The sequence below is a fragment of the Amaranthus tricolor genome, chromosome 11 (genome assembly GCF_026212465.1).
Source record: "Amaranthus tricolor cultivar Red isolate AtriRed21 chromosome 11, ASM2621246v1, whole genome shotgun sequence".
NCBI classification, from domain to species: Eukaryota; Viridiplantae; Streptophyta; class Magnoliopsida; order Caryophyllales; family Amaranthaceae; genus Amaranthus; species Amaranthus tricolor.
The window spans coordinates 12,325,988-12,398,076 of record NC_080057.1 but is presented as its reverse complement, the minus strand read 5'-3'; the positions used below and the strand labels follow the sequence as shown (position 1 = coordinate 12,398,076).

The window sequence follows — 72,089 nt, the reverse complement described above, 5'->3', positions numbered from 1 at the left end:
GGATGTATCAAGGAAGATCTAGAACAACGAATGTAATCTTAGAAGCAGTTGCTTCTAGAGATATATGGACTTGGCATGCTTTTTTTGGAACACTAGGATCTTGCAACGACATAAATGTACTCCAACGTTCGTCGATTTTTGACGACCTTCTCAACGGTCGAGCTCCACAAGTCCAGTTCGATGTGAATGGAAATACCTACAACAAAGGGAAAGTGCACGAAAGGATGTTGAACGTGCCTTTGGTGTACTACAAGCTTTATTTGCAATAATTCGAAAATCTGCTTTAGCATGGAGTGTGCTAATGCTATGGAAAATTATGATGACATGTATCATTATCTACAATATGATTGTGGAAGACAAGCGCGATACTTATGTTAATTATAAAGATCCACAAGAGTTCGCCCAAGAACAACCTGAAAATGTAGCAGGATCATCAAGCTTAAATGGTACAATATTTTCTGTCACACCCGGACGATATGATGATCGTAAGTTTACGACACTCTTAGCTACAAGAGAAGAGATTTGTGATAGACATATACATAAGTCTTTGAAGAGTGATTTGGTAGAGCATATGTGGGAAAAGTTTGGAAGCTCCTATGCAGTGTAATTTTCGAATAGAAAAACGTAGTATTATTTTTTTTTAATTCTATGTTTTCCAAACATTTAATTAATGTATGTACTTTATTTCTTTAAGTTATAAAATATGAAGCAAGACTAATAATCCGCTAATTAATTGATTATACAAAAATTGAGTAAATAATATTTATCATTCAATAATTACACAAATTACAATTGTTGAATTTCGGATATTTAATGATAACCATTGAGTTTCTTCGAAATTTACCATATACCACACGAAATGTTATAATTCACCATATATCATTGAGTTTACGTCCGTTAGCACAGAATACCATTAATGACAACTGCCGTCAGTGTGCCGTTTGTGGTAAATTACCAGTATGCCCTTACCAGTGTGCCGTTGAAATATAGTGTGACTCGAACAGCAGTCTGCAAGGCGCGGAGAACTCCGTGGGGAGCGGAGTACCTACTGCCTCAGGTCCGCGGGGCGCGGAGCTGCTTCTGTTTCCACTTCGCGGCTCGCGTAGTTTTACACGGTGGTATGGTTCTTCTCGGTGGTCGAGTTGCTAACCTTTGAAAGATGTGGGGTTTCACTGGCTCTCGAACTTTCTGCAACCTGTGATTCCTTCAAGCTCAACGGAACACACATTCTTTCTGATTCCTTCAAGCAAAATATGAGTATCTCCCAGCACCTACAATCTAAAACAAACTTTGACACCTTCGAATCCTTGTCTCCAGCTCTAATGTTCTTTTCGGAAGTAATCAGTAACGATTGAATCCATTTACTGATGTGTGCTATCAACCTTGAAATACTCAAGGTGTTTTACTCCTCAACATCATTGTCCCATTTAGTGATCCTTGAACTCACAAACTTGTGAGTTAACATTACCTTCCTGCAATCAAAACAGTTTGTCGTTAAAAGAAACACTATTCAAATTTCACCAAAGCAAATTTCACCAAAGAGATCATGCTAATGATATATTTAGCCTTCATAGCTCCGCCACATTTCTCCCACCATGCTAAAAGATTTTAATTTAAAGAGCTCAATTATCTCTATTAATGCAACTTTCAATGCAATACCAATGAATTAACATCATTTTTTGTTAAATTTGAATGTAAAACCTTCCAATTCAAAACAGAAGTCAATTAAAATTCTCACTACTGGCGCCCTTACGCATTCAACTGGTGCCATTGTTAGGCTTGACTTCCCCAAACACAACGTATTTCTTCAAAAAATTTGAGCGTGGGAAAGACTGAGGCATGAGAGGAGTGTTGATAGCAATACTGATGTCTCAACAGTAACAACATCGGAAAGAAGGGCGGGTGAGCTTGGAAAACTGCATCAATTGCGTGTTCTAACTCTTGGTTCGAATGAATTTAGTGGGAAAATCCCATCTGAACTAGGAAATTTGAGCTTGTTGATTAACCTTGACATGAGCGATAATCACTTTAAAGGAGACATTCCGAAAAGCATTAGCAAATTGAACTCTCTTCAGAATCTTGATTTATCGGCTAACAATTTTTCGGGTTCAATCCCTAATGTTGATATTTTCCAGGAGATTCACAACCTCAACCCTCACAGCCTTAATCCTCACAACCTCAACCCTCACAATGTTAACTGCTTGATTTAAAAAAATGGTATTTGAAGCAAATAAAAAAAGTAAATGGTATATGGTGAATTATTAATTTACCACAAACGGCACACTGACGGCAGTTGTCATTAATGGTATTTTGTGCTAACGGACGAAAACTCAATGGTATATGGTGAATTAGAACATTTTGTGTGGTATATGGTGAATTTCGAAGGAACTCGGTGGTATATCATGAAATATCCGATTAAATTTGGATAGGAAAAAGAATGTGTGGTGAGGTATATGTGAGTAGGAGAGAGAAAGTGAAAAGAGGATGAAAGAGTATATCCTTGGATCTTGGACAAATTAAAGGAATAGAATGAGGAAGAGGATGTAAATAGTGAAAAATAATGTGGAGGAAAGAGAAAATGATGTGTCAAATGGAGAAAAAACGATAGAATTGTGAAGAGGATATATTTGTCCTCTTCATTGTTCATGCTCTAATATTCAATTTTACACCTAAAATGAAGTGTCCTAAGTGTCATACTCATACCAATGTCCGACCATCAACGATACGACTGAGTACATGAGTCAGAATGAAGAATTAGAGTAACATTATAACTACATCAAGAGACTTACCAGTATCATGTGTTTCCAACAAACAACACTTGTTGACATGAAAGTCACTAATTTAAGGTACATCTCCTCGGCATCACGATATATAGGATATGCACCATCTTTAAGTCAACAAAGAAATAAAATTTAGCGTTTTGGCACCCTTGTGCTTTGGCACTTTTGGGAAATTTTGTTAGGAAATTATCAATGGTACCTACTCAATCAAATTTTGTTGGGAAATTATGAATGATACCCTTGTGTTTTGGCACTTTATCAATGGTACCCCAAGTTTTTTTTATTATCAACGGTACCCTCATATTATTAAGCGTTTTATAATCCTAACCTTTTTATTTTTTTTTCGTTCAAATCGTTCAAAACTATTAACTTTCTTTTGTGTTTTAAATTGAAAAATAAAAGAAAAAGAAAAAAAACTCAACGGTTTTGGACGAATGTGGACGGAAAAAGTTTTAAAAGGTTACGATTGTAAAACGTTCAATAGTACGAGGGTACCATTGATAATAAAAAAATTTAGAGGTACCACTGATAAAGTGTCAAAACTCAAGGACCATTGATAATTTCCCAATTTTGTTTCTATTCAAATCAAAATTTTACACAAGCCTAAAACAATCATTGATGTGCTTCTCCAACCCTTGGAGCAATATTAAAGCAAAAATAAATCTTATGCTTGTAAAATAATAAGACTAACTTGAGAATGCATATATAAATAACAAGAATGAAATTCATGAAAAGGGTGGTCATGTTATGCAAGGTAAAATAAAAATACATGCTATAACATATCTTCAGAACACACACACATGTCTAATCAATCAGTTTGTTATTCTGACTCTTCATTTTGGTTCACGTATTCATTTCCGATCCTTAATACTAGGACATTGGACACTTCATTTTAGGTATAAAAATTGAATATTAAGACGGATCCGATACTATTAGACGCACAAATTGTCAAGTATGCCGAAACCAATACCCGAGTCAACCCCCCACCCACGCACACAAAAAAAAACTCATTCAACTTCATGCTTCTGATGGGGAGCAGTGGCAACATCAAAAGAAGAGACACAAGCAAAGCGGTAAAGATTGTAAGGCAATGCAAAAAAAACACTTGAAAATAACTGCATATAAAGAACTTTATAAGAGAATCTACAAAAGGAATACAAAACAATCGATCAACTATATAAGAGTAAAAAAATAATCATCAGATAATGCCCAAGATAGTAAGACACTATACAAACACTCGGAAAAATAAATAGTGGTTACAATCAAATAAAAAACGATGAAATGGACTTTAGTATGCAAAACTGACCTCTTTAGAATTGTAGGTAAGTGCCTTTTCGGCAAGAGACTGAATAAATTCAAATTAGCAAGAGTAGCCTCCCTCCTGGGAGGGCCTTCGAGAAATTCATAGCTAAACAAAAAAAAAAAAAAAAAAAAAAAAAAAAAAAAAAAGGGAATGAAGGGGTGACGAAATGAATAAAATGGGGTTCTGAAAATAAAACGAAACAATAGAAATTCACTTATTCATTCAATATTAAGACTTACGATTCAATAAGCTCATCCTCATCAACACTATTGAACAGATAAACAAAATCAAAAAATCAAAATCCAAGTCAATTTTACTAGTATTAAAATTCCAAGTAAATAAATTAAGCAAATACAGTATTAAACACATAAACTATTGAACAGGTAAACAAAATGAAATCAAGTATTAAAATTCAGCAAAGATTACACACATACATTTGATTGTAAGAATGATTCCCGTTGCATTCTCATTAGGAATAATGTTAATATATACAAGATTACAAACCATACTTTAGGAAACTAAATATTTTCCTAATATTCTACAAAATCATAAAGATTTTATAAAATGTGCAAGTAATCAAAAAGATATTATTCTAATATATTCTAAGAGACCCCCGCAGTTGAATCGGGAGGTTTAGATACGCTGAGACTGGAACGAAAATCATCGAATAATACTTGAGGAAGGCCTTTGGTGAAAATGTCAGCAATCTGATAACGAGTTGGAACATGAAGCACCCGAACATCACCACGTTCTACTTTTTCACGAACAAAGTGAATGTCGATCTCAATATATGCTTAGTGCGCTGATGATGGACAGAATTACCAGCTAAATATACGGCACTAACATTGTAACAATAGACAAGAGTAGCTGTAGAAATAGCACAGTGTAGCTCAAGAATTAAATTGCGAATTCAACAAGTTTCAGAAACAACATTAGCAACACCACGATATTCAGCCTCAGCACTAGATTTGGAAACAGTAGGTTGTCGTTTAGTGGACCATGAAATTAAATTATCACCTAGAAAAACACAGTAACCAGAACTGGAGCGGCGAGTGTCAGGACAACCACCCCAATCAGCATCGGTATAGGACAAAAGAGTCGAAATATTCGAATGATATAACTGCAGACCATAGTGAATAGTGCCTTTGACATAGTGAAGAATGCGGTGAATAGCAGCCATATGTTCAATTCGAGGATCATGGATATAAAGACAAACCCGCTGAAAACAACATATGAAATATCTGGTCGGGTGAATGTAAGATACTGCAAAGCAGTAGCTAGGCTACGATACAAGGTAGGATCATCACAAGGGGAACCAGCAGTAGCAGAAAGTTTGCCGGAGGTAGCAATAGGAGTAGCAACTGGGTTACACTGAGACATGCCAGCCTTTTCAAGAATTTTAGAAGCATACCTTTGTTGAGAGAGAAAGAAGCCCGAAGAAGTACGATTAGCAGCAATTCCCAAAAAATAATTAAGAGGGCCCAAATCCTTCATGGAAAACTCAGAGCTAAGTTTGGACATTAGAGACTCGCGGAGTAGAGCAGAAGAAGCCGTAAGAATAATATCGTCCACATATAATAGCAGATAAGCAATATCAGAACCATGACAATAAAAAAAAGAAAATTATAAGAGATGCTGTTAGAAAATCCAATAGTAGTCGCAAAAGAGGCAAAGCGGTGGTACCAAGCACGAGGAGCCTGTTTGAGATCATTAAGAGATTTATGAAGAAGACAAACATGATCAGGACGAGTAGGATCATGAAAACCCATAGGCTGATACATATAAACAGTCTCAATCAAGTGACCATGTAGAAAAACATTCTTAACATCTAGTTGATGAATAGACCAAGACTTGGAAAGAGCAATACTTAAAATAATGCGAATAGAGGCAGGTTTCACAACCGGACTAAAAGTCTCATCACAATCAATGTCTTCTCTTTGAGATTTACCATCACCAACAAGACGCGCTTTATAGCGCTCAAAAGAACCATCGGACTTGGTCTTGACACGAAACAACCACAAGGACCGAATGATATTAGCAGTTGGTGGACGAGGTACCAGATCCCAAGTATGATTCTCAATTAAGGCATCAAATTCCTCTTGCATGGCTAACTTCCAGTTCGGGTCACGAAGGGCATGAAAGGGAGATTTGGATAAGGGAGAAAAGGAAACGGATAGGGCTTGGGAATAGTATTTGGGATTGGGTTTGAAAATACCATGTTTACTACGTGTAACCATACCGGGTGGTTTGGTAAAGATGGCGTAGGGGAAAGAGTGGAAAAATTGGGTTGGCAAGGTACTGGGCTGCGTGAGGCAGGCCCAGTAGAGGTAAAAGGGGGATTAGGGAGTGCAGCTGGGCCGGAAGTGGAAGCAGATCCAGAAGGGAAAGGAAAGAATGAAGAAGAGTCTGATGGGCAAGAGGAAGATGCGGTTGGGCTGGGAGCAGGCCCAGCAGATTGCTGAGGCTGGGAGGAGGTTTCTAACGAGCTAGAACAGGCCCAGTAGGTGGCTGCTGAGGCTGGATTAGGGCTGGGCTGCGTGAGGCAGGCCCAGTAGAGGAGGGGGAGAGAGGATGAGGCTGGAACGTAGCTGGGCCAGACGTAGAGAGAGGCCCAATAACTGAAGGAGGCTGGCAAAGGGAGGGGGAAGCAGACGTTGGGCTTAGAGATGGATTAGGCCCAGTAGGGGAAGAAGGATGTGTATGGACTGTTTTGAGCAAATGAAGGGGGATATTATCATCCAAGAATTGGTAGTTTTGGGGAGATGGAGAAGGAGATTGAGAAAAAGGAAATGTGGCCTCATCAAAAAGAACATGTCAAGATATAATGATTTTACGGGATGTGAGATCATAGCACTTGTAACCCCTATGAGAAGAGGGATATTCTAAAAGGACACATGGAGCGGAGCGTGGTTGGAGTTTGTGGATAGTAGTAGAGGGAAAAAGTGGAAAACATAAACACCCAAAAACCCGTAGATAAGTATATGTAGGAGACTTACGATATAGAAAATGAGTGGAAGTGAGATTACCAAGAAGTTTAGAAGTAAGATTATTGAGAAGATAAGTGGCCGTGTTTAAGGCGTGAGGCCAAAAAGATGGAGGAAGGGAAGCATGACATAAAAGAGTGCGAATGATGTTATTGATGGAGCGAATTTTGCGTTCGGATTTGCCATTTTGAGAGGATGTGTAAGGACAAGAAAAAACGAAGTGAAATGCCCCGACTAGTACAAAATTGATGAAACATATTATTGTCAAATTCACCCCGTTATCACATTGGAAAGATTTTATATTAAGCTCAAATTGGGTGTTAACAAAAATATTAAAATTCACAAAAACATCATAAACTTGAGATTTGCGAAATAAAGGAAAAGTCCACAAAAAATTGGTATAATTATCAAGAAAAAGAACATAATATTTATAACCGGATGGACTAGAAATAAGAGAAGTCCACAAATCACTATGAATACATTGATGCTTTAAAAGAAAATAAGGAAGTAAAGTACCTTGGGAGCGAGTCATGTGAGAAGTGGCACCAGTATCCATATAAAATTGCTCATCCGGAGTAGACAAAGAGAGAGTATTCATAGCATGATCGATGTCCGTAGGAATATAATTCATAGAAGCATTAGTTCCGATGTGATAAATTTGTGCTGGTCGCGGACCAAGAAGACCAGCAGAAGATCCATTACTTGAAGAAGGAGAAACCCAAAATGTAATGGGAAAGGGGGCAGCAGGCTGGGCCCAATGATGTCCGGCCCAAGATTGCCATCCAGAATAAGGGGAAGAGGAAAAAGAGGATGGGCCATGATAGTTGCTGTTGGGCCGAAATAATTAAAAACATTGGGCCTGGAATAGTGATGCTGCCAGGGGCCAGACACACTGGCTGAGCCATAATGGCTGCCACGGTGGGTCCGGCCACCACGACGAGAGTGGCGGTGGCCACCACGGTGGTGGGAAGAGCCGCGATTGTTAAAATGAGCGAAATTTTCAGAAAACGAACCTTTGGTTGTGGTAATAAGATCCGAATCTTGAGCGGGATGAATTTTTGTAGGAGAGGCCATGGAGAAGAAAGAGAAAAGAAAAGAACAATGAAGAAAGATGGCGGCAGCCTTGATAGGGGCTGGCCGGCGGCAAGGGGAGGAAAGGAGGTTCGGGATCAAAAGAAAAACGAGGCGTTTGATACCATGTAAGAATGATTCCCGTTGCATTCTCATTAGGAATAATGTTAATATATACAAGATTACAAACCATACTTTAGAAAACTAAATATTTTCCTAATATTCTACAAAGTCATAAAGATTTTACAAAATGTGCAAGTAATCAAAAAGATATTATTTTAATATATTCTAAGATTGATCACGATCAATGTAATAATCTTCAGGATAATCCAGGCTGGATAAAAAAAAAACAAAAAAAACCAAGTGAATTATATTACTATGATTAAAAATTCAAGTCAATAAAATTAAGAAAATATTAAACACATAGAAGTACATACATATAACGATCAAGGTTTGGAGCCTTTATGCGTCACAAATGGTAAAAGAATTATGGATCGGAATTAGCAATAACATAACTAACAAGTATTTAAAAAAATTAATTAAAAACAAAAACAATGAACAAAGAGTGACGTACCAAGGAATTGATTTCAATTTTTTTTGAGGCCTTAATGCATGAACTACATCACTGCCATCGGGGTGATCGTCGCCATTAAAAGAGCTTTTTTTTTTTCTGAAAAAAACATATAAAAAAAGAAAAAAAATAAAACAAAACTTAATAGATTAAACTAACACAAACATAATAGATGTAGTATTAAACTAACAAAAATCAATAACCCTAACTAAAATGAGATCAGTTAACCAATCATAAAAAAAACAGAAAAAAAAAACGATAATCAAAGACATCGAAAAACTTAATAGAGATTAAACGAAAATTAACAAACTAATCATGAAGATGAAGAGATTTGAAGAGTAAGGGTTAAGGTTAGAGAGAAAATTAACAAACGAAAATTAGTACTTATATTATTTCTTATGTGTTGAAATTTTCAATTATTTTTATGTAATTACTTATAATCTATATAGTTTAGTGCACGATTTTATGATTATGTGTTATATATATTAGTAATATATATATCTCAATCTAATAGTAATACTTTTATAGCTTTAAAACAAATCAATTTATAATTTCAATATGATTTAGCAGTCATATAATAACTTAATTTTCATATTATAAAATTAATAATTTTTTATTTGAATAATTTATAAACCATGCTTGGCACGGGAATCTATCTAGTTATTTGTTTAATAATATGTAATTTTTCGTGTCAATAATATGTAATTTTTTTTCGTGTGAATAATCCTCCCTCCAATTCAGCACTAACGTCTCATTTACTTTATGCACTCTATCCAATGCACTTATTCAACCCTTAATATCTCTAATTGTGCATTATTAAAAATTATGAAAAATTGACATAAATAGTCCTTGCATTGAGAAGAATCAAACTAGATTCCACATGACTATGTTTTAACTTGTAGATTAATAATAAAATACAAATTAAGAGTAAGAGATGAATAGTGTCCAAAAAGCAAATGAGACGTTAGTGCTGAATTGGAGGAAGTATGTAATTTTTTTGTTAAGTATATGAAAACTTATAAGAAGAAAGCAAGCTTGATAGACGATGATTAATCCTTTATTTTGTTTATTTTTTTTGGTGTATCTATCATTTTTTTGCATGAATGTTGGTATTAAAGGTTCTGGAAATAGACATTAATCATATTGTAATTAGACATTAAGAATGATGTAAACAGACATTAAGAATGATGTAAACAGACATTAAAGATAATATAAGTGGGCATTAACGATGATGTAAGTAGGCATCAAACTGATGTAAGTAGGCATTAAGCATACTATAAGTCAGCATTAAGTGTACTTTAAGTAGGCATTAAGCATACTATAAATTAGCATCAAGTATACTGTAAGTAGACATTAAGAATGATGTAAATAGACATTAAGGATACTATAAGTGGGCATTAAGAATGATGTAAGTAGGCATTAAGCATACTGTAAGTCGGCATTAAGTATATTGTAAGTAGACATTTAGTATACTATAAGTTGGCATTAAATATACTGTAAGTAGGCATTAAGCATTCTGTAAGTTGACATTGAGGATGATATAAGTTGGCATTAAGGTTGATGTAAGTAAGCATTAAGCATACTATAAGTTGGCATTAAGTATATTGTAAGTAGACATTAAGCATACTGTAAGTAGGCAATAAACATAATGTAAGTAGGCATTTAACATAATATGTAGGATTTTGATGCTGGTTAAGTTGGTGTTTAGAATGTGTGTAGTCGTGTTTTAGCATTTATTTAGTTCTATGTTCCTAATTGGATTTTAAGCAATTGCTAGTCATTGAACATAACTAAAGTATGTATTAGATTTATGATTTTTCTTGTTATTATTTGTTTATGTCATTTAATGTTATTTTTTATGATTGTTTTGTAAACACAGCGTTGAAAAAGATATATATATATATATATATATATATATATATATATATATATATATATATATATATATATACTAATTGCAAACCACATCTCTTCTTGTGTAATGGTAAAGAAAAGATCAAGCTTACATTCCGCACAAAATGTTGTTGTGAACTAAATAGGCTTTAATGGTTGTTAATGGTTTGAAGAAAATCAGAGCGAAAAAATGCATCTCAAAGAAGTAGTGTGTGTAGAATGATCTAGGTTGTTGTAAAAAGCAAGAGTAGGTCTCTCATTATGATTGAATAAAAAACAATTTAATTGTGTGTATTTCAGACTTAATGTCAATTTACATCAGACTTAATGCGAACTTACAATACACTTAATGCCAACTTACAACACACTTAATGCCAACTTACATCAGACTTAATATCAACTTATTGTACACTTAATGCCTACTTACATCAGACTTAATGCCAACTTACAGTACACTTTACCTACTTATATCATCTTAATGTATATCTATATTATATTTACGTTTCATACTTAAAAGCTACTTATATCATATCTAATGTCAACTTACAGCACACTTATTGCCTACTTACATCAAACTTAATGTCAACTTATATCAGCCTTAATTCCAATACACACTTAATACCTACTTACATCAAACTTAATGCCAGCTTACAGTACACTTAATACCTACTTATTATTTGTATGTGTTATGAAGAGAATTTTGTGTAAATTAAATCCTTTTACATTTTAAGGATTTTGTGTTTTAATGCCTACTTACATCATCTTTAATGCCTACTTATAGTATACTTAATGCCTACTTACATCATACTTAATGTTAACTTACATCAGACTTAATGTCAACTTACATCAGACTTAATGCCAACTTACAACACACTTACTGTCTACTTAATTACATTAGACTTAATGCCAACTTACATTAGACTTAATGTCAACTTACAGCACACTTAATGCCTACTCACATCAGACTTAATGCCAACTTACAGTACACTTTACCTACTTAGATCATCTTAATGTATATTTATGTTATATTTACGTTTCATACTTAATATCTACTTATATCATATCTAATGTTAACTTACAACACACTTATTGCCTACTTACAACAAACTTAATATCAACTTACATCAACCTTAATGCCAACTTACAGCACACTTAATGCCAATTTACATAAGACTTAATGTCAGCTTACAGTACACTTAGTACCTACTATATTCCATCATCATGTTCAATGTCATTGTGTTCATCAATTGTTGAGACAGCAATTGGGGGTTTTATTTCCAATAATTTTTATAGAAAATAATTTTAAAATACAAAACAACAATTATGAGTTTAATTTCAAAAAAAATAAAAATAAATCAAGAACCAGATATAAGCCTTTCTTCTTCCTTCTCAATTTTTCCGTCTTGAACTTGTGTTACAAATTGATTGAATTCTTCCATGAAAGTGTCCATGGTTTTTCTTTATAGATGTGATTGTGGTGAATACAAAATGAAATCATGAAAGCATAATTGAAGCTGAATGTTTAATTTTCATTGATAATATGAAAACTTTTTTTATGATTAATGCGATAATTACAAGGGCGGTTTTCAAGAGTAGTTGTTAATTATATGATCATTGCTATATGGAAGGTTTTTCTTAGAAACCCGACTCCTGTTGTTAGTATTGGGATCATAATTTTTTTTAAATAAGTGGGCAATAAGGTTATTAGGATGGGGATTCTACCTAGGTTCGTTGAGGGAGTAGGATTGAAATTGATAGAATCTGATTGTAGGATTGTGGTGATCCTACAAATATGAATGAATGTTCTTTGGATTAATGATTATTAATTATATTTGTTCTCTTTTTAAGGTTTTAAGGTGTAAGTAAACTTATTTAACTTTATCTATTAATTTTTGAAAATAAAAATACTTTTAATAATAATTTTTAAACTGTAAATCAAGAAAAACTTGAATTTTATAAAGGTATTGATTTAATTATTTTAAATATATTTATATGTAATTGAAACTTGTATTATATGAAAATATTTTACGATTGAAACTATCCTTGTAGGATCGGATCGTTGGATCGTAGGATTGTAGAATCGTGTTATGATCCTATTACCTAAATTCTTGAGCTAAGTAGGATCGCACGATTCTACCACATTAAGATCATACCTATGATCCGTATCGGTCGCCTATTTTTGGATCGTAGATCGTAGAATTGTAGATCAGAATCAAGATTCTGATAACTATGGCTGGCATCATACATGGGTTGGGCTTGAGGACCGTCTCTCAAAGAGGCAATTTCTTAAGAGACTAGCTGTAAGAAGAAAGAAAGAAATGGGCTAAGGGAGTGTATGCGGCACGCGTATAGGTAGTTGTGTAGGGTTAGGTTACTTTGCCATTTGGGCCTAAAGGGAAATGCCATTTTGGGCCTGAACTTACAATAAAAAGTCTAATTATTTCGGTGTTCGGTTTTCTTATTTGGCTTTTGGTTTTTGAAATTACCATACCTAATTATGTCGATTTTTGAAAATTCAAACCTAATCCAAACAAAATTTCAAAAATCACCACACCATATTTGTTATTCAATTTGGTCTGGTTCGATTTGCAATTTTAATTCGAATAAATTTTCACCCCTACTAAACTATATTTAGACTGAATTAAGATTCAGTGATCTCAACAATCAATAATCATAGTTTTTACTTTAATAGATACTTAAAATATAACAAATGAGCTTATGCTAAAATACACTTTATTGAATATATCAAATGTCAATTTACAGAACGACTATAAATAAATACTTAATCACTCACGGATCACTAATTAAGGTTTAAGTGTAGGTTTGTGTTCTGTCAAGTATAAGTGTAACACCCCGTAATTTATAGGGTTTAAAAAGAAAATATAATAAAATAAAATAAATAAGTATTATTAAATTATATTATTTACATAGATAATTATAAGAAATAAAGTAAGTTAAATTTAACGGTAACGCGTTTTATCGAGTACGTTGTTATCACGTAGCGTTTCTTTTCTGTTTTATCCATATATATATATATATATATATATATATATATATATATATATATATATATATATATATATATATATATATATATAATAATAATAATAATAATAATAATAATAATAATAATAATAATAATAATTATAATAATAATAATAATAATAATAATAATAATAATAATAATAATAATAATAATAATAATAATAATAATAATTACTTAATTAATTAATTATAAAAAAAATTAGGGGAAGAGGAAAGGGGGTCGGTTGTCATGGAGTAGGGAGGAGTCTTGTAACTCCTCTCATAAGTTTGTATTATGGCACATTAAGTTCATTGTTTTAATTGCCTATTAATCCTTAAGCATCATTTGAATTCGTCACCTTTCTAAACCTTCAAGTGAACACAAAAATTCAGAAAATTCTCTCCCTTTTGCCCTCTTGTTTTGGCACACACAAAGAAAAAAAAATTGTTATTTCATCCGATCTTTTGATCAAAGGGGTAAGTTTAGTTGAATTGTTAATTATAGATTTTATATACAAGATTTCTAAGATGAATTGTCTTTTATGTATGATGATATCCTATGACTTTTAGGAGGATTGAGTATTTTTCTTTTATATATGTAATTTTCTCTAATAATCCTTTAATAAACTTTAATTTGTTAAAAGGATTAAGTTATGTTTCTTTTATAAAAAAAACAAAACCCTTTCTTGATTTATATTCTTTAAAAAAGTTTAAATTTTTTATATGAATTAAGTTTATATTGATATTTAAATAAATTTCTTTTATGATTTACATGGTATGGATCAAGTAATGTAGTCAACCAAGAATTTATAAATTCTTTAGAAAAATTTGATTTGCTTGAAGGATTTTGTGGATGGGCATGTTTCTTTTTATTTGATGACTTATATGCTTTGTTGATGGGGTTTTGTGTATAAATATATGTGTGGAAATATCAAGTGGTTGTCTGATAGAAAAATTGGTCTTGTTTGTTTTATCTTAGTAGTTGTGAATGTCGCCTTGTTAGATTTATTTTGGTCATGAGATTTAAAGGGTTAATAATTTGAATAATGTATATATAAAAAAAAATAATAATAATAAAATAATAGGAATTACTTTTCCGGGTAGCAGTTTCTGCCTCAGTGTTGGCGCCGATCCGGAAACGTTAGTCGTGTTCCGTTGTTTTATGTAACTGATGCGTTAAAAAAACTCGTTAAACGCTTAAAATAATTAAAAATAGTAATTGGATGTTAGAAATTATAAAATTTGGTACCCAAAGTAATTGACGCGTTTCGGACGCAGTGGCGAAGTCGAATTTTCCATTTGAATTTTCTAAACTGTCCGAATTGACCATTTAAGTTTATGGTTAAAATTTAAAGTTTGGAACTATTGGGAATCGGATGAAAACATTTAAAATTATCAAGTTTTAGTAATATCTTAGTATTATGTAGTGGACTAAATGTGTAAACACGTTCTAATACGTGATCGTTTTGTGTGTGTGTGTGTGTTATTTAGGACCTCGATTCATAAGAGGGCGAAATTTCTATCGTGATTAGACTTCATTTGTTGGCAGCGCTTAAAGGTACACTCTTAGACCATACTATTTATGTGGTTGTGCAAGAAGTGCTGTTTTATTTCTAATCGAGGCATTGTAAATCACATAAGGATTAGACATCTCTAATAATTTGGAAGAAGTTAACTTGGAAGTTGAGGAATTATGTGTTTGTTACCCAAAGGAGTTAACGTTTTGGTTTGTATTATGTTACCCAAAGGGGTTAACGTTTTGGTTTGGTTTATTACAATTATTGTTCCCATGGCAGTTTTGGATCATTACGGTCACCATGGGAGTATGCATACTTTTGCCTTTGACGACCCGAACAGGACGGACAACGTCTTAGGTTGGTGGTTGCCTTGGGATTAGCTCTCCCAAGTGTATTCCTCCAAAATGATTGGATTCATACTTGAACGACCCGAACAGGACGGGCTACGTTACAAGTTGGAATTATCTAATAATGAATGTATTAGAGTCTATGCATGCTAGGATAAACACATTGCTTGTTTTCAACCTGGTTGACATTTATATGAAGTCTCTGACATGTATTGGATTGTTCTTTAGAACCTACTACGTGTTGTCACACGACGACTAGTAGGTTGATTGCAGGTGGGGATTGGAGTGAGGTCTCGACTTAGAACCCGTAATCATCAAGACTATTCTTCTTTCTTTTGTAACTAGATTATGAGTAGAGATAACTCCGAATTATGTAACAAGAGATGGTGTTGCTTTCTTTTCGTTTTCGCCTATTTTATTTAGTGTATCTAGAGGCCTTTAGGCTCTCGAGTTGTACGTAAGAACTTCTGTTGACTTATTTCTTTCACGTTGGTATTGTTTATGTTTTAATTATATTTCTTTATCGGCGGAACATTGAAGATTCTAGAGCAGACTTTTCTCTAGAGTCCGAAGAGTGGACCGAAATTCGTATTTTCATATGAATTTCCGAGTCACTTAAACCGGGCCGTTACAATAAGAACCAAATATACAAGTATATGATGAATGACAATAATAAAGTTTTAATCAAGACAATGATTTAAGGTGGTTCACCAATCTTGGGCTACATCCACCATCTAGCCTAGGATTAAGATTAATGGAGAATAATGTAAGGGAAGAGAGGAGCTAATTAGGGATTATACTTGAGCAAGAGGTAGTGCTCTTAAATGAGACTTTTGGCTCTCTAATTCTTCACATGTCAAAGATACTCTTCCATAGTATCATGTACTTTTTGATTCCCATACTACCCAATCACAAACATATGATACATTGTCCTCTTATAATCTTCACTAACTAAATTGATTAAGACCCCATTAACCTCTTAAAGATTTTTCAGTTGTTTTTTGGATTATATTTGGCCTTTTCTTACTTCATCATTGTAAATTTGTATTATCCTTTTCCATAATGATGCTTTTGTTATATTAGTTTCAACTAATATATCACCTCCGCTATTAAGTACAGCAAAAACGACACATAAATCTTCTTCACAAGACCATCTATCTCTGTTTACTTTTTCATTTTCCTTTTACTTCTCTTTTCCATTTTCGTTTCCTCTTCCTTTTCCTTTAATTTCTTAATCCTCAACCTCGTCATCAGATAGTTCTTGAGTAGGAAAATTTTCATCCACCCTTGATTTGTTGCTACTCCCATGTGCTCTTGGGGTAGTAAGAGATTGGTCCGGGTTTTGAGATTGGAAAAACACTGCTTGATTATTTTCAAAATTTAAAGTAGTTTGAGGATTAATTAAAGTTGGAACATTGAATATTATTTGAATTTGATGCTATATATTGCCTCATCATGATTTGAACTCAAGAGTATTTATAATTTTTCGATCAAATTGAGGATAAGAATTGGAATTTTGAATAATATCTAGATTTTTCGGGTTGTTTGTACTTTGTGAGATATTTTGATATGGACGAAAATATGAATTTCGAGGGTTGTTTGGATTTTGTGGGTTATTTCTGTAATAAGGATGATTATTATCCATAATTCTTATAAAATATTAGAGTAAAAAATTAAATTGAAAAAAATAAAGCAATAAATAGAGAAATATAAAGAGAATTATTGTAATTAGAGAGATTAAGAAAAATAGAGATTTTTCAAAAGTGTCGAAAATATAGCAAAATTGGTGCCAATTTTTAGATAACAAAAAAAATGACCATTAAGTTTTTTTTTTTGTTGATTTGTAAGTTTTAAAAAATTGCAAAATGTTAAAAGGTAGGAAGAATATGAGGAGAAAAGTAGTATAAGAGATAAACTTATATCAGTTTATCTTCTATTCCATTCACTATCAAAGTATTGTGGAACTTGCACATATATATATATAGTGCAAGATGATAAAGGGATACAAAATTGTTACTATTGAAAGGGATAGAAAACCCACAATCCAATGCATTCACTGTGTTGTCCCATCAATCACAATACTCCCCCTTGAATGCATTACATATATGTGGAAATTTTATTATGACATTCATGATCCTAAAACTGTCTCATTAAAAACCTTTATCAGGAAAAACCCGGTGGGAAAAAAAACTGATTAAAGGAAAAAAGAGTACATTGAGCATATTTCTCCCTCTGAAGTTAACATATGTCTCAAAATCGGCACATTCCAATCTTGCGTACCAAATATTCGAATTGCTTTGACTTGAGTGACTTTGTGAATAAATCAGTAGGGTTTTCACAGGATTGAATTTCTTGGACTTTTATCTTTTTATCTTTCTGCAAATCATGTGTGAAGAATAATTTTGGTGACAAGTGTTTTGTTTTGCCTCCCCTGATGTATCCTTCTCTGACTTGGTTGATACATGCATCATTATCTTCATAAACTATAGTTGGTGCCCTAGTTGTATCGTTTAAGCCACAATCCTTTTGGAGTTGGCCGATCATGGATCTCAACCATACACACTCTCGGCTGGCTTCATATAAAGCTATCAGTTCTGCATGATTTGAGGATGTAGCCGTTAGAGTTTGTTTTGTTGATTTCCAAGATATTACGGTTCCTGCATATGTAAATACATATCCAGTTTGTGACTTGGCCGTATATGGATCAAATAGATACCTTGCATCAGCATATCCAGTGAGTATGGCATCATTTCCTGATTGGAAAAATAATCCAAGGTCTATAGTTCCCTTTAGGTATCGAAATAGATATTTTATCCCATTCCAATGTCTTTCTGTTGGTGCATTGCTATACCTAACTAATAAATTTACAGAAAATGCTATATCAGGTCTTGTATTATTTGCTAAGTACATTAAAGCACCAATGGCACTCAAGTATGGAACTTCCGGCCTAAAATTTCTTCGTCTTCTTCTTGTGGGCGGAATGGGTCATCTTTTATATTTAGTGATCGTAGCACAATTGGGGAACTTAGTGGATGAGCCTTGTCCATGTAAAATCGTTTCAAAACTTTCTCGGTATAATTTCTCTGATGGACAAATATTCCACTTTTCAAATGTTCAATATGTAGACCAAGACAGAATTTAGTTATTCCTAAATCCTTCATCTGAAATTCTCTCATCAAATATTTAGCTGTTATCTCAATTTCTCTTGGGGTTCCAATCAGATTTAAGTCATCTACATACACAGCAATTATTACGAAATTGAATTGAGATCGTTTGATGAATACACATGGGCTAATTTGGTCGTTTTTGAATCCTGCTTTCACAAGGTATTCACTCAAACGATTATACCACATTCGCTAGGATTGCGTTAATCCACATAATAGTTTCTTTAATTTTATAGAAAACATCTCTCTATTTACATTCTTTATTGGTAAGTTTAGTCCTTCAGGGACCTTCATATAGATGTTTGTGTCGAGTGACCCATATAAATACGCAGTTACGACATCCATCAATCTCATGTGTAGGCTTTAAGAAACTGTTAAACTTACCAGAAATCTGAGTGTGGTTGCATCAACTACTGGGGAATATGTTTCTTCATAATCAATTCCTGGCATTTGAGAAAAACCTTGAGCTACAAGTCTTGCTTTGTATCTGGCAATTTCATTTTTCTCATTTCTTTTTCTTACAAATACCCATTTGAAGCCTACGGGTTTTATGCCTTTTGGAGTTTGTAAAATTTGCCCAAAAACTTCCCTTTTTTCTAATGATTTTAATTCTGCCTCAATTGCTTCTTTTCATCTTGGCCAATCAGGTCTTTTTCTGCATTCATTTATCGATATTGGCTCAAGATCATTTTCATCATTTATTATTTCAATTGCTATGGAATAAGCAAAGGATTCATTTGGAATGATCCTTTTTCGATTCCATTTTTTCTTGGAGAAAATATAATTCATTGAGATTTCATAATTTTCATCCTTTTCATTATTGGAGATGTCTTGATTTTCTCCTTTATTTTCATTTTCATTTTGAATATTATTTGGTGCACCTTCTAATTTTCTCAATTTTCTTGGTTTTAAATCTTTTGAACCAAGTGGCCTTCCACGCTTTCTTTGCACAACAATTTCATCACTTTTTGCCTTTTCATTAGGAATTTCTATTCGAGCTGGAGTATTTGCTTCTGGTATATGTGATTTTGTAACTCTCTTAGTATTTGTGAATGCATTAGGTAAATTGTTAGCAACACTTTGAAGGTGAACAATTCGTTGTACTTCTTGTTCACATGATTTTGTTTTTGGGTCTAAATATTCTAAATGTGTTGCTTTCCAAATAAGTTCCATATTTCTTTTCTATAAGTCCAACTTCTCTCCCCCTAAGGATGGGAATATTGTCTCATTAAAGTGGCAATCAGCAAATCTAGCTTGAAATTGATCACCAATTAATGGTTCAAGATACCGAATGATTGATGGAGATTCAAAACCGACATATATTCTCATTCTTCTTTGTGGACCCATTTTTTTACGTTGAGGGGGAGCAATGGGTACATATACACCACATCTAAAAATTTTCAAATGTGAAATATTTGGTTCATGACCAGCTACTAATTGCATTGGCAAATATTTATGATAAGTTGTAGGTCTTAGCCTAATCAATGATGCTGCATGTAATATTGCATAACCCCAGACCGATGATGGTAATTTTGATTTCATTAGAAGTGGTCTTGCAATTAATTGCAATCTCTTAATTAAGGATTCAGCAAGACCATTTTGTGTGTGAACATGTGGCACAGGGTGTTCCACTTTAATTCCAATTGACATGCAATAATCATTAAAAGTTTGAGATGTGAATTCGCCGGCATTGTCCAATCTAATACTTTTTATTGTATAATCAGGAAAATGATTTTTCAATTTGATGATTTGTGCAAGTAGTTTTGCAAATCCATTGTTTCTACTTGATAGAAGGCTTACATGTGACCATCTTGTGGAAGCGTCTATTAAGACCATGAAGTACCTAAAAGGTCCACATGGTGGATTAATTGGCCCACATATATCTCCTTGAATTCTTTCAAGAAATATAGAAGATTCAGTAACAATCTTATTTACTGATGGTCTAGTAATAAATTTTCCAAGAGAACAAGAGGTGTATAAGAGCTCATTTGACTGGGGAATCTTAATGGTTCTTAGTGAATGCCCGACTGAATTTTCTATTATTTTATACATCATCCCAGTGCCAGGATGACCTAAGCAGTCATGCCATAAAGTGAATAGCTCCTTATTGTCTAGTCTTATCATATTTATTTCAATTGGGCGTATATGAGTGAGATACAACCCCGATGAATATGCTGTCTTCCTTTCAAGGATAATTTTCATTCCATTTCTTTCTGCTGTAAGGCATAAGAATTCTTTTTCATTCCAACTCTTTCTGCTGTTTTGGTTTCCATATGGTAACCATTTTGCCGTATTGCTTTGAAACTGATAAGATTTCTTCGAGATTTACTCGAGTATAGTGCATCATTTATTTCTAATTTTGTCCCCATAGGGAGTATGATGCATGCTTTTCCAGTGCGTTCGATTGATTTTGTTGTTCCTGATATGGTATTGACATTTGCCTCAACTAATGTTAGGTTTGAAAAATATTCTCGATTTTTCAATATCGTATGTGTTGCTCCACTGTCCAGGAGGCAATGAAATGTTGATCCATTTATTGAAATTTCCTTTTCTAAGATAAGAGGAAAAAAAATTTATATTATTAATATAAAGCTAGAATACTCAATACAAAAACATAAGAAGAGAATTACAACTTATCAAATGAAAAACAAGTTAGATAAACAGAAAATGCTTCTAGTCATCTCAAAAGATGTAATTATCTTCTTCTTGGGGATCAAGTTTGTGGAGGTTCACATCCTCAGTAAAGAAATCGGAGACATCTAAAGTGGGCCCAGATGTACTTGCTTCATTTACAAAATTTGCTTTTGCCCCTCTTCCTTTGTTTTTCTGGGAAGCTTGATATAAATCCACTAAATGTTTGGCGGTACGACAAGTTCGCCCCCAATGTCCAGTCATGCCACATCTATTACATGTGCTTTTGTGTTTCTGGACTTGTTTAAAATTATCATTTCAGGGGGGAAATATATTTCTTTCATAAACGTGGCTAGGTCCACGGCCACGACTAAGTCCACGACCACGGCCATAGAAATTTCCTTGTTCAAAAGTATTCATACCGCTCTTTTCGTGATATTTTCCACGACCTCTGCCTCTTATGAAATAGTTCCCGCGCATTCCTCTCAATCATATTTGTCTCATTAAAGGGCACAGTCCCAATAGGTCTCCTGTTGTGATTTTTTAATAATAGTTCATTATTTTGCTCTGCAACAAGAAGTGTTTTCATCAATTCATGATATTTCTTGAAATGTCTTTTACGATATTGTTGTTGTAACAAAATGCTATTTACGTGAAAGGTTGATAATGTTTTTTCTATCATTTCTTCATCTGTTATTATTTGTCCACAATAGACTAATTTTGATTTTATCAAATGAAGGGCTGAATTATAATCACTAATTGATTTGAAATCTTGAAATCTTAACTCTCGCCATTCATCGATGGTCTTTGGGAGAAGTACACTTTTATTATGGCCAAATCTTCATTCCCAAAGTAATTTTGAGTCCTCATAATTTGTGTATTCATGTTTGAGACTGTCGGTTAAATGATGTCTTAAAATTGATGCAGCTTTTGCCTTATCTTCCTCAATTTTTATAGGATCTCTTTCAATACCCTTTCCTTTGTCGGTGGGATTAAGTTCAATTATTGTGCATAATAAACTTTTTCCTTTTAGATATAATTTGACATCTGAAGCCAATTGTATAAAATTGTTTCCTGTTAATTCCAGGGCATTGAATTCTCTCTTTTTGAGATCAGCCATTATTTTCTACAATTGAGAAAATGACAAGGTTATTTAATGATTTTGTGTATCATTAGAGATATTAAAGCATATTAGTCTTATCTCCCCCTGATTTAATATCTCAAACATAATAAGCACAATATAATCATAAATAAAAATAAAATAGATAATATTAATAGATGATAAAACAAACAAAAAAAAAATACATATTGCTAAACAAATGCAAGATTTATAATTTATTTTTGGATAATTAGGTAGAGCATTAACACTACGAGTAATACAATTAAACCCATAATGATAAGGAATGCTTCTAGTATTTTATTTATATTATCGGAAATTGGATTGATGTGGGTGTTTGTAGATGTATTGTTTGCCATGGATGATTGAAGGAAGAAGGAGATGAAGAAAAAAAAACTTATTTATTGTGTTTGGGATAAGGTGTGAGTGTTGTGTGTGTGTTTGTGACGGGTAGAAGTCCCTATTTATAGGGGGTAAAAAGGTAAATTTTTTTTATTATTTATTTATTATTATTATTTTTTTTTTCAGAATCGAACCCTTGACAATTTACTTGAATTATAATTTTCGGACCACTATGGCATTCATCCCATGGTGATATTTTTACAATTAGAAAAGGGTTTTATGTTGTCTAGTAATAATGTATTCATGTGTGCTAAAATCTGTGTTATAGGTAAATTAAGACAATTTATTATTATAATGTTAAACAAAATGAGATCAAATAAAATCGTTATTATTATTATTTGAAGGTGAAATTAAATTTTATGAGTTTATTAAGTGATTATATAATTTATAGACTAAAATAACCAAATGCATATGCACATAATATGATGACATGATCAGATACATAGAGATAAAACCGTCCATAAAGGCGATAACAATGCTAAATTAGCCAATCTATAAAGGCGGTCATTACAAAATAATATTAGCCAGTCCATATAGGCGGCTGAAAAAGTAAAAACAAACATAAAAATAAACGACATTATTAAAGTAAATTATTTATGGGTTAATAGTCTGAAAACGTTTACTACTAGTTTCTTCGCCTTCGTCATTTTTTCTTTTATTACTTTCTTGTGGGACTGTAGGATCATTAGTAGGTTGGACTGGTGGCAGTAGATTGTGGTGGTTGATTAGTAGGTGGCTGTGCTGGTGGATTAGCTGCATTATTGGGACTTGGCATTGAGTTTTCATTTATATGGGTATTATTTGGATTATGTCTTCGCAGTTGGTTTGAATCACTATTAGCTGGGTTGGTAGTAACAGATACACAATTTTCTTCAAGGATAAAGTATAGAACGGTGTTAGTAACACCTTGAATAATAATATTGATGCCGTTTGATTGTTGGTCCATATTGTGGCTAAAAAAAATGTTATAATGTTTTGAAAAAAAAATATTACCTTCTTGGATTTTTGAGAGCGAAAAATGGTGCTGATAACATGTTAAAAGGTAGGGAGAATATAAGGAGAAAAGTAGTATAAGAGATAAACTTATATCAGTTTATCTTCTATTCCATTCACTATCAAAGTATTGTGGAACTTGCACATATATATAGTGCAAGATGATAAAGAGATACAAAAGTGTTACTATTGAAAGGGATAGAAAAACCCACAATCCAATGCATTCAATGTGTTGTCCCATCAATTACAAAACAAAAAACTAAATTATAGGAGTAGTGTTTCAAAATTTGAAAAAACCATCATTTGGATGATGTTGCCAAGTGGCAAAATTTTATTAGTTGGAAAGGTTTTTATTTTTTTTCATCTTGTAATGGCAGGTTTACGTTTGAGATTTGAAATGCCATATATGCTTTATCTGAATTGGGGATCTCCTATTTATATGGAACCTTGATTTTTAGGAGCACAAGAGCATTGGATTGGGAACCATAATCCTCCGTTTTTTATTTGGGAACCTATTAGGATTCATTGCAGATGCTTTAAGATTCTATTGGCGTTAGGATCGTATTTACGATCTACATTGCTCACCCATTTTTTAATCGTAAAATCGTAGGATCGTGGACTATAACCGCGATTTTGATAACACTGAGCTCAAGCATAAAATCTTTATACATGGTCTTGGACATGATATATTTGAACGTATATTCTTGCAATATTTTGTTACATTAACTACAATATAAAGCAACTTCAATTAAACGCTCAACTTCATCAACTTCTATTTGATTATTTTAGTTGTTAAAGGTTATGAGGTTTGTTATAACTTTTTGTGTTATGAATGGTATGTGTGACTTGAGTGCACAAGTTAAAGTGTGTAATCATGTGTGTGACTCTTGGTTTGTGGAATGCAAATGGATGTAATTATGTGGTGAGTATTCATGATGAATTACGGGTGTTAATGAAGATTAATGAAGAAGAAGAAGGGACTTGATTTATGGTAGCTCGATCAGAATTCTGACAGAAGGATCAGAAAGGTCGCTCAACCTACCCGCTCGACCGAGCGAGTCATTTTGGTAGGTCGAGCGGTCAGACAAAATGCTCCAGAATGCTGCTGATTCTCGCTCGACCGAGCAAGCTTCTTGTTTCGGTCGAGCGGATCCTCTGATATGCATGGGATGCTAGTTTTCGACCTTTCAAGTTCTTAGAGTTATTTCATATTATTCATTACTCAATATTAACTATGTATTCAAGTGAGCTATTGATATTCTAGTATCTAGTACTATATATAGGGCTCTCATACTCACACATCAAACACATCAAACACAACCCCTAAGCCAAACACATAGCCTTTTGTTTTTATCTCTTGCTCAATTGTAATTCTTCTTTTAGAAGTGTTGTTTATACTCATTCTTGATATAATATAAACAGAAACTACACACCACGGAGGACGTAGTCATCATTGAGTGAACCTCCTTAAATCCTTGTGTCCTTTTGAATAGCTTACATTGTCAAACGTTGTTTTGTTCATTGTTGTTTGTATTGTTCTTAGCATCGTATCGGTTTTGGCAAACATTTTCATTTTGATTTTGTAACAGATAATGTTGTTATTGTATTGCAGCATAGTTGCTACTTTAATGTGAAAATCCAAAATTCAGCAGGTTTCAATATATCAACTCAACAATGAATTATTGGTTTTACCAACTTTACTTTCAACTAATTTTTTTTACTTAATTATTCCATGATAACATTTCAATTCAAGTCTTCTCAAAACTCAATTTGATTACTTGAAGAGTTAAAGGTTAAATATTTCAATTTAAATTAAATTTTAAATCAAATGGTATTTCTTGAGAAAGTGTGTACAAATCATACCATTGTATTTGCTCATTACTAGTTTCACTTACTCTATATTTTGATAATCTTTTAAATAATCAAAATGATTTTATGTTTTTTCTTTTGATAATCTTCATTTAATTGCTTGCTTAACAATTAGCAAATTGGAAGTTCTTTCTATTTGATTATTATAGTTGAATTTTTAAGTAAAATAGAATTTGTCCGGGGAGCACGTGTGTACCACACCCCGTACTAACTAGTATTAACAAGAAACAAAATGAACTGAAGGCACAATAAGACCACCAAACTTGACGAGTATATATAACTCGGTAACTCCTTCAAGCATCTCAAATCCCAATACAATTTTCATGGACAAAAGAAAGAAATGAGCAATCAATCCCCAACAACCACGCTCCTATAGAAAAGAAAAGGAACTGAATAGTATAACTACTCTTGTACTATAATTCTATGAGATTTATACTACGTAGGCACAAAGCAACAAAATTCGCTCAGTCTTGTCTCCGATTATCAATATTTTAGAAAAGCATTTCTTGATGTTTGCTTTGAGTTTTGCATTTCCAGCTGGTGCTTAGACTTTAAAAGAATCATCCTACTGTACACGATCATGTTTGATTCTCAGCAGCCTGAGTGTCACTGTTTAATACCGACGACTTCTCCTTTCAGAGATGAGGTATACACGGCCATGAACCCATCTTCTGCCAAGTTTTGAAAATGACTGCTGCAAAATGACAATACACCATCTCAGATAATCATAGGCAAGGATCATCTATAAACGTCAAAGCCTTAAGGTAAAAATATTGCCAATTTTAATCAGTTCAGGCTTGGTAATGATACCTCATAAATGTGACGTTGCATGTTTTGGTATAAGATTATGATGATCAAGTATTTTGTAAACTGGGGCAGTATAAACTAAATTATGCCATACAATTCACAAAGTGAATCAAGAGAGAGCTGAGTTTACCTCAGCCTTTGTACGGAATTCAAGCCGGCATTCGCATACATGACAATTTGCTCTATGGGTAGAATTCAAGCTTTGATCTGACTTCACAAATGCAAAGACCTGCAAACTTTTGCGAACAATGAGCCTGATATATAGGTAATTAATACTCTAACTCCTTTATCACAATAAGGGCCATAGGATAAAAAAAAAGTCAATTCGAAAACACCTACGGTTGTGTTTGGAAAGAAGTAATTCATTTCAAATTGTAGATTTCAATTATGAAATCATAAATGAAGAATATAAGAATAACAAGGTTTGGAAAGTCATTATCAAATTCTCAACTTTAACTACTTTTAAAACAATGATAAAATCGACTCAAATTCAAATTTGAAATATTTTGAGCTGTCAAACACTAAATTTAAGTCAATTTAAGATTTCCAAATGAAATCATCGTTCCCAAATTGCTAGAGGTGAGGTGTGAATTCAGTCAAGCTAACCTCCTCTCCACAGCTTGGACATGCACCTTTCAACGCGACCAGATCATTTCGCCATAGGCCTCGTAGAGCTCGAGCTGGGTATTATGTAATAAATGTTAGATAAGACAATATCAGTAACATTCCACAAAGATTGACCAAACATGACAAACAAATTCCTCCTTTCAACGGATCAAATATATATAATGGCATCTGAATTCCCAACCACGGTTGTATACTAACGGCCCGTTTGGTTAGTGGTACTAAATGGTGGTCATAGGAATGAATTATAGTGTAAAATTTCATCAAAAATTTTATTTCATTCCCATGGTAATGAAACTTTGATCACAAATAAATTTTTTTATTTACAAATTTTCATTACCACCTAATACCACCTCTCCTAATGGTAATGCATTGGAATGAATTTTATGAAGAAAATGAGATGATTGGAGTTGGAGAAGCATGTTCATCAAGGTAGCAAAAAGATTTTTCTAACTAAAATTACACTAATTTTTCATTCCCATTACCACCGTTTATTACTACTTACCAAACGGGCCGTAAAGGTAATAATTACTATTGTCTTGGATAATGACGGTATTATACAATCATCATTGTTTTTCCAATATCCTGTTCTACCAAAGCTTGAACAGAGTTGAACTACTCCCATTCACAATAAACAAAAACCTATAATGATCTTGAATGACCGAGTAATCCATTTGTGCATTGCAAAAACATTCCCAATAAACATTGGAACCAATCAGTATGAAGCTGAATGTCTTGGAGCTTCCAGTCTAATATACCAGCCTAAATAGGTTTAACATAAAGGGCAAAATAATTAAATGAAAAGAACTGAAGGCAACATTACCTGAAGCTGATGCTATTGGGCAGCCAATAACAGAACCCAGCAACATTAACAGTATACTATTCAACATGCCAATAAACTCTATTGCTGCTGGTTGGCTGCTGTGTGCTGTCTCCGAAATAATTGTATCTTGGTAAGCTAGATTTATGGTGTACAGCACCGGCACCAGGCATACTAAACCGCCAAATGCAAGTATCAAAAACCAGACGCTTGCCAAAGCAAACACCTGCGAAGGGTCTTCCTGCCCTACATACATGTCATTACATCTTCAACTGATAGAAATATCCTTCCTATGCACTACAGAAGAAGAAACCATTTTTTTTAATTTGACAACATGAAAAAACAAAACAGAAAAATTACTAGTTCCTATAAGTTTGCCTCTTTGTTTTGGTTTTGCAAAACCAAATGGAAGGCTTACAATAGTATCCAACATTGTAAGATAACAATAACATTTAACTAGAGGAAGTAAACTCAGCTGCTGCACTTGAAAATTAAAAGACCTAGCAAATTGACTAAATCAGTGACCAAAGAGCAATAACCCAAAGTTGAACCCCAAAATGAACTAAACTGAGTCAAGAAGACCTAAACTTGACAAAATTGAAATGACCCAACACAAAATGACCCGATCGATATTAAATAATAAAATCTCAAAAAAAAAATTACCTCCAAAATTAATTACTTTCTATTTTTAAAGTTCATTTATTTACTGATAAATATCTACAATTTAATTTACTTTTATTTCATACAAATAGTAAAAAAAATCCAACTAGAATTGACTCAATTGAACCCAAACTTGACCCAAATCCATACACTTCAAACCACCGTGAATCCCGACATAGAGGATATTCATATCAAATTCAATTTTTAACCAACGAAGAATCATAGCTATTGCTTAAATGTATGTGCGAAAGTTATCAGAGATCATTGTAGTCTAGATCATTGAAGCGTAAAATGCAAAACTTCTCATCATAATGCTTTTAAAACCATTCATACTGAAATAATACATAATATGGAACACTAAATTAGCGTTTCTCGTTTCCATCAAGAAGGAAAAATTGTCGTTTCTTTTTTATTGTCTTTTACTATTATTGGATGAAAAGCAAAAGTATACCCCTCTTTCTTTCCCTAAAACTATCGAGGAGTGAGAAACACATGAGTAAAGGTTGTTACTATAAGTTAATGAGGAAGAAGGGGATATTAGTGATGTTAAGAAGTATATATGAGATCGTAAAGATGCTTATAAGGACGATGATTCTAATTTAGATATTTAGTAGTTGTTTAAGTGTGCTAAAAAACATTTCAAGTATCAAGAACCATTGTTTTCTATCTTTACCTTTGTCTTTGTTTTAGTTTTTGTTTCTTTTGCTAACTCAAGATTATGTCATAGACTTACTGTATGACTTTATGTGCTAAAGTAGTGTTCATATGGAGATCTACCGTATAAAGCGATACAAACTTAAACAAAAACAATCTGCGGAACCAAAGAGTGCAAATGAAGACAAACAAAAAACTGCATGTCGTGCACTCGAAGGGGTCGTCAGGCCTTTGGCCTTCAACTACAAGAAAAAAAGACAACAATTTAAACACACTAAAATATTGCGGGCTCGACAATCTATTGACCCCCAACTCTACGGGTCTTTAAGCCTTCGAAATTCCCATCTTCATTTGTTTTATTTGTTCCGAAAATCAAGCCTTCGTCATCGTATAATATGCAAATCAAGTCATACCACTCTAGTAGCATGCATCATACATTCTTTTGCATTATGATCAATGGTACTTCTTAGTAGACAAAATACACAAGTGAAAGCTTTCTACTGCAATTAAAGAAATACATTTTTATGTGAAGTAAATCAGCATTCTTAAAACTTCCAACACAGTAGGAGTAAAAGACAACTGAATAACCTAACAACAACTTCAGACAAAGGTTTGTGGCAAGACACCAGGACCTGCTAATTGAATTGTTCAAATTATATAAAGTTTAATAAATTTGTATTTTGACAAGCTGTCATAAACTTTCATGTTGATTCCAAAAACCTATCCCCTCCTTGTAGTAGTAAAAATTCTGGATATTAGATTCAATCAGTCTGAGGCATCTTGGTCATTCCAATGGTAAGGCTGCACACAGTTACACCCACCCTGACTAGGCAGGTAATACAATTGTGCTCTTACTCTAGTTGTTTCTTTAATTTTATTTTTAACAGCTAACTTCAAATAAAATTTCTGGGTTAGGTCTTTATGAAAGTACAGTGTTCGGATTTATTACATAAAAACATAAAAGGAGAAACACTAGTAACAATCCATAGATATCACCAAATTCATCAACTTTCCACAAGTCCAATTGTTCTTTGAAAAGAATATTATAAACTAACAGAAGTAACTCTATAAACCAACTAAGCAGAAGTTCACCTGAGCATCAGAATATGTAGAGTGTCGCCGTAAACTACACCTCGGATATTTCACCGCGTATTTTGAACCATACCACCTCAATTTCAACTGTTTCATTATAACAACACATAGTCCTCATCAATCAATTCAGCTCAAACAAATAATGTTACAATTAAAATCAATCCAACTCAAACAAAAACATTTATAAAATTAAAATGAATCCAAATCTTGAAAAGAATTACCTCAACTTTATCAAACATATCATCCATTATCAAGGGTTTACCACTATAATACGCATCTTTCGCCTAGCCATAAAAAATCAAAATCAGCATCAAAGCGACCATGAATTGCACATTTCAAACAAGAATATTGAAAAAAAAAAAAAGAAAAAAAAAAAAAAAACCTGACGATAAAGGGCTTCAAGAGTTTCTTGACTAGCGGTTTCAACAGGACCAACCAAAATACAAGAAGGACCTTCCGAAACTACTGAAGTTGCAGAAGATTGAGCTCCGGCAAAACACCGGTAGTTTTTGAAGGCTAAGGAGGTGAATTTTCGTCGGAAAAAGTTTTCGACACGAGATTTTGCCGGTAAGATTAGGCGAGATGAAGGGAGAGAATTCGCTCCCGCCATTGATAAGTGAGAAATGAGAGGGTTGTAAGTTTGTGGATAGTGTAAGTTTTACACGCGACGTTTTTGTTTTGTGATTTTTCAGTTTTTAGAATTTTCGAAAATACTCTTTTGTAATCAGAATTGATGGTTTAAAATTGGGGTTTTGCTAATATCTTGATTTGTAAGGCCCAGTTATAATCGAGTGTTTTTGGGTTAAGGTGTAAATAAATGTGACTAAGAAAATCTGGCCACAATTTCCCAAAAATGGGAATGAAAGACAAAACAAGAATAGAAAGCAAAATGCGTTTGCCGGGAGTCGAACCCGGGTCTATTGCTTGGAAGGCAATTATCCTAACCGTTGGACTACAAACGCTTTACTTAGGGGAGTACAAGATCAAAATTATATAACAAACATTAAGTCTATATTAGAGCGCCCATAATGGCGATCTAAAAAAAACGTCATTATACTATTTTATAATTTTTCTTCCTCCAAAAATTCATCTTTCAATCTAACTTATTCACAATGATCTCTTTTAAAAGGTTACTATCTTTTTTTTTCTTACTTTTTCTCTAGTCAACCATACTTTTTTTCCCTTAATTTATCTAATATTTATTTATTTTTTCATACTTCTATTAACAGTTTCATGTACAATCGTATTATAATTTTTTAGTTATTTAAAATAAATTTAAATTTTATTAATTAAAAACTTTTTTAGTGCTTTTTTTATTAATAACATTTAACTTTTTTTGGTTTTTTTTAACAAAAAAAAAAAGAAAAGAAAATAGGTAAATATGAAATTGGGTCAAAACATATCAAAGTTTGTCTCATTTTATAAATCTCGAAAAAATATGAACGTTGGTATATTTTATTTAAAAAATAAAAATTATTTAATTAAGAAAATAGTCGTTTAAATTAATTTGCCAACCTTTCACACCCAATTGTAGGGCCACACACGGAAGGAGCAACAACAGGGTATTTCAGAAGGCATGCAAGTAGTAATTTCTCAACCAATCCAAGGCTGACATGTGGCGAATTTGTTGAAAAGAAACATAGTGACCGTTCCAATGAACGAGTCACTATATGACTTAATTTGTCAACCTTTTACTCAACCCACCAAAATTTAGGTCACCATTAAGAATTATTTTTGCTCTTGTTTGGTCATGTGACCTTAAATTGGATCACCATTAAAGATGCCCTTAGTCAATTTTTGTACTAACATAAAGAAAAAATTATTTAAAAAATCCCAAGTTCGTGTGATTTTATTCTGAAATTCTCAAATTTTGGTGATTTTTATTCTGAAAATTCCAACAATGGATTAATAGTTAAAAATTCAAATATTGATTGCAATTTAATTTTAAAATCTTTAGTGACCTATAACCAGTTGAATAAGTTAAATTTGTGTTTTCTAAACTTTGAAAAAACGAAAAGAACCCCTAAAACTCACCCACTTCTCATTTCTTAGCTGCCCACCATTAAACCACCTCTTCTTAGCCGCCGACATCACCAAAACTCCGCCATTGAGCTAGTTTCCCTCCTACAACTACTACCCTGAGACGATGAGCAACCTAGCCACACCACTGAGCCTTTCAAAACCCCCTCCTCTTCCTCCTCCCATCTGAATTCCATTCACTAAAATCACTAAGAATCACCATACTTGAACTCAAAGACCGTAAAATCGCCAACTCCGACGCCGACTTTTCCATTTCCACCACCATAAGATTACGACCAACCCGCCTCCACCACTGCGCTGCTCAAGCCCCCCAAGTCCTTCTCTCTCTTTTATGACCACCATGAAGAAAATCACAATCTAAGAGAGGAGGGGAAGAAAGGGGAGGGGAGAGGGAGATAGTAAGGTGGCAACGTTGACGGCAGCAGGAAGGTGGTTAAATTGATTTTGGTGGTGGCACAGGGGTTAGTTACGAGTAAGGGGCTGAAAGTAGGGGTGTTTTTCGTTTTATTAATTTGGTTTTAGTTTTTTTTTTTTTTTATGTTTTTTTAAACTTCTAAGCCATAAGGATGATGGTAAGTGTCACGTTTAATCTTTTATACAGGTCACAAGCTGGTCGAGTGCTTTAAAATTAAATAACTCCTAAAGTTCGGATTTTTAAATATTGATCTAAAATTGAGATTTTTTAGAATATAATCACCTAAAATTGGGATTTATAAAAGTAATGTTCCCTAACACAAAAGAGAAATATAGTGTTTTTTAAAGAAAAGATGTCCATATTTGATATCAAATAATAAGATATAATGAATTAAATAGATGAAATTATTAGAGAGTTAACGTAATGGCTCATTATCCAAAAATAGTAATGATGTTAAATGAATAGGACGAACCAAAATAACAACTAATGCTAAATGAATGGGATAGATGGTGTATTATTAAATAGAATATTGTTTTACATCTTAGTTCTTTTTATGTATGAGAAATAAATAATAAAGTGAAATCTTACTTGAATCGTCTCACTGCAAAAATTCATAATTTTAAATGTTAGTTATGAAACTAAAATGGTATATTAAAAAGCGTGATAATAAAAACGTAACAAAGTTTTAGAGAAAGTATATTACTATAAAAAAACTAGAGGAAATATTTATTAGTTAAGTTAGTTTGGTTTGGTATGGTACTGGTATTACAAGTCTCAGAAGCAAAAACATCATCATGTATCCCACCCATAGAAAATTATTGTCAGGGTCTGGGGAGGGAATGACAGCGGTAACTCATACCCATGAAGGAGAGTGCGGCCAAAGAGTTCCCCGACTCGAGAAAGAATAAGATAAGATTCTGCAACTTATGAGATCGAGTGCAGCTGAAGCTAACTCCGCAAGTCCGCATCTTATCACACACAAGTGTAACCCTTAGACATAAGATAAATATAAATAGAATGCATATGGATAAAATAAAATAAAGTAAAAAAACAATTAAAAATGAAAAAGAAAACAATAATAATAATAGTAATAGCAACGAATAAAAGCCAGAGAACAAGAACACCGACAAGTAAGCGAAAGGAGAATCAGTAGTCTAAACACATGGATAAGATGCCTCCACCTACCCCTATCCCTAGTCAGGTGTTCAGAGAGGTTTAATTTATGCAAATCAACTTTTATTTGTTCATCCCAAGTTCTCCTGGGTCTTCCTCGACTTCTCTTACCCTCTAATACGAACTTTAATTCCATCTCTCTCTATGATTCTTACAATTCAGAAAAGACAAAGCTCTAATTTCATCTTCATTCTTATATCTTCTTCAAACTATGTTCTTTTATGCTTCTTCAATTCTTATAGATTTCAAAGGCCTGTCTCAAGTAAAAGCTCATATTAGCTACATGATGCTACAATCATTACTATTTCATGATATGAAGATCTCATCATGAAATTAATAATTTATTTTCTAATTTGTTAAGTTCCATTAAAGCTTCATTTTTTTTTTGCAATGGTGAAGGACTCAATATTTTTCCTGTGTTTGTTAAATTTATTGAATGTTGTTTAAAGTTTGATTTCTATTACAAAAAAAATTAGAACTTTGTGATTTGAAATTCCTTAGTGATTGTTGAAAACGATAACATTTTTCTAGCAAGCTTTGAATTTATGGTTGAGAAGAGCTGTGGATTGTTGGAAATTAACGCAGAGGTGAAATGATGACCCAAAAGAAGCTGTACAAGATACAATTCAAAACCCTTAATTGTTTCCATTACATGTCTCTAATCCAAACAATCTATGATGATAATGATTATAGTTTCCATTTCCCATTCTCATCTCTTTCCTTTCCATTCTATTACCAATATTTATCATGGTGCAAAAATGCAGTTACGGTCGCAATTACGGATGACGTGAACGAAAAAAAATGGGTAATCGCTGAGTGGGTCGCAAAGCAAAATTATAAGTTTTTAAATATGCTTTTGAACTGATTTTTAAGTTTTATATATATATATATATATATATATATATATATATATATATATATATATATATATATATATATATATATATATATATATATATATATATATATCACTTTTTAATTTTAATTAATTAAAAACTAGACATTAGTCCATTTAAAAATATCTAGGCATTATACCATTATTCAAATTTAATAGTTAGAATTGCTTGATAGAGAAAAATAGAGGGAATTTTAAGATTTTATTTTTATTCTAAAATAAGCATAAAAATCTTAGAATGGATAATTAAGAAAAGTTATAGAGAGGATCCTAATACCCCACCTTCTTTCATTTTGTTTTTCCAATAAGTCATCATCACTCCATTTCTCCATATTGTCTTTGCATGTTTCTTTCAAGTTTCAACATTACATTTACAATTTGCGGGATTCAAGCTTGGAGGTTGGATTTCATGGCAATTTTCCCCTGTGTCATGGTAACATTTATTTAATTAATCAATTATTTAAATTATTAATGTCACATTACGTAATTACCCTTTGACTTTTTCGGTTGACCCTGATTTTCAGTCAAGGGCCTTTTCTTAGATTCCCCAGCCTCCTTAATTGGCCCATGAGTTAGTAACCTCCAAATACCCTAACTTCCCTCTGATAACTGTCATTTACTCCTCAACTTCATGATTCCCCTTATTTAGTGCTGATAACCGCCCACCATTATCCATGATAACTAACTTTCTCCCAGAAGTAACTTCTTCTCCACCATTATAAATAGAGGAAACCAGCATCAAGGGAAGGATCATCTGATAATCGCCTTTCTGAAATCCTTGTTCACAGCCCTCTTCGTTAACCTCCCAGAGACACAAGTAACTTCCACCCCTACACCCCTATTCCTGTGTTCTCCATCTCATCGTTTCCTCATTAATCTTTCATCTACGTTCTAACTTGACCCTCGGAGGGATTTTCCGGGAAATCATTCCCCAGACAAGGCTAACGTGTTGTGTTGCAGGAATTCAACTCACTTTAGTCCGCGAATTGTCGTTCCCGACAACGCTTCCACTTCCAGTATTCCAAGTGTCTTGCACTTCCTCGTTTCATTACCGAAACAGTTTGGCGCCGTCTGTGGGGATATTAAACAAAAAGTCATGGCTCCCATGAGAAATCCAACACAAACCGCAACCGTGCACAGCACAGATACAGACACTTCAGCGAGTCACGCTAACAATCAAGCCATGACTCGCCGTGATCTGGACATACTAGCACGAAACCTCACTGTCGCCTTCTCCGAACAAAGAAAATGCAACAAAGAAAAACACATTGAGACAAAGAAAATTAAACCATTGAGATCGATAGGTACGAGATTCTGAAAATGCAACAAAGAAAATGCAGAGAAAATGCAACGCTTCGAACTGGGTTTATCGTACGAGATTCAAAAACACATTGAGATCGATAGGTACGATACTTTAGACCAGTTATATAAGAGGGCAACCCAGATAGAATATGTTATTAGGAAGGAGCAGGAGAAGTTGGCCCATAGTGGGGACAAGAGGAGGGAACCTATGTTCCAGAATGCAGAGAGCGGGAGTAATCATGCACAAAACCACTTTAAGAAACACAAAACCTATGGGGATTATCAAGAAAAAGTGTACCAGCCAGGACAGTCAAGTAAAGGTGGGAGAGGTTCGACATCTGAGGTCAGGGTACAAAAACCACTTTATGACCGCAATGGAAAGGAAAGAATTTATAACTGTAGGAGATGCCAGAAAAATCATCCAGGGAGAGATTGTCGGGGAGCATTAATGGGCTGTTCTTACTGTTGTAAATCGGGTCATAGGATGCATGAGTGCTATGCTCGATTGGGACAACAAGAGCCTCAAGGGGGGAATCACAGAGGTTTTCTACAACAACGCTTCAATAATGGTCGGAGTGGCAATGACACGAGAAGTGGAAATCGAAACGGTGGTGATTTTGGTAGAAACCCTAAACCTTGGGGGTGTCTCAAACTTTAGGTTTCAGAGAAATCATTCCGGAATTCAGCAACTTCAAGGGATTGCTAGGAATGAGAACTTTCCTGGACAACGAGGTAGTCAAGGAAGCGCTACCCCAGTCTCTCACAATAATGGCAGACTATCAGCAGTTAACGCTAGTTAAACAGCACAAGTGTCTGATGTGGTCATAGGTACTTTTTGCATCAATTCAAAGTCTGTTAAAGTTCTTTTTGATTCTGGTGCATCGTACTCGTTTATTTCTAAATCTAGAGTTAAAGACTGAGGATTGGAAAATCCCGAGAAAACATCTTTCTCAGTTGTTATTCCTTCCGGAGAGACCTTTCATTGTAGTACGTTATTTCGTGGGGTGTCGGTCAATATAGGAAAGACAAATTTCTCGAGTGATTTGTTTTCTTTGGAAATGGAAGGTCTAGATGTAATCCTTGGGATGGATTGGTTGGGTAGATATAAGGCAGTATAGATTATGAGGGACAATCCGTAACGCTAAGCGGACCCCCAGGAGAGAAAGTTAAATATAGGAAGTTTTCCAAGGGACTCAAGGTAAAAATCGTGTCGTCCTTAGAAGCAAGGAAGCTAATCAAGCAGGGACAACCGTGGTTTTTCTGTAGTATAAGTAAGGTGGAGGTGTGGAAGGTTCGAATTGATGATATTCCTGTAGTCCGTGACTTCAAGGATGTATTTCCAGAAGAGCTTCCAAGCATGCCACCGAAAAGAGACGTGGACTTTTCAATCGATTTGATGCCTGGGATAGGGCGAATTTCAAAAGCTCCTTACCGAATGGCCCAAAGAAGATGGAAGAATTGAAAGTCCAATTGGAGGAGTTGTTGGAGAAGGGTTATATAAGACCCAGTGTGTCGCCCTAGGGAGCCCCGGTGTTGTTTGTAAGGAAAAAGGACGGAACGATGCGTCTCTGCATTGATTACAGAGAACTTAATAAGGTCACTGTTAAGAATAAGTACCCATTACCACGGATCGATGATCTTTTTGATCAGTTACAAGGGGCAGGAGTCTTTTCCAAGATTGATCTGCGGTCATGGTATCATCAGTTACGTATTAAGGAGGAGGATATTAGTAAATCAGCTTTTAGAACCAGATATGGACACTTTGAATTCACTGTGATGCCTTTTGGGTTGACCAACGCACCGGCGGCGTTTATGGGATTGATGAATCGGGTTTTTAACGCGTACCTCGATAAGTGTGTGGTGGTGTTCATTGATGATATTTTGGTATATTCCAAGAGCCAAGAAGAACATCAAGAGCATTTAAGGATAGTCTTGCAGATTCTGCAAGAGAATCAGTTGTATGCTAAGTTTTCGAAGTGTGAATTTTGGTTAGAGCAAGTGGCTTTTCTGGGTCACATTGTTTCTAAGGAAAGAATTTCCGTTGATCCAGCAAAAGTAGCAGCTGTTCGAGATTGGTCTACACCTTGGAATGTTACAGATATCCGGAGTTTCTTGGGATTAGCAGGATACTATCGTCGTTTTGTGAAGGACTTTTCTCGAATCGCTCGTCCACTGACAGCCTTGATGAAGAAGGAAAAGAAGTTCGAATGGACTGAGGAGTGTGAGAAGGCATTTCAGTTATTGAAGGAGAAGTTAACTACAGCCCCTGTGTTGACCTTACCTGATCCATCCTTGGAATACTCCGTCTACAGTGACGCTTCCAAACATGGATTAGGTTGTGTTTTAATGCAAGATAGAAAGGTGGTGGCGTATGCTTCACGTCAACTAAGGACTCATGAGGTGAATTATCCAACACATGACTTGGAGTTAACGGCTGTGGTTTTCGCATTGAAAATCTGGCGACATTACCTTTATTGTGTCAAATGCAAGGTCTTTACGGATCATAAAAAAGTTTGCAATTTTTGTTCACTCAATCCGAGTTGAATTTGCGCCAACGACGTTGGTTAGAACTTATCAGTGATTATGATTTGGAGATTTCATATCACGAAGGCCGTGCGAATGTAGTCGCTGATGCCTTGAGCAGAAAATCGAGGCATTCAGTCTCAGCGTTAATAACCTCTGAGGAGTTGTGTAAGGAGTTTGGGAGAATGAACTTGGAGATAATCCAAGAAGGGGAATTGGAAGCCAAGTTGAGTGCCTTGTCTATTCAACCTACCTTTTTCGAAGAGATTATGGCTAAGCAACTGGAAGACCCAAAGTTCATTAAACTTTGGGAGCAGATCAGTGAAGGGAAAGCTGAAGGTTTTACAATTCATGAGGACGGTAGTCTTCGTTTTAAAGGACGGTGGTGTGTGCCGGATGGGTGTGACTCCTTGAAGGAAAAATTATTAAACGAAGCTTATTATTCTAGATACTCGGTTCATCCTGGTGGAGATAAGATGTATCAAGATTTAAAATGTATGTTTTGGTGGTCAGGTATGAAAAACAATATTGCAGATTTTGTTTCCAAGTGTTTAACGTGTCAAAAGGTTAAGAGTGAACATCGAAGACCAGCTGGGTTACTACAACCTCTGGAAGTCCCGGTATGGAAGTGGGATGACATATCTATGGATTTCGTGTTAGGGTTGCCACGAACTAAGGCTGGTAATGATACTCTTTGGGTGATTGTGGATAGGCTTACTAAGTCTGCAAGGTTTATTCCGATGAACTGTAAGTGGGATATGGAACAACTTGCTCGTGCCTATATTAGATACGTTGTTCGATATCACGGAATACCTCGTACTATTGTCTCTGATCGTGATACTCGATACTTGTCACATTTTTGGAAGTCATTACAACAGGCTTTGGGAACCACTCTTCTTCATAGCACGTCTTTTCATCCTATGACGGATGGTCAGACTGAACGTGTCAATCAAATACTGGAGGACATCTTGAGAGCGTTAGCCATGGAATGGCAAGGTTCATGGGATGAACATTTGGATCTGGTAGGGTTCTCTTATAATAAAAGGTACCAAGCTATGAAACAAATGGCTCCTTTTGAAGCACTTTATGGTCGTAAGTGCCATAATCCTGTATGCTGGGATGATTTTACTGAATCTATCACCTTAGGACCTGATATGCTTGTTCAAATGACTGAACAAGTAGAGTTAATTCGCGAGAAAATGAAAGCAGCCCAAGATAGACAAAAATCTTACGCCAATCTCCGACGTCGGCCTAATGAATTTGAAGTGGGTGACAAGGTTCTACTTTGTGTGTCTCTAATGAAAGAAGTAGTTCGCTTTGGTGCTCGTGGAAAGTTAAGCCCATGTTTCATAGGTCCTTTTGACATTGTGGAGAAAGTAGGGAAGTTAGCCTATCGATTAGCATTGCCTAATGCTCTGGGTAAAGTGCACAACGTTTTTCACATTTCTCAGTTGAACGTTACGTCGCAGCCTTTTCTCATGTATTAGATCCAGAGGCGTTAGAACTTGATGAGAGCCTAACCTATGAGGAACAGCTTGTTCGGATATTGGATAAGAAGGTCCATAGTACTCGTCGGAAGGATATCACCATGGTTAAAGTATTATGGTCCAATCACCGCTCACAAGAGGCAACCTGGGAGACAGAACACTCCATGCGAGAGCAGTATCCTCACTTTTTCTCTCAAGTTAGTAAGTTACTGGGACGTAACTTCGTTAAGGGGGGTGGAAGGCGATAGGATTTTCGTGCGATTCATGTTTTGGGTTGCTTTGTGTATGTGTGTATAGAGATTATCTTTGTTTTACTTGTTTTGTGGTTATGTGTTATGATAAGTGTGGTGATGGGGTCAAAACCTTTTTAAGGGGGGTAGTCTGTAACACCCCGATATTTTCCCGATATTTTCTTCCTGATATATTTAATAATTCACTAATAATATTATTTCTATATATATATATATATATATTTTATTTATTATTGGGCTTGGTCATGAGATGTGCAATCCTTTTTGGCAATTAGAATTATTTGGGCCTAAACGTTTCCTTAAACCATCTTTTATTTTCAAAAAAAAAAAAAAATAGGAGTGACTCTTGGTGGAGCTTGTAACTCCCTTAGGGTAATGAAGGATCAAGGCATTAATCCCATATAATTAACCCTTCTTAATTCCTTAATCATTTTCATTTTTACATCCTTTCATTTCTAAAGTTTCCAAGGACAAAAAAAAAACATATCCTTTAAAAATTCCTCCTAATCCACATTCCTAACTCCATTACACTTGATCATTAGGTGTTTTCCTTTACAATTGTAAGTGTTATTCTTAATCTATGTTGATTCTTAAGTTTTAATTTAAAATTCTATGATTATTATATGTTTTATCTTATAATTCATGTTTAATTTAAGAATTTAAAATTTCATGTATGATTTTGGGATGTATTTTTCTATCTAAATTGATGTATGGTTTTTTTTAGGGTTTTGGATATGTTTACATATGTGTGAAGAAATTGTTTGATGGATGATTGAAAATATATATATATATATAAATGGATGTTCATAGAAAAAAAAATGTATGTGGTGTTAGGAATTTATTTATTTATTTTTATTGATTAATCGAAGGAATTTATAATGTTGGTAAAAAAAAAATATACATGTATATATGTGATGTGTATGTGTGAAAACATTTGTGTAAAAAGAATTATATTGAAAAAAAAAATACATAATAATAATTCATTAAAATTTATTTTTATGTAATTTTTGTTGTTTAGATTTAATAGGACATCAAGCATTGATATTTATATTTTTGTGATAAAAAAATGATGGAATGACAAAATCCCGTAGGTTTTGAAAATGGTGAAAAAAATGTGTTTTTGGAACATTTTTGGCTTTGAAATTAAGTTAAAAATACTTATACTATGTTATAAATTATGAAAATTGGTACCCGGGGGTTTTGACGCCTTCCGGACGCAACGGTGAAATTGGATTTTCAGTTTGACAGTTTTAAGTTGAGTTTCTGGACATATTGTATAGGCTGTCCGGTTTTGTGTATATACCATGTTATAGTATGTGATGGATGTTCATGTTGTGTGTAGTATTCTAGGTATGGATGTGATTGTATATGTGTGTTATGGATGATTTGAGGAAAATGTGTATGTGTGCTTATTTTCTGAATACGATTGAACCTTGTAGGAAGTCGATTCGTGACCGGGAATTGATTAAGACGCTTGTGAGTTGGTTATCTTGCTTAAGGTATGTACACGCAGCGTGGTTCGCTTTAGTCCGATGTATCATATAATAATGGTATACAAAAGTAAAGCATGGATATATAGTACGGATAATGTTATCTTTCGAATCAATAATTTTTATACATTGTTTTGATAAGCAGAGGTAGTATGACCTCACTAACTTTAAAGTGGACGTAGTATGACGTCAATTGGTGGAAATGAATTACTCGCGGTATATGAGGGCATTATGAGCCACCGTGGGGGTATGCATACTTAACCATAGGCACCGAAGTAAGGCGAGTGTCTATGGTAGAGACTTGCTTAGGGGTTAGCTCCCCCTAATGTATTGTCTCACTTATGGAGTTTGGAGTGTACCGGCAGTATGGCTGGATAGTACAGCAGTATGGCTGACTAACCTTTACATGAAAATAATTATTCTTAATAAGCATGATCGAAGCATAAGGTTCTGTGAATTGTCAGCTAATAAATTAAAACTTTCTCTTATATTATTATTTATTTGGTATGCGACGTTTGCTGACGTGTACTTTTGGTCTTAACGACCCTGCGATGATGTTGTTTCCTATCTGGGCAATGACTAGCAGTAAGTTAAGTTGCAGGTCTGGGGAGTGAGGATTGTCCCTTGGAGAAATAAATCGTTAGGATACAGAAGTCTTGATAAGAACTTCTAATAAAGTTTAAAGAATATTTGGTTTTATGAGGCGATTTCGTTCTCAAGTTGTAATAAGTAAATTTAATTTTTCGTTCTTATCCGCTGCTAAGAATTTCTTATATCTAGTAGTTCATAATAACACTAATAAAACTCGATCCGCAAGCTTCCCTTAATTTCAAATCCGTTTTTAACTGCCTTCTAACATCCTGGTTTGACTCGGACGATATATACTTGTTTTTAAAAGGTCATCTTCTCTTTTCGTACGATCCGAGTTATTCCGAGATGTTACAATTGGTATCAGAGCGGGAGTTTTATTTAGTGTTATTTATCTAAATTGATAGACTAACGCAAAAAAAAAATGATGACGAGAGTAAAGGGGTAGACATTAAGGGGATATGATGTGTTTTGCTTGGTGTCTTTAATCATGATGTTATGGATAATTTTGTTGTGTGCTTGTTAGATATTTTTGTTGATGAATTATGATATTATTTGAGCTTGGAAATTGATTGTTCCTTTGCTCTTTCTTTCATTCGTGAGTCAAGGATTACGAATATTTTTTTTATCTGTCATGTATAAAGGAAAAAGACCTGCTGAAGGGGAAAGTAGTACCCTAGAAGAACCATGGAGAGCCTTAGTAAATGTACCAGTCTGGGCAGAGATGGAAGAATTAAAAATTTGAGACAGGAAAGAAGGAGAGAGTGAACTAGATTATAAGCGCAGGATGGATATGATATATAAAAAGTCTCAACAAGTTTATGAGGGAATAATAGTTGAGGAAATTGCTGAATTTAATGAGAGAATTGCTCAATTGGAGCGAGAGTTTGACAGATGGGATAGAAGAATGGATGTTGTAGATAACGAGAGATGTAAAGAATGCTGAAGCTAGTGGGGCAAGGGCTGAGATTGTTGAGGAGGATGTTCCAGTGGTCGACCCTAACTCAGTGCTGCAGATAGATTTTGATGAGAAGGATCCTGAGGAGGATCTAGAAGAAGATCCCGAGGAAGTCCCCGAAGAAGGTCTGGAAAAAAAAATACTGGGGAAAAATCCGAAGAGAAGGCTGAAGAATATTATGAGGATAGTGCGGAAGGGGGATGTAATGCTGATATAGAGGTAGAAGCAGCTGATAGGGAAGATATTATGAGCTAGAGTGATAGATATATTGTGATGTAGGGAGGAGAGCCGTTGGAACAAGAAGACAGTATGAGTGAGGACGATATTGAAATTACAATGTGGGAAGAAATATTACCCGAACCAGAAATTGTTGAGCTTTCAGATTCTGAGGAACAACTAGATATGAGTGACTCCCGACCCATAGAGACACCCACTGATTCTGATAGCACATATAGTGACAACTCCGGGGATGCTGATTTTTGACCCTGACTTATATGAGGAAGATCGGGATCGTATGGATGCATCGCCTTTTACTATATGATCTTGCTTTTGATTGTAGTATTTATGCTTATGATTTTATATGACTATTTCCACGCTAATAATGATGTATGGATATTCTGTCGAGAAGTTTCTTCTGTTTTGTTTTGACAATATGGTTAAGAAGAACAGTGATTATTTGGGATTTTGTACCCAAGTATTTTGGAATTTAATAATATGTTATGGTAGAGTATGCGGGTTGAATTATAATATCATCTTGATTTTCTGTTTAATTATTTATAACCTTTTCTCATTAGCTGAATTTGTGAAGTTTGATATATCATGAATTTTGAAATGTTTTGAATATTGAGCATTAGTATAATCAATTAAAATAATTATTTTTATTTGGTGGAAGCTTAGGAGCTCAACAGGCCAAACTTTTTAATTCTACCAACTATTAGGATAGACTTCCTTATCTCTAAGAAGTTATATTAGCCTAAGTTTTGTTTAACCTCGATGATGGAAATAGAATATTTATATATACCTTGTTTATTAAAATGTAGTATACCCTCCATCATGCCTCCATTCTTGAGAAAGAACGAAAATAGAGGTGATTCTGACCGTGTACTTCGGAACCTAGTGAAAGCCCTAGTTGGTACAAGAAACCCTAGACAGAAATCCTTGAAAAAGAGGGCTTCATCGATTAGTAAGAGAAATCCTGGTTTGACTCGGACGATATATACTTGTTTTTAAAAGGTCATCTTCTCTTTTCGTACGATCCGAGTTATTCCGAGATGTTACAACAACGCTTCCACTTCCAGTATTCCAAGTGTCTTGCACTTCCTCGTTTCATTACCGAAACAGTTTGGCGCCGTCTGTGGGGATATTAAACAAAAAGTCGTGGCTCCCATGAGAAATCCAACACAAACCGCAACCGTGCACAGCACAGATATAGACACTTCAGCGAGTCACGCTAACAATCAAGCCATGATTCGCCGTGATCTGGACATGCTAGCACGAAACCTCACTGCCGCCTTCTCCGAACAACTCCGCGCCGTCATAAATAATAACCCTACTCAACAACAAGTGTTGGAAGACATGGCGGACCAAATAAAGAATCTGAAAGAACGAATCGAACCCCATAATGAGATACCGAAATCCCATGAATCTCAGGATGGGAACTCGGGGATGTCACGTTCTAGCAGAAGAAATAAGAAAAGACGGGAGAGATCAAGGACCAATGCAAGCCTCAACAGAACTGACTCCCGAGATGACGAATCTAAGACCGCCTCTTGAGACGCCCGTACTTACCTAGAAAGCAAGAAGCAGAGGGCGTCCAAAAGTGTCCAATCATTGGTGGACAAAAGAAGGGAAGAACGGAGAAAAGCGTAACTCACGGGATCCAGCCATCCCACCAACCCCATCACTATGTCGCGAAAGGAAGTTGGCAAGGATAATCCTCTCGAAGACTCCATGCCAATAAACTCTCTGCTGGCTCCGGGAATACTGAATACTCCCAACCTGGCGAAGATAAAGATCCCGAATATGACGGCCTTCGATGGAACGTCCTGCCCAGAGGAACACTTGATGGCCTACAAGAACTTGATGCTGCTATACACCACCAACCCAGCATTGTGGTGCAAATTTTTCCCAACTACGCTCATAGGAGTAGCCTTGACGTGGTATACCTCCCTTCCAGGAGGAAGTATCCACAGTTTTTTCCAATTAGAAGGCAAATTTCTGGGTCACTTTGTAGCATCTAGAAGGCAGGAGAAATCGAACTTCCACTTGCTTAGCATAATCCAATTGGAAGGGGAATCCATATCGTCATATTTGAAGAAGTTCCACGAAGCAGTGCTGGAAGTAACTGACTTGGAAGAATCGGTCGCATTAAACGCCCTGATCAACGGAATGAAGGCTCAAAGGCTGAAGTTCCATTTGGTCGAGAGTCAAGTGAAGACATACGCGGAGGCCATGAAGCAATGTCAAAGCTACGTCACGGCCTCCGAGATATGTCAGGCACATGACCCTAAAAAATGAAAGTCAGAAAAGAAGGATTCAATATCCTCCAATCATTCCTCAAGGAACAGAGAGGAACATTCATCAAGGAGGGATAGAAACTACTTGCCGCGTCGTCCGGAACCCCCATCAGACATGGGACCTCTACGATCCAGACATGTATATGCCATGGAAGGAGAAGCTAGAACATGGAACTTACTCGACGGAGGCAATGATCCAATGTTCAACCGGAACAGGAAAGACATATTCTTCGCCATCCGGGACGAGTTGCCGACCCCCTACTACAACTCTCTCTGATCGCCGCAACTACAATTTATGGTGTGATTACCACAAAGAACATGGCCACACCTTGGCCCAATATCGCGAACTCAAACCTATCCTGCATCAGTTGGCCGACGAGGGGAAGCTGTCGAGGTTCATCAACCGAAAGGACTATGACACAAGAGGCGAAGTGGAAAGGAGGCTTTGGAACCAAAAACGCAGATCCCCCAAAAGAGACGAGGCTAGGCGCGAAAGTTCCAACAAGCAAGGAACTATTAACATGATTTTCGGAGGTTACACCGAGGAATAACCTACCATCCGCGCGGCAAAAGACAGCGTCTATACTCTGCTCAAAGGACCTCCGAAAACCACCTCAAGTGGGCCAATCATGAAATTCGATGCCACTACCTCCCAACTGCTGCAACAGCCACACACTGATCCTCTAATGATTACCCTCAAGATAAGGCAAATGAGGGTTAAGCGAATATTGGTGGATACTGGAAGCACGGCCGATCTTATTACAATGGAGTACCTAAGAAAAATGAGGTTTCAAGAGAAGCACTTACAACCCCTCGATAAACCTCTGATCGGGTTCGGAGGAAATCAGGTCATTCCACTAGGGACAATCATTCTCCCTGTGCGAGTAAGGGAAAGAAGCGGAAGTAGAACAGTACCCGTACGATTCACGGTAGTGGACCTAACATTCCCCTATAATGCCATTATGGGACTCCCACTCATCAATAAGATTAAAGCCGCAATCTTCCCTCACTAACTCTTGCTGCAATTCGAGCAAGATGACGGACAATTCGGCATCCTCAAGGGAGATCAGGTAACAGCACGTCAATGCCTCGTCAACACCCTGAAGCGAGGAACTTCCGTCATCCCTTCTAAAAGAGAGAGGGAAGAAAACTCTCCAACCGTCATGAGCGTGTATCTAGAGAACCCTAACACGCACGAAAAGCCTCACCCAGTAGAACGATACGAGGAGGTGGACATGTTCAAAGGAAAACACATCAAAATAGGGAAAGATCTTCCAGATGAGGTCAAGCGAGGTATCATGGCCACCATCGCCGAGTTCCGCGACATCTTCGCTTTTTCCACGGAAGAAATGCCTGGCATACCAACTAGAGGTGTTCATTCGGGTCATCGGGTGGGTTTTGGACATGTATAATTTGGCTCGGTCGAATTTCGAATCGGTAAATTTTCGGTTGTATGCAACAAGGGGTCATACTCGGGTCAGATTGGTTAGTTACGGGTCGGTTTAACAATGGTTGTTCACATTATTGGGTACAAACTAGTTTGTTATCGTTTGAAATTCGAGTCGCGTGTCAATCGAGATCGGGTTGTCATCGGTCTAACATTATTTCGGTTTTTTCGGGCACAAATCGGGTTCGAGCTTTATTTTTCGAGTAGTTATCGGTTACGAACAACTATTGATCGGGTCAATATCAAAATAAGTTAATAGTCGGGTTTTTAATTGATGTATGCACATTTACTTACAAAAAATAATTGCCGATTGTTTTATCAGATATAGCAGATCAATTTATTTCAATTAGTTTATATATATATATATATATATATATATATATATATATATATATATGAGACTATCATTTAACAATGCATCATGTTGCTACTTTTGATAATTGATTGAATATTAAAACTTGATTTGTTTGAATGACTAACAATAATCTAAACTATCTTATAGGCTATTACATACTTAGACTTATTAGTATTATTGAGTACTCTAAACTAATAGTCTCTCTAATTCAAAGTAATTCTCTCGATTTCTTTTTAGGCTTGTTACTAACTTATTAGAAATTTAGAATATATTACTAGAGGGAGAATTTATGGAAATTTCAAATGAGACATTTGTTTTTAATTAGAGGGAGTATAAGCTATTAGAATATACATTACTCTATTACACTAATAATCGATCGTATTTCTAAGTTTGATAATTGAAAATTATTATAATAAAAAGAATTAGATTAATCAAGTAATCATAACCATTTTATATGATATTATGTATTTATACTTATTAGTGACCTTGAATACTTTAAACTAATAAATCTATTACACTAATAATTGATCGAATTTAATGTATAACTAAATATTGTTTAGAACTAGACCTATTGGAGTGAATGAAATTAATACAAACTATCTTATAGTTATAGACTATCATTGACAGTTAACTCAACGTTATTACTTATTACTGATCTTGAATGCTCTAAACTAAAGTAATTTATAGGCTATTAATAATCGATCGTAATTCAAAGTTCACTTATCGTAATTCGATCTATTATAGTAAATGAAACTAATACTCCACCTTTTTTGTTACTTTGAATTAAGTAGCCTAAATTATGCAATTTGACCAAATTCAATAATAAAAATATTTAATATTTGATATACAATATTTAATATTTATATTACTCAAATAAATTATTTTAGATAACTAAATGTCCAATTTGATGAATATATTACTCAATAGATACATCACTTATTCTAAGTCGTTGATCTTTGTATATAGAGGTGTGAGATAGGGATGGCAATTCAGTCCGAATCCGCCCCTGATTCGACTCGATCCGAGGATTTTAATCCGATTCGACGTGTTTATATATAAGTTATTTAATAACCTCATAATTCTAAATAATTCTTATTCAATTTTATTGCTAATCAGTTTTATTAAGAAAATATTCATTAAAATAGTATTTACCATTAATTAAATTTAAGACATTGATGATGTGTAATGTGGATGAATGAATGGTTTATATAATGTCCACCTCATCAATTCTAAAAAACTTTCAATTACCAATTACATACAACTATGAATGCCACATGAATTTTAGATTTTAACCATTGATTTCAAAATGGTTTCATTCTTAGCCCTTCATTATTTTTCTCATAAGAGTAAATAGAAAGCAATAGAAAGCAAGATAAGTCTAGATTGAAGTGTTGAAGAAACATCTAAGTTTTTGTATTGTTCTACTTCAGTATGTTTCTAAGGTTTTTGTAATGTACTTATTGGTTTATAATTGATATCAATATCATGGGGAATCTTATTTATTTATAGATAATCTTATTTACAATGTTTCAATATTAGAAATTAGTTTTCAAATATTCAAAAAATCATAATTAGAAAACAGAGGATAGTCGTCTTTTGGACATGCCTTGTTTAGATCCGTAAAATCAATGCACATCCTCCATTTTCCATTTGACTTCTTGACGAGAACGACGTTAGAAAGCCATTCGGAGTATTTGCACTCCCTGATGAACCCTGCTTTTAGTAATTTTTCAACTTCTTCTTTGGCAGCCTCTATTCTTTCTTTCCCCTGATGTCTTAGCTTTTGCTTCACGGATTTGTAGCCTGGTTTTATGTCAAGTTTGTGGCATATGACACTTGTTGGTATTAGAGTTCAAATCTAACCCGACACGAAAATCCGACCCGGAATCGAAAATTATCCGACCCGAAAAAATGTTAATTTTTCAGGTTTACCGAACCGGCATTATCCGAACCGATAATGCACTCGAATCGTTTGATAACTGAAAAGGGCAAAATCGAACTCGAACTGCAACCGAATTTTATAACCGACATATAAACGTTAACCGATGTTACCCGAACTCAACAGTGATCGACCCGAGTCAAATCCGACCTGAATTATGCATGTAACCGAATGCAACCTGACTAAAATCGATTAAGATTTAACTGTTTTTAACTCGAATTGATACAAACCCGAACCGATTATTAATCGAACTGTTATAAATTCGAATCAATTTTCACCTAATTTCAGCAAATTAGGTCCAATTTCTTATCCCCAAAATAGATCGTTTGGTGGACTCCATGGTAGGCCACGCCCTATTGAGCTTCATGGATGCTAACGCAGGTTACCATCAAATCGCTTTGCCACAGAAGACCAGCCGCACACCGCATTCATTACAAATGCCGGCGTGTACTGCTATAAAGTCATGCCCTTTGGGTTAAAAAATGCCGGAGCCACTTATCAGAGAATGGTCAACAAGGTCTTCCAGTCCCAGATAGGACGAAACTTGGAGGTATACGTGGATGACATGATCACAAAAAGCAAACAGGCGTCCGAGCATGCCGCGGACTTACGTGAAACATTCATAACCCTTCGTGAACACCAAATGTGATTCAACCCTAACAAGTGCGTGTTTGGAGTCATCGGAGGAAAATGTCTTGGCTTTCTCGTGGACGAGAGAGGGATCAAAGCAAACCCAGACAAGATCCGGGCAATTCAAGATATGAAATCCCCTATGTTTGTAAAAGAAGTCCAAAAGCTAACAGGGTGCGTGGCCGCCTTAGGGAGATTCCTATCCAAGTCCGCGGACAAATGCTCGCCTTTCTTCAACACCCTTAAACAAAGCAAGTTCGAATGGACAAGAGAAGCCGAGGAATCCTTCCACCAGTTAAAAGAGCACTTGTCCTCTTTGCCAAAACTAGTTTCTCCCATCAACGGGGAAAAGCTAGTCTTATATGTCTCGGTCTCCGAATACTCACTGTCAGGAGTATCAGTCGCTGAAAGAGAAAAGAAGCAGTTCCCCGTGTACTACGTAAGTCATGCCTTTCGAGGCTCGGAGGGAAACTATAGCGAAATGGAGAAGGTCTTATTCGCAGTCGTGATGGCAAGCAAGAAATTGAAACCGTACTTTCAATCCCACCAGGCCACCATCCGAACCAGCTAACCTTTGAAAAAGATTCTGGAAGGGAAAAACAAATCAAGCCGCGTCACAGACTGGGCTAATCAACTTGCAGATTTCGGCATTGAATACGAGCCACGAACGGCAATCAAAGCCCAAGCCCTGGCTGACTTCATTGCTGATAGTACCATCCCTCATCATCCCGAAGCCAATCAAGAATGGAAATTGTATGTAGATGGGTCCTCCACGCAATCAGCAAGCGGAGCGGGACTTCTAATTGTATCTTCCGTCGGGGTTCGCATGGAAAGGGTAGTCAGATTCAAATTTGCGGCATCTAATAATGAGGCAGAATATGAAGCATTACTCTTGGGGCTTAAAATATGCGATGAAGCCGGGGCTAAATCCTTATCCACCTTTTTCGACTCCCAATTGATAGTCGGGCAAGTGAACGGGGAATTCGAGGCGAAGGATGATAGCATGAAGATGTATTTGCAACAAGTAAGAGAATTTGTCGAGAAATTCGACAAATTCACATTGGTTCACATCCCAAGATCCCAAAATGCACAAGCCGACTCCCTGGACAAACTTGCCAGCTCAGCCGAAACATCCGCGGCCCGTGATATCATCTGGGAAGTGCTTCCTAACCCTAGCATTAACTTCATGGTCAACACCATCGATAGATTAGAGACATGGATGGAACTATACATCAAATACTTGCAAAATCAAATGCTCCCCCAAGACGAGAATCAGGCAAAAATGCTTCAAAAGAAGGCCGGATGGTTCGAACTCCACGAAGGAACGCTCTACAAAAAATCATATACACATCCCTTTCTGAAATGTGTTTCTCCTGAAGAAGGAAACTACATCCTTCGCGAAATACACGAAGGCGGATGTGGAATACATCAAGGAGTACGAATTGTAATTTGCAAAGTCCTCAGAAATGGATACTACTGGCCCTCTCTCAAGGGTGATGTCGAAGCACTGATCAAGCGATGTCCCCAATGCCAGTATTATTCAAAGATAGGAAGAAAACCATCTAACTATTTGTCCGCCATTCAAGCTGTCCTACCCTTTGACAAATGGGGTATAGATCTCCTTGGCCCCTTCCCACCAGCCAAGGGACAACGAAAGTTCATCATCGTGGCTGTCGATTATTTTACCAAATATGTGGAAGCCGAGGCCCTTAGCTCGATTACAGACAAGCAAGTCTGCCAGTTCATATGGCGAAATATCATCACAAGATATGGCATTCCTCGCGTAATCATCACCGACAATGGGAGACAGTTTGTCAGCAAGCACACAATAGAGTACTGCGACATGTTCAACATTCAAATCCGATTCAGTTCAGTATCCCGACCTCAAACAAATGGCCAGGTCGAGTCAGCGAACAAGGAAATTATGAACGGCATCAAAAAGAAAGTGGAAGGGGCAAAAAGGCACTTGGGATGAAGAACTACCCGGCATTCTGTGGGCAAGCCGAACAACAATTAAAGAAGCAACGGGACACACACCATTCTCCCTGGTATACGGGTCTGAAGCCGTGCTCCCCGTAGAATTAGGTATTCCCTCCACGAGAGTCAACTACTACTCGCACAGCGAGAACGAACTAGAAAAAAGAACAAATTTGGATTTACTACCAGAGACAAGGGGGAATGCCCTGTTAAAATCGATAGCCCAAAAACAGAAAATGGTCCGCAGCTTCAACCGTCATGTCAAAACAAGACGTATTTAAGTTTGTGACTTCGTCCTCCGCAAAATCGAAGCTACAGGAAAGATAGTAGAGAAAGGAAAGTTAGGAGCCAACTGGGATGGCCCATTCAAAGTTATCCGCGTCATCAAACCAGGGACGTTCGAATCAGAAGACGTAAAAGGAAAGAAATTACCCCGGCCGTGGAATGGAGATCACTTGAAGAAATACTTCATTTAGTAAGATTCACAAGAGGCCACAGTCAATAATCACTAGTTTCATTCAAGTACCAACTTGTCAAGCCGTGTTATCATTTACATTTTCATTGTTATCATCTTCATCGTCGATTACAAATTCATTATCAATATAACTGAAGTTTCAGTATTTTCAGACTATCCAACTTCAAAGCTTCAGCATTCACACATATTCGGTTATATTCTACTTTCTCATTATCATCTAGTTTTCAAATATTGCAAATCTTATTAAAATCAGTACTTTCCACAAAGAAATCAGTGACCTCGACAAGTCGGACCCTTTGAAAGGGGTCACAAGATCAAAATCAATTTGAGTTAAAATCAGTGATTCATATAAATCCGACAGAAATCAGTGACATCCATAAGTCGGACCCCTTGAGAGGGGTCCAATGATCAAATTTATTCTATGTATATTTGGAACTCAGCGTTCTCCATTTTGGTCGGTGGGAATCCGCGGACCATAAAAGTATATTTAAAGTATCCCGACTATAAATATTTAAAACGTCAAAAATCATCAACATAGACTAAACAAATCGTCATTCAAATTACAAGGCCCAAATATTCAAATTCCAAATTAAATCAAATTACAAATTCGTCAAACTATAGTTCAAATTATAAAATATTCAAACGTCATTCAAGAAGGCGTCAACATCCACCTCAGGTTTTCCGAACGCAGCAGCTGTGGAGACCCGGCCACCCCCTCGTCAAGGCTCGGGGTGAAGCTTACAAAATCTTCAATGTTGAACAGCTCCACCTCGATCTCTGACAGTTCCTTGGACAAGCCTTGGAGGTTTTTCCCTTCATCGATTATTAAATTTGATAAATCTAAGCACAAACTCTCCAGTTTAGAAAGCGCCAAGTTCTCAAGGGCATCCGAGGCCGAAGGAGGATAGAGAGTTAACTGATCCAAGTCAAGGCATAATGTCTCCTTCTCAGCTTCCATATCAACCTTCTCCAGCCAAGCTCTCTCCTCCTCCACGTCCCAGTTAGGGTCAACCAGCACCGCCGACTCCCGCTCTAAAACCAAAACCAGGTTAGTCAAAGCTTCGTCTCCCTTTTGATTGGCCATTTGTTGGAGAGAATCGAAGTCGACGCGTAACTCCGCGGCAGCCAGACGATATTTCTCATCGTTGATCCTAGAGCTGGTGTCCATTATCTCCACTGTCAGATCTCCCAAAAAACTTGACGCTTCCGGCTATCCCTAGCTATACGTGCTCGTCTTTCCGAATGAAGTTTGTACACTTTAGCCGCGGATAGCAAGGTCTTGAACTTAGCCAAATCATCTGACACCTGATGCATGAGAGGCTGGTTCTGATGAACCAGCCTGGCGTGAATATCCATCAGGCGCCCCGTTTCATGGCCGAGGGTGGCAGACATATTCGAAGCTGCGTCCAAGCTCCCAATGGTCTCCTCTAACTGCTTCTTGGCCCTCTCCCGCCACTGTTCAGTCCTGACCAAACGCACCTTTAGTTCGGCGCATTTGGCCAGTTTTTTTCTTTTAAGCCCGACAGCTCGCCCAATTCTTCTCGGACCTTCTTGAGCTCCTCGCTCTGCTCATCGCAGCGGGAGGCCAGGGCAGCTAGGGTCTCCTTGTATGCGGCACTTTGACGGCTCAAGTTTAGCTCAAAGGACAACCTTAAAAAAGTCTGCAAAATAACGAGGATTAAAATCCATGTATAGATGACTTATTAAAAAGACAGAGTAGATGATGTTACCTCGGCCGCGGAAGCTTGGAATTGACGCACTCTATCGGAGGGAGACAGGGACTCCAAATGATCGACATCCACTTTGCTAACTAAGTGCAAAGTCGCCCTGTTGAATCGGGTAATCATGCCCTTATGCCCCAAGTCTGTAAACAGGGTGTTGTGTTTGAAGGGCAAAACTTCACGACGACGATACACCTCTGCGATATGTAATTCTGGGGTGGCAGCTGACTCCCCCACCTTCTCCTTGCCCTTGCTGGAGACAGCCGCCACCCTGACCAGAGGGGTAGACACCTCCCCCTCCGCCGACCTCACCTGTAGAGGCACGGCCGTCCTTATAGTGTCCACGAAAGTTTTCTTCGTGGCACTTTCAGCATGGGAGGAGGAGTCTCTCTTCCTCTTCCTCTCCTTCTTCTCTTTCTTCTCCTTCACTTCCTTCTGGAGAGGGATCACCCTCTTAGATTCATCAGGGATGTGAACCCTCCTTCTCTCCTCGAGAAGTCGGAAAGCCTCCCCTTCGCTGGGCACTTCGTCCAGCCCCTTTTCGACCGTGGCCGAATCCTACAAAGAGAAAAAGTCAGAAAATTCCTCGTAGCTCACTTATAGAAAACATGAAAGTATACCTTGGGTGGAAGAGGCAAAGGCTTCTCCGCGACCCTCTGGTTAGCCCGTTGAGCAAATTGCAGGACACTGAATTTCTTCATCATGTCTGGATTCTTTGCCTTTAAATTCTCCTTGGCGATCTCTAAAAAATCAAAAGTTAGAAACACGTAAAATACAATGGTAATGGAAAGAGCCAACGACCGCGTCAGTAAATTAACATTGCGGGATTCCGTTACTAAAACCCGAAAGATTAGGTTTGATGTCAAAAGAAGTCTTGATGTTCCACCCCCCAGAACTGTACAAATAGGCGAACTTCGTCTTATACCCCTTCTGGTTATCAGGGAGGTCGTGGACTATCTTTAGCCCACGACTGTGTGTAACGGTTATCCACCCGCAACCATGCAATTGGGAGTCACATAATCAGGCTCTAAAAATGTATCTAACAGCTGTTAGTGTTGGAGGCACGGCCAAAACTTTACATAAAATCAAAAACGCCCCAATACAGCCCCATTCATTAGGGTATAACTCAGGCACAGAAACGTTCAAAAAATCTAACACTTCCCTAAAAAAGGGATGAAGAGGAAACCTAAGCCTAACTCGAAAGAAGGGAAATGTACAACTATACAATGTGGAGGGGGAAACCTAACAGTGTCATAGTTCCCCGGAGTAATGATGTTTAAATCATCCTTCAAACCCCATTTCAGAGAGATGGCATCTCGTTGTTTTTCCAAGTCCCAGGATATAAAGTAGAGGAGGAACCGGCATCGCGCTTTCCTTTCCAGAAGACTCGGCTGCTCCCTCGATCTTTTCCATATCTACATACAATAACCCTTCCAGGAGTCGATTCATTATCTCCGGTGTATATATAGGGGATACAGACGGCTCGTCCCCGGTCTTTATTGATTCGTAATAAGGGGTGATTCTCATGGCACTACTATCATCCGAATCATTTAATAACAATCCCTCCTTATTAAAACGTCTACATACTACCAAAGGAAATTTCGTCGGGTTAGCAGAGTTAATGTCCAAGTTAGCTATTGTTCCATGAGTAGCCACGGCATCCATGTTAGCAATAGTCATAAGGTAGTAGTCGAAATTTGTAAAGAATAAAAACTAGTTTCATGAACTAATTTAAAGCCCTACTAACATTTAAGAACACGAAGAACAGTTTGAAGAAATTCAAAAATTTGAAGGAAAATTTGAATACCTTGTTTGAAGAAATTTGGAAATTTGTCAGGAATTTGATGAAGTTATGTCAGAAACCTTGAAGATCTTCAAGAATTTTGTCAGAAGTTTGAAGGATGGTTGGTGGTTGTAAGAGCTTATCTCTCTACTTTCTCTCACTAATAACTTGAAAAATGAAGGAGATATTATGAAGATTAGGTGAGAGGGAACTGTTCCGAAATCCCTATTTATTGTAGCAATAAATGCTTAACCTCACACTTAAACGCCCTTAAAACGAGAAGTGAAATCCGAAACTAAAACCGGGAAGTCGACAAGTCGGACCCTCAATGTAAGGGGGGTTAGGGATAATTTTTCTAGGTATCCAGTCACCCAGCTCTCAAGAAATCGTAGGGTCGATAAATCGGACCCCCAATGAGAGGGTCAATATGGATAATTTTCCTAAGTATTTACTTGGCGTTATCCGTGAAGTCGATAAGTCGGACCCCCAATTAAGGTGGGAGATATGAAATTTTTCTATGTATTTCATCACATGAATATGTCCGGGTAGTTGATAAGTCGGACCCCCAAGGTGTGTGAAAATGTTGATAATTTCTCTAAGTTATCATGTTTCCCCCTGAAGCCGCGGGGTCGACAAGTCGGACCCTAAATTACACCCCAAGAAAAACATGGAAAAAATTCTAAGACTGAAAGATTGCTCATTCTACCGTCCGACTTGTAGATGTGGCAGATCTTTTGCTATGACATCCATGTCAGCCGCGGAAAACAATGTAGCCGCGTCATCCCCCTTATCGCTACAAACCGTCATGCGACCAACTTCCAATTTTTAAAAGTATGGAAGATGTCCGTGTGGTCGATAAGTCGGACTCCCAGCCAATAATTTTGTAAAAATTCCAAGTATGGAAGGATTTCTGTGTTGTCCGTATGATTGAAGACGTGGACCCTTACATTCTTTCCGCGGCATAAAAAATACGAGACTAGTCAAGAAAATGAGGGGCTCGTTGAGACGAGTAAAATTATTCTAAGTATTTTTATCATTCTGTGATATCGATAAGTCGGACTCCCAGGTGCTCCCAATCATTTTGGAAATATTCCAAGTATAGAAGAATTTACGTATTGTCTGTATAGTTGAAGACGCGGACTATCGCACTCGTTCCGCGTCATGGTTAAATATGAAGCTCGTGAAGATGAGGAGTTATTCTAAGACCTGTTCCGTCATATAGACGAGTCGGACCCCCTAGGTCCCCCCCGGAAGACTAAAAAATCTAAGTGTTAATCCAAGCCGCGTCATCAGCCGCTCACATGATTTATTATTCGGACTCCAAGGCGTATGTGGGCCAATCAAACTCACTTCCGCGGCATATTATCCTCCTAAGACTCCACGGTATGTAGTACTGTAATATTAAAAAATAATAATAATAAAAAAAAATAATAATAATAACAAAATAAAATGAAAAATAAAAAATAAAAAATATTGTAATTTTATCCGTATAGTAGACAAGTCGGACCCCCCTTGGGGGCGATCTTGTTCCAAAAATATTCTAAGTATTGGAACATCTGCGGCATTAAAGTAGCATAAACTAAGCTGGAAGTACTGAAATATAAAATATCCGCGCGAAATGTTACACGTTGGTGATGCTGTCTCAGTTGGTCCTAAGTCCTGCACATCGTATTAGAGGTCGTGGGATTGAACCTCTACGTTTACATTTTTGCTGCTGCACGATATAGATGGCTGGGGGCTACTACATGGCACATCGAAAGCCGCGGCTGTGATTCACTTTGTTCGTTTTTTGCTTAGACGTGGTGTGTGCCACGTGAATTTTACGTGATTTTCTTGAAGATGTCACAACCTTTTCGTTACAACTCGAAATTCGACATGTGAGCAGTCAATTCGAAGCTTACGAGCCCAATTTTCATAATCCGTCAGAAGGTTTGCCAGATTGTGGATATATTCGTCTCCTTGGGCATTCGAGTGTCTTCCACATCCGTGTTTCTTCGTGAATTCAGTTTTGAGGGACTATTATTTTTTCCGCATAAAGGAAGATGTTTTCGATCGTTGGGGCTATTTCCTCACATCATCCTTCATGCGTGGGGCTAAATGTCATGGTAACATTTATTTAATTTATTTATTTATATAAATTATTAATGTCACATTACGTAATTACCCTTTGACTTTTTCGGTTGACCCTGATTTTCAGTCAAGGGCCTTTTCTTAGATTCCCCAACCTGCTTGATTGGCCCATGAGTTAGTAACCTCCAAATACCCTAACTCCCCTCTAGTAAGTAACTTCCAAATGCCCTAACTTCCCTCTAATAACTGCCCTTTACTCCTCAACTTCATGATTCCCCTTCTTTAGTGCTGATAACTGCCCACCATTATCCATGATAACCAACTTTCTCCCATAAGTAACTTCCTGTCCACCATTATATAATAGAGGCAACCAGCATCATGGGAAGGATCATCTGATAATCGCCTTTCTGAAATCCTTGACAACCCTCTTCGTTAACCTCCCAGAGACACAACTAACTTTCACCCCTACACCCCTATTCCTGTGTTCTCCATCTCATCGTTTCCTCATTAATCTTTCATCTACATTCTAACTTGAGTGTCGGAGGGGTTTTCCAGGAAATCACCCCCCAGACAAGGCTAACGTGTTGTGTTGTAGGAATTCAAGTCACTTCAGTCCGCGAATTGCCGTTTCCGACAACGCTTCCACTTCCAGTATTCCAAGTGTCTTGCAGTTCCTCGTTTCATTTCCGAAATACCCTGAATCCCGGTTCCAACTTGACTGATCGTACAAAATTCTAGGCTTTTCGGCGTTTTTTATACCCCGTGAAGAATCCTCGTAATTTCGAAACTGTAGCTTAAAAAATCGTTCCAAGTCGACCGAGTGGAGTTAAAACGACCCTTATTTGATTCCATGGTATTCATCCCAAACCCCTCTAAGGGGGTGTTTGGTATGGGAACATAACATGTAATGGAAAGGGAAATGATAAAGAGGAGTAAGGGTAAGAGTATGGGTTGTAGTTATATGTTGTTTGGTATGAAAATATAAGGAATATACTTACTTGATCTTAGAAAGAAAATTTGTTACATGACATAAATGAGTAGTAACAATATAAGGGTATCGATTACCCTCAAGAAAGGGATTGGGTTAACCTAATATCATACCAAACAAAAAATGTGAAGTAATGGTAATTGAATTCCTTACATGGTATTAAAAAGTTCATACCAAACAACTCCTAAAAGTGATATTACCCTATCTTAGAAGTGTATATTGGAAGTATTTTACCATTTCAAAATATACTTTTTCAAAAGTTGATTTTATTTTAGTTAAAGCATGTACCATTAGTTACAGGTTAGGCCATAGACTTGATCCTCACTGTGTTCCTCCTTTAGCCCTCATTCTCACTGTCTTCCTCCTTTAGCCCTTCCCTTCCGTCACGCACTAAAAAAGTGATTTTTCTATTTTTCAAGTGCTCTATCTTGCTTTGTATTTTATTTTTAACCTATAACTCAAAACATAGCAACTGATAACTTATTTAATTCTTTTCAATATAAATTTTAACATAAATCGATTTTTTAATAATTTTTAATCATATACTTTAGAAATATTGATGATTCATTAAATTTATTAAATAACGTGCAAAAGCAAATATGACACTCTTTTAAAAGAAATTAGGGAGTATATAACTCTATTCCTCTAATTTACAACAAATATAATGTTTGATTTAAGGGAGGATGATATTATAATAAGACAAGATATTTAAAATGGGATAATAAAATGAAAAGTCGAATTAATATGTGGATAAAAATTTATGAGAGTACGGGTCATTTTCAAAAAATAAAAGATTATAAATCAAATGAGAGGGACTAAACTAGAAATTATAGAAAATTTTAGGACACACATAATTAATAGGAGTATTTCTTTAGTAATGTCTTCCCCACTTAATATTTTTTAATTGCTATACTTTTATAATTGGAAAAAATAATCAATAATAGTACTAAATTCCTCATTAATTTGATTCCAAGTACAACGGTATATATACGTATAGCCACGACGCGAGTTTAACCGAGCTTAAACTTATAGGATAAAGGATTACTAACTAATGGCAGTGGCGGTGCCAAAAACTTTTAATTGTGGGTTTAGATTCTAATGAAACATCTTGAATACAAGGTAGCCGAGGAAAATGTTAGAGCTAAGACAAAGGGCAATGAAAATTAAAATCATGACTTAACTTGGAAAAAGTGGTACAAAATATTATAATTGGGATAACTCCTGTTTCCATAAAAATAAAATTTTGAAATGTTTTCTAAAAATAAAATTATAAGAATTCAAGAACACAACATCAATGATCATAGAAGGACAATTATCTACGCACACTATTCTATGTCAAGACCAATTAGAGCATTTTCTTCTTTCCAACCTTGGATGCCAACATCTAAGTAACCAGGGCCGGCCCTAAGAGTAGGCAAGAAGTGCCACCGCCTAGGGCCCAATATATTTAGGGGCCCATATATATATGGTATGAGTAATTAAAAAAAACATTAATTTTCTAATCCAACAGTACAATAGGTAGCCTACAGCATGCACATAGCAAATAAAGAGGAGAGATAAATGGAAAGTTAATTTTGCATTCCATTTTCCATATCTATCATCATTATTTCATTGGGAATATTGAAAAATTAATGGAAAGAGTAATAAAGCTTCCAATTTTGAAAGGAAAAATATTCGTGAGTAATACAACTTTTTAATTTTTTTCCTATAATAATAGAAACTATTAATTAATCATGAATAATACGAACTATTAATTAATCTCACAACATTCAATTTTACCAATTACCTATAAAACAGATAAAATCTATAAAAAAGAAAAACTAAATTTAAATTAAAAAAAATCTCAACTCTCTTCCCCCTTCTCCAACGTACCTGTGCACCACCCCTCCCCCACCCTCCACCCTAGTCAACCTTCACTGCCAACACCGTTACTACCTTAGCACTGGCTACTTCTCCAGCCCAACACTTGCGCAACCATTTATCTCTTCCCAACCCTTTTCCACCTAGAAAATCACAGAAATGGTGGTTCCAACTTCTAAGGTGGTCTTTTCGCATAAGATTGTGGATAAGAATGTTGTGGTAATTGCAGGGAGGACCAGTAACTGCCTTTAAGGTGTTTCATCTGGTGACTGACATTAGGAGAAGGGAGGTGGGTGTTCGTCTGGAAAGAGGAAAAAGGGTGGCTCGATATGATTTTGTGGGTGGACCATTCTGGGATGGTGGTTGGTAGTTAGGTGGCGTAGGAATTAGGAGGCAATCCGTCCAAGGGAGGGGAATAGGAGGGGTGGGGGAGGCACGCAAGGTGGTGGATCTCAATGAAGGTGATGGTGGCCGAAAATGGGTAGATTACCGTGAATGGTAGTAATTGAAGTGGGTTTAATGGGTGGTTTTTTTTTATTCCTTTTTTATTGCATTTTTTGAATTTTTTTTTTGTTTTTTGTATTTTCTATTTTTCGGGCAAGTTAACTTATAATTATGGGTTTCCAACAAATTAAGGATGTTAGAGGGAAATGCACATAAAAGTTGGTATTATTCATGATTAATCAAAAGTTGGTATTATTGTAGGAAAATGGTTAAAAGTTTGTATTATTCATGGTAATTTTTCTTTTTAAAAAGGAGATAGATATGGATCAGAATTGCAAAAGGCTTAATCTTCTACATTCAACCATCATCTTCATTAGTTCAAATAGCTTCCATTTTTATTTTTATTTAATTTTTTTTTTTTTTTTTGCAATTTCTGGGTAATTTTGAGCACTTTATTCCAATTCATTCTTTAGTTTTAATAGATTTTAAGTAGTTTATTTTAATTTTATTATTCTGCAATTGTATTTGCATAGTCTACAATTTCTTAGTTTTGATAGTATATTCTTTAAATCTAAATCATGGGTAATTTGTTGGTAATTTTTGGTTATTTTTTGGGTAATATCAAGTATCAACGAAAGGGTTCTCACTTTTAATAGTTTAGTTCATTCTCAATTTTTGGTTAATTTCTGGTGCATTCCATTTCTAAGTTTTGGTTTTGATAGTTTTGATAGTCTACACTTTTTCATTTTTGGTTTCTTATTAGTTCTTTAAATCTAAATTTCTAATTTTGTGTATTTTGTTAATTTGTTGCAGAATTAAAAATATATAGTAGATTATTGTCTATTGAGTATTGATAATCCATCAGGTGCTATTGTTCTTTTCTTTAAATATCTTATTAATTGGTCTATTTTTATGCAATGTTGCCGAAAAAACATTTGTCTTGGTGTGAAAAAAGAAAAAAGAAAAAACGAGTGGAAGAATTAAAAAAATCACAACAAGGTGCTCTTGATAAATTTGTTTTAAGAGGAGGAAATTCTCATCACAATGTGAATATAAATGAAACTTTTCATAGCGATATCGGTGAAAATATTAATTTAGTTGATGATGAGAATGTCAGTGAATTTTTAAATAATATTGTTAATGAAGATGATGAAGTCAATCCATGTAATATTATGCAATATGATGAAAACACTATTTCACCATTGGATTCTTTTGATCCTAAAGATTGGGATGATATTGATAATAAATTAAGAGATATTATAGTTAAAAAGGAACCTATAAGAGAATTAAATCTTGCTATTCCCTTGGATGTTAATAATAGGCATTTTTCTTATTCATATTTTGCTCGAAAATTGAGTAACGGAGAGATTAGCGATCGAAAATGGTTAGTTTATTCCAAAAGCGTTGATAAGGTGTTTTTTTTTATGTTGTAAGTTATTTAAATCTGCTAATAATCGAAATTTGCTAGCTAATGAGGGTTTACGTGATTGGCAACATATTAGCGAAATACTCTAAAAAACAAGAAACTAGTGCAGAGCATATGACTAATATGAATACATGGAATGAACTGAGGGAAAAATTGAAAAAAGTCAAATAATTAATAAAACTTTACAAGAAGAGATTATGAAAGAAAAAATGCGTATGAGACAAGTCTTTTTCCGAATATTTTGTGCAATAAAATGTCTTTTTTTAGACAACATGTAATATTTTGTGAACACAATTATATACTATATTTTCTATATTTTTCTTCTTAAATCTATGTTTTACAAATATTATAGAAGGGGCCCAATTTTTAAATTTTGCCTAAGGCCCACACAATGTCAGAAACGACACTGAGTCGAACCTATGCCCTTTTCATCCCCTATGGTTTTATCAAAGTTAGCTTTAATAACACATTCAAGTAGAGGAATCCTTGAAGCTTTAGCTCTCCTTTTTTTTGCTAGTTTTGAATGTGTTAGGGACTCTACAATCACAAAGTTATTCTATTAGTGCAACTGTCAATTCTCCTTGTGTTGGAAGTGATTCTGATCATCTCATAGCTATTCCATGTCTTGTACATTAGAGAAAGATGTTGGGCGTGTAAGGAAGTATGAGATTTTGAGGTATGGATCGCTACGTAAAGTGATTAAAGAGGTGAATGAAAGGTGTCATGAACAAGAAAATAGGTGACTTGAATAAGAAAAGAAAGTGCTCAAAAAGGGTAGAATGGTGTGCATTAAATGAAGTATACTTTTTTTAGGCGAGGCATATATCGATATTGAGTGCTTGCTACAAAATAGCGTATGTTTTTTGACTAATGAGATTAGACTAAATAGAGGTAAATGTATAATTCTAAGAGGTCAACAAAATAGATAAAAGAAAAATACCGTTTTGACCATGTTAATAATATTAAGGAGAAAGTACTATCACCCTTGATAGTCAAATAATAAGGTTTATTTGAAAAAGTGTTTTCAATTACGGTTTTGGCATTTATAATATAAATAGGCCAAGTACTTAGATAGAAAAAAAATTGCTTAAGAAGAGAAAATAGAAAAAGAAAATTTGTTTCTTCTTTTATTGTTTTTCTCGATGCTAGCACACTATTGATTTATATCTAAGTGGACTAAATAGAGGTGTCTTATTTGATACTAATCTCTGAGTCAATAATACGTTGCAGCACTCAATCCCTGCATTGCCGTAGAAGTCATGCATCAAATTAAAGGTTGTTAATTCTTAACTCATTTTATTAATTCATATAATATGGTATACATGTTTTCATTAGTTATAGGTGTTTAACAATTATTGTTATTTTTCGCATTTTTACATCTATGAGTTCCTACAACATAGCCTTTATTTCTTCATTATTAGTATCCAACTCTCTTACCTAATTTGGATTAGTTTCAACTAAAGTTATTGGAGAAGGAACATTAAAATAACTACCTTCTTCACAATCATCAAAAATAATACTTAAAGGATGGAAAAGACACAAATTTAGAGAATTCATTGTAGATCTAAAAAAATCCATGAAATTCCAAATAAATAATCGAGTTTAACTTAATTAACCTTTCGATATTAGGGTTTGAATGACAAATGAAGATGAATAATCCAATACGAAGACTTGAAAACCATAGAAAATTCAGATGACACTCGATACATTAAATTTAACCTTTGGATATTAGGGTTAGAAAACCAAGATGAAGACTTCATATTCAAGGACGACAAAATTCCACAAAATCCCAAAAAATCCAAATGATATATGAGAGATAAGAGATGTATTAATGAAGCTGAGGGATGAAAGATGATGAACTAGGGTTCATAAGCAAGAACTTAAATGAGATATGAGATTCAAATAACGGTTAAAAGGGGGTAGAAATCAAATATTATGAGTACGGTTAAATAGAAAGGGACGCAAGGGTTAAACTTAGGGTTTGTTCTTTTCAACTTATTTTTTGAACTTATTATTTGTTCTTATTGAATCAAATTAGATTAGATCAGATCAGATTTGTTCAGATCAAAATAGAAAGCTTTAATCATATCAGACTAGATCAAACCAAATCAGACCAGACCAGACAAGATTAGATTAGATCTGATCAAATCATAATTACTCATTATTATTATTATTATTATTATTATTATTATTATTATTATTATTATTATTATTATTATTATTATTATTATTATTATTATTATTATTATTATTATTATTTTATTATTATTATTATAATTATTATAATTATTATTATTATTATTATTATTATTATTATTATTATTATTATTATTATTATTATTATTATTATCATTATTATTATTATTATTATTATTATTATTATTATTATTATTATTATTATTATTATTATTATTATTATTTTGAGGAAATGATTTTTGTATTACCCAAGCAAAAAAAACGGGATACAAGGGACCAAAGGCCCCTAGGGTCCCAGCTTTCCTCCCCATGTTTGCATCAGTATGAACATAAAGGCCACCTTCTAGGAAGGTTTTCAAAGTGTCACTCTTCATGTGCAAGAGAGGTAAGCGGGAAACCTCAAAAAAAGCTATACATAAAGGCAAAGCCAGTAAGCGAAACTATCTATGTCAGGAGGACATGCCCAACTTGACAAGACAAGACAAGAGTCAAAGACAAAAACAAAACCTGCCTAACAACATCTTAACCCTAAGATATAGTGATCGATGCCTAAGTCAGCAATTATCATGGAGGTGAGCACCGGACTTAAGAGCTGAAGACGTACCCAAGGATATAAGAAACATCAAAGGTAGACACAAGCAGTAGGTGAGCTTCTCGCTGAGTTAGTTTTCAAGGACGCTAGAAATTTGAATTTGGTCTCTGAGGCGTCGATGACACTGTGCACCACCAACTTCACCATTGGTACTTTGTGGTTTCCACACGGCTTCATTTCTTGCGCCCCAAATTGCATAGATGAGGTTGCACAGAGTGGCCTCAAATTGTTTCCTTTTGTGGCACCCCAGTTGATTCCTCTTGAGGGTATCTTCCAGAATCTCAATTTTGTTTTTGGACTCATACCGCTCCTTTAGACAGGCTACACATTCTTGACTAAAGCGGCACTAGAAGAAAATATGGTTCACCATTTCGCTCTCCAATTCGCAGATCGAGCATGTGTCAGAGTCGACAACCCCAGCAAGCTTTAGGCGATGCTTTGTTTTCAGTCGATTGTTGAACGCTAACCAGGCTATGAACATGCTTCTGGGGGTGATTAACCTATTCCAGACAATATGGTTCCCCCCGGCTCTATTACCTCCTCCCCTGATGTCGTCGTAGACTTTTTTGATGGAGTATGTTGGTGTGTTCCATCTCAACAGCTTCTCCTTAACCTTGCAAAGCTTCTTGATGACCCAGTTAGAAGTGACGGGGGGGTTGAATAGTATCCAGTTGCCTCCTTTTGTGTACACTCCGTGGACCCATTTCACCCAGAGGGACTCATGGAGGGTGCTGATGTGCCAAGCTACTTTACCCATAGCAGCTAGATTCTAGGATTCCAGATCTCGGATTCCAAGCCCCCCTTCTTTCTTTGGTTTGTACACTTTCTCCCAGCTGATGTTTCCAGGGTTCTTGGACTCTATGTGTAACACCCCGTAATTTATCGGGTTTAAGAAATAATATATTAAAATAAAATAAATACGTATTATTAAATTATATTATTCCACATAGATAATTTTAAGAAATAAAGTGAGTTAAATTTTAACGGTAACGAGTTTTATCGCGTACGAGGCTATCGCGTAACGGTTCTTTCTATTTTAACAATAATATAATAATGACTTAATTAATTAATTAAATTAAATAAAAAATAAATAAATAAAAATTGAGAGGGGAGTGAAGGGGTGGCCGGTTGTGGTGAGGAGGAATGGGAGGAGTTTGTAACTCCTCTCATAAGTGAGTATTATGGCACATTAAGCTCACCTCTTAAGTGCCTATTAATCCTTAAGCATCATTTGAGTTTCCTCACTTTTCCTAAGCTTTCAAAGTGAACAAAATTCAGAAAATTTTCCTCTTTTCTTGCTCTTGTTTCGGTATTCAAGAAAAAAAAAAAAACTTTGTTCAATCCAATCTTCAAATCAAAGGGTAAGTAAGTTGAGTTGTTATTTATAAATTTTATTTATAAGAAATTCTAGTATGAGATTATATAATATTTCTTTCAATATGATGATATCCTATGACTTATTAGGAGGATTGAATATTTTATATAAGTTTTCTTTAATAATCCTTTGATAAAATTGATTTGTTAAAAGGGTTAAATCATATTTCTGTTATGCAAAATTTTCCTTGATTTACATTCTTTAACAAAGTTTAAATTTGTTATAAGAATAAAGTCTATTCAAATGTTAAATTGAATTTATTTTACGATTTATATTTCTCTAACAAGATTTTAGTTTGTTAGATGAAATTTTAAGTGTGTGGATTAAGTGATGGAAGTATCCATGAGTTTACAAATCCTTTAACAAAATTTGATTTGTTTAAAGGATTGTCCTTATATATATATGTTCGGTTTAAAATAAAAAAAAATGTTGGTTTATGATTCTCTACAAAATTTAAATTTGATAAGAGGATCAAATATTTAATTTACTTATCATGGTTATGAAATTTTAAATGTTCTTGAAGATCTTGAGGATGAGTATGACTAAAGTTGTTAGTTTTATGTTTTGATGATGGTTTAGATTGTTGATGGGATTTGATGTATTGTTAGATGTGTGGAAATATCAAGTGGATTGTGTGATAGGAGATTTGGTTTTATTTGTTTTATCTTAGTAAAATGTAAATTCGATTTTTGGTTAGGTGTATTTTGGTATGGAGATTTAAAAAGGATTAAATAATTTAAATAGAAAAAAATATATATAAAATAAAAATAATTTAAGTAGAAGGAGTTTCGGACAGCAGCTGCTGCCTCGGTAGTGGCGCCCCGATCCGAGTGTTGGGTGTGTTTCGTTGTTGTTTTATCTAATCGATGCGCTTTAAAACTCGTTAAAACGCTTAAAATAATTAAAAATAGTAATCGGATGCTAGAAATTATGAAAATTGGTACCCAAGGTAATTGATGCGTTCCGGACGCAGCGGTGAAGTCGGATTTTTAATTTGAATTTTCTAAACTGTCCGATTTGGCCATAAAAGTTTCTGGTCAGAATGGGAATTTTGGAGCAATCATGAGTTGGATGAAAACATTTGAAATTATCAAGTTTTTGTGATATTTTAGTAGTATGGAGTGGATTGTGTGTGTAAACCCATTATTAAACGTGGCCGTTCTGTGTGTTTGTTAATTAGGACCTCGATTCATAAGAGGGTGAAATTCCTGTCGTGCTTAAACGTCGTTTGGATTTGCAGTGTTTAAAGGTACACGCTTAGACCATACTGTTTATATGGTTGTGCAAGTAATGTTGTTTTATTCCTAATCAAGGCATTGTAATCACATAAGGTTTAGACACCTCAAATAATATGAAATGATTATGTGGAAATTGAGAATTTATGGATATGTTACCCAGAAGGGTTAACAAATAAATTGGAAAACTATCAACTATTTTTCCCATGGCATTCAGGGATCTTTATGGTCACCATGGGGGTATGCATACTTAGCCTTTGGCGACCCGAACAGGACGGGCAACGTCTTAGGTAGGTGGTTGCCTTGGGATTTGCTCTCCCAAGTGTATTCCACCAAAACAAATTTGGAATATGACTTGTACGACCCGAACAGGACGGGCAACGTTACAAGGTTTGGAAATAATGAATAAAGATTACATAATAGAGCCTTTGCATGCTAGGGTAAACACAATGCTTGTATTCAACCTGTTTTGTATATGTATGAAGTCTCTGACGTGTATTGGTTGTTCTTTGGAACCTGCTACGTGTTATCATATGACGTGCAGCAGGTTAACTGCAGGAGGGGGCTGGAGTGAGGATTCAGCTTAGAACCCTTAACTATCAAGTCTAGACTTACTTTGTAATGAGTCTAAATATCTCAGTTTATGTAAACAAAGTTTATGATGTTTTCTTTTTATTTCGTACAACTTTTAGCTAGTCTAGAGGCCGGTGGGCTCTCGAGTTGTATGTAAAGACTTCCGCTGTTTTGTTTGGTTTTGTTTTGTTTGGCGCTGTTTTCTTTGTTGACCATATTCCTTTACCGTTGGAACGTTGACGATCCGAGTAAGGATGTGTTTATTTGTGTCCGTAAGTGAACCGGATTCATGTTTTCACATGATTTTCCGGGTCACTTTAACCGGGCCGTTACAATTGGTATCAGAGCCAACGTTCCCTAGGAGATAAAGGAATATCAGACCTTAGGAATGAGAGACGGGGAATGGTCGAATGTGATAAAAAAAAAAAAAAAAAAACATTGAATGTGTTTGTTGTGATGTAGCTGGCTTTGGACCATTAGGGTTATAAAGTGTCTAGGTGTCCTTAGTTAACAATTTTCTTACTTGATTCCTTTTCGTTATGTGTATGTGTTCAGGATTATGTATACGGGAAAGGCACCTATGGACCCACGCACCCCCAGTGAATCAAGAGAGGTACCGAGGTTTGACCCTGAATCTGTCTGGAGGGAAGTTTCCAACGCTGACATATGGAAAATAAGGAGTGGTGAAAGTATCCAAGATTATAGGGAAAGGATGCTTATGGTTAAGGAAAAAGCCGATAGAGTATGTTACGACTTAGATTTGGACCTAAATAGGTTACACCGTTTGTCCGAATCTAGGAAGAGTGTAACCCCTGAGAGGAAGGGCGAGCCTCCAATATCGGGCGGCACCGATGGGACCATGGAACCACTAAGAGAGCGGGTCCTTCCTGATTCCCCACTGGTGGAAACCGAGGCTCAGACAGAGAGTGATATTGAGATGTGGGAGCCTAGTCGTGAACCGCCTATTTATATAGAAATTTCCAGCGATGATGATGAGAGAGAGAACTGGGGATCGCATTACGACTTATATGGCTTTGAGGTTGGGTTTGATAGGGGGTGGTCTGATGAGGAAGATCCTGAGGAAGAGGTAGAAGATTTACAATTAAGCAGCCCTAGAGATAGTGGTAGTGAATCAGAAGAATCGTATTCGGATTCCAGCTCTGATTCTGGAGAAGACGGGGATGATGAGGACTTCGATATAGCAAGTTACGATGAGGGTGCTGACACTTGGGATGCTTGGCGCTAGATGTTCTATTCCTTTTGTTTTGTTTTCGCATCTTTCCTTGAGTTATTTTTCTTTTTAGTTGTATCTTTTTAATCAAATAAACGATAAGGTAATAATGTAAACTCTTGTATGAGACAACTTTTGATGTATCAACAGATATCTATAAAATATTGAGGTGTGTTTGCTGTTTCTTTTGGTGTTGTAAGTTCGTGTATTATACATGTAATTCTCCTTTTGTAAGCAATTCAACTCAAAAAAAAAAAAAAAATAATAATATTAATAACAATAACAGTAAAAATAACGAATAATGAAAATAACAATACCTATATATATATGTATATATATTTAGGGATAAACAAACAAGTAAGCGACTGTTAGGTTTACCCAGCAAACCTTGTTCTTTCTCCAAAGGTTATGAATCTTAGGACTTTCTTTTGATTTGTACCTTTCTTTCGCTTGCAGAAGATGCCTCCAATTTCTAGGAAGAGACTGTCTCGAAGTGATGCTAACCGTACGATAAGAAATCTGGTGAAAGCGTTAACAAATGTAAATGCACCCCGAGAGAAGTCTTTGTCGGAGTTAGCCTCTGAAATGAGCAAAAGGATTAGTCAGAGCAAACCCTCGACCTTTGATGGTAAGGGAGAACCGTCAGAACTGGAACTTTGGTTAAGAGAATTTGACAAACTTTTCGATGTCGTTGAGTGCCCAGAAGAATTAAAAGTCAATCAAGCTGCCTTTTATTTGGTGGGGGAAGCCGACTACTGGTGGGCAAACCGTAGATCGGGGTTATTAGAGCAAGCTGAGGGAGACTTTGATTGGGATTTGTTCAAAAGAGCTATGCGAGAGAAATTTTATCCGCTGCATGTTAGAAAGGATAAATCGAACGAGTTTGCGCGATTGGAAATGGGTAGTATGACGGTAGACGAATATTATCACAAATTTATGGAATACCTCAAGTATTGTCCTGATGATGTACCCACTGAGGAGAAAAAGATGCAACGTTTTGAGCTAGGTTTATCTTTCGATATTCAAAAGCATATTGAGAGTGACCGATATAACACACTGGAGCAGATGTATAAGCGAGCGTCACAAATAGGGAATATTTTGAGGAAAGAAAAGGAAAAAGAGAAGGGTAATGTCCCTGAGAAAAGGAAAGAAGTTTCTGGCCAGGCTTTGGAGAATGTGTCGGGCTTTTATCAGAAGAAAGCAAGGAATTTTGGAAATTTTCAGGGAGGCGGGTCTAATTCGAATTCAGGAATTAGGAACAACGTGAAGCTTACTAAGCCATTATTGGACAGAGATGGCAATGAGAGGAAGTATTTTTGTAAGAGGTGCAAGAAAAATCATCCGGCAAAAGATTGCGAAGGAAATCTGATCGAATGTAACTTTTGCCACAAAAGAGGGCATAGAGAGTTTGAATGCTACATAAAGAAAGGGGGGAGAAGTCAACATCCGAGTGGTCAAAACCGGCAACAAAATTTAAACAACGCTGGTAGTCAAGCCAGTCAACAGCACGGGAATGGAAATCGTGGTAATGCTGATCAGAGATTCCAGCGACCTTTTTATGGCGGGCAAGGCCGGGTAGATGGAAATCGAGTAGAAGGGTCAGAAATGCAGCGCGGGGGAAATCACGTGGGAGGAAATAATGTACAGCCGGCGAGCGGAAGGGTATCTGCGGTCAGTGCAAGAGAAGCTGACCAGGCAGCAGATGTGGTTACAGGTACGTTCGCCATTCATTCTATAGCTGTGAATGTATTGTTTGATTCGGGAGCTACATGCTCATTTCTTGCAAAGAGTAAGGTGAACAAGTTGAATTT

General features: G+C 35.6%; 4 protein-coding genes and 1 non-coding gene across 8 annotated transcripts in view; 3 read left to right on the top strand and 2 right to left on the bottom strand.

The window, feature by feature from the left end:
- Positions 1–269, top strand: part of LOC130826505 (uncharacterized) — a 570-nt gene extending 301 nt beyond the window's left edge. Inside the window, exon 2 of the mRNA XM_057692088.1 lies at positions 1–269. Within this exon, the coding sequence (XP_057548071.1) occupies positions 1–269 (269 nt within the window).
- A 25,649-nt stretch (positions 270–25,918) lies between these two features.
- On the bottom strand, positions 25,919–31,099 carry LOC130826822 (PGR5-like protein 1B, chloroplastic). 4 transcript variants are annotated; one of them, XR_009047130.1, is made up of 7 exons: positions 30,706–31,073; positions 30,545–30,607; positions 30,324–30,410; positions 27,921–28,158; positions 27,080–27,153; positions 26,604–26,709; positions 25,919–26,357 (listed from the first exon to the last, which is right to left on the bottom strand). XR_009047130.1 is itself a non-coding variant. In XM_057692413.1 (7 exons), the coding sequence occupies exons 1-7, from the start codon at positions 30,931–30,933 to the stop codon at positions 26,280–26,282; spliced, it is 867 nt and encodes a 288-aa protein (XP_057548396.1). In that variant the 5' UTR covers positions 30,934–31,099; the 3' UTR covers positions 25,919–26,279. The 4 variants fall into 4 exon arrangements, 2 of the variants coding, with proteins under 2 accessions (XP_057548396.1, XP_057548395.1); XM_057692413.1 differs by having other exon boundaries at positions 26,604–26,702; positions 30,706–31,099; XM_057692412.1 differs by having other exon boundaries at positions 25,919–26,360; positions 26,604–26,702; positions 30,706–31,068.
- A 114-nt stretch (positions 31,100–31,213) lies between these two features.
- On the bottom strand, positions 31,214–31,285 carry TRNAG-UCC (transfer RNA glycine (anticodon UCC)). The gene has a single exon. It is a non-coding gene; the product is annotated as a tRNA-Gly (tRNA).
- Positions 31,286–45,350: 14,065 nt separating this feature from the next.
- Positions 45,351–46,512, top strand: LOC130826504 (uncharacterized). The gene is made up of 2 exons (XM_057692087.1): positions 45,351–45,875; positions 45,970–46,512. Exons 1-2 carry the CDS (start codon positions 45,351–45,353, stop codon positions 46,510–46,512), a joined length of 1,068 nt encoding a protein of 355 aa, XP_057548070.1.
- Positions 46,513–50,462: 3,950 nt separating this feature from the next.
- LOC130826503 (uncharacterized) lies at positions 50,463–52,814 on the top strand. Its single transcript, XM_057692086.1, has 4 exons — positions 50,463–50,863; positions 50,942–52,294; positions 52,412–52,582; positions 52,703–52,814. The coding sequence occupies exons 1-4, from the start codon at positions 50,463–50,465 to the stop codon at positions 52,812–52,814; spliced, it is 2,037 nt and encodes a 678-aa protein (XP_057548069.1).
- Positions 52,815–72,089: the final 19,275 nt, after the last annotated feature.

Coding starts and splice junctions, on each gene's coding strand:
- LOC130826504 (XM_057692087.1), top strand. CDS start 45,351: ATGTCGCGAAAGGAAGTTGGCAAGGATAATCCTCTCGAAGACTCCATG. Junction 45,876..45,969: donor TCCATTTGGTCGAGAGTCAA/GTGAAGACATAC, acceptor AATGAAAGTCAG/AAAAGAAGGATTCAATATCC.
- LOC130826822 (XM_057692412.1), bottom strand. CDS start 30,933: ATGGCGGGAGCGAATTCTCTCCCTTCATCTCGCCTAATCTTACCGGCA. Junction 26,703..27,079: donor GTCCAAGCTGTGGAGAGGAG/GTTAGCTTGACT, acceptor AAAAGTTTGCAG/GTCTTTGCATTTGTGAAGTC. Junction 26,361..26,603: donor AATTCCGTACAAAGGCTGAG/GTAAACTCAGCT, acceptor GTCATTTTGCAG/CAGTCATTTTCAAAACTTGG.
- LOC130826503 (XM_057692086.1), top strand. CDS start 50,463: ATGAAATCCCCTATGTTTGTAAAAGAAGTCCAAAAGCTAACAGGGTGC. Junction 50,864..50,941: donor GCAAGCAAGAAATTGAAACC/GTACTTTCAATC, acceptor AAACAAATCAAG/CCGCGTCACAGACTGGGCTA. Junction 52,295..52,411: donor AAAGTGGAAGGGGCAAAAAG/GCACTTGGGATG, acceptor TGCTCCCCGTAG/AATTAGGTATTCCCTCCACG.